Source organism: Schistocerca cancellata, chromosome 4, assembly GCF_023864275.1.
Source record: "Schistocerca cancellata isolate TAMUIC-IGC-003103 chromosome 4, iqSchCanc2.1, whole genome shotgun sequence".
In the NCBI taxonomy this organism is placed as follows: Eukaryota; Metazoa; Arthropoda; class Insecta; order Orthoptera; family Acrididae; genus Schistocerca; species Schistocerca cancellata.
In genome coordinates, this window is record NC_064629.1 from 536,979,332 (window position 1) to 537,051,420 (window position 72,089).

Sequence of the window (72,089 nt, forward strand, 5' to 3'; positions counted from 1 at the left end):
GATTTTCCCAATTTTTTTCGAAATACTAAGAGAAGTGGTATGGCTTATCAGCGCTCTGCTACTACAGTTCTTTGAACTGCTATGTTTCACTCTGTATGAGAAAATACCAGTCCTTCGGGTCCTCGTGTGTGGCAGCCGTGAGGAGGATTAGTGTTCAGTTTCAGTTGCCACCAAACATTTTTTCTTGCTTGGAGGACGGGAATTGATAATAGGTCACTAATAGTGAAGAAATTACTTTATTACGCATAATTACATTCAGTAATGTGTTAGTGAATCATCCTGGGATATATCGACTTGTGGAGGTACGATCAGAAGTTTTCCTAATACATTTGGCGCCCTGCAGTTTGTAAAAATTGTTATTAAGTCATGTTAATAATTAATTATTTGACAGAAGCTGGTTGTTGGTAGCAGTTTATTTTACCGGAGTAGTTTAAAGCGCTACCCATCATCAATGTTACGTTATACGTAATGTTATCTAACGTATGCCAATGACAACATTTCGTAATATTTTTCTAAGAGTACGATTTGTTATAAGAAACACGTTTGGTGTTATTTCATAAAACATCCTTTGGAGTCCTCTTCAGAAAACTAGGTATTCTGACAACTGTTTGATAATCACTCTCCTTTGTGGTTACCAGCAACTCTGTTTCAAAGAAAAATATTGTGCATGCAGTAGTACAGGGTGGGGCAAACAAAAGTTGCCCGGAGAACAGGGTTCGAGGGTGCAGAGAAACACAGAAGAGGGGTTGGTTTGGTAGGATTGTGAAGCATTTCCTGGTGAACTGCAGCATCATTTTCTGGTGTGCAGACACGTTTAGGGATGTTATTTGTCTTGATCAAAACAGATCATGTCTGATGCCATTTTCGGACTATGCGTTGCATGGCAATCCTTGATGGCACTTTGACACCATTAAACTTCTCTACACATAAAATGGTTCAAATGGCTTGAGCACTATGGGACTCAACATCTTAGGTCATAAGTCCCCTAGAACTTAGAACTACTTAAACCTAACGAACCTAAGGACATCACACACACCCATGCCCGAGGCAGGATTCGAACCTGCGACCGTAGCAGTAACGCGGTTCAGGACTGCAGCGCCAGAATCTCTAGACCACCGCGGCCGCCCTCTGCACATAACTGACCACACATTTTCCAGCACTTTGTTGTCACAACGAACATCCGTTGCCACGCTGTGAGTACCATCGGTTCCTTTGCACTACTCCACTTACACTGACACAGACCGCACTACGATCTGAACCGGTGTGGATCAAGTGGCGCGCATACACGTGATGTGCGTGTCAAGGGGTGTGGTTATATGCGCACATTCACGTCCAACCGTATCCACTCTTCCAGGCCACTTTTATTTGTCACACATTTTATAACAGTGGGACCAAATGCAAATATATAAGTAATTAAGGGATTTTAAGTGTCAGCCAGCGAAATTTCTTTGACAATGCTTTCTACTCCACTGAAGATTAACAATAAATTAATGCTGTGGGCTATAATACAGTTCGTATCAGTACTATGATCTACATCCTTGACTTCTTTCCATACTTGTCCGTGGTATTCGTAGTATACGATACATCTCCCGTACAAATTAAAAGAGAGATGCTACAATTTATTCATTCCATGAAAATTCTCTGCTATCAGCCTTGCTGCATCAATTGATCAGCCATGCCGAAGTTTTACACAACAAACGCAGAATGTTTCGGTTTAAGTATGGAAATTTCGGATTCCTTACTGCCGAGGACCCTCTCAAATAGCTGGTTTGTCCACGCACCTTACTATCGAGCGGAGTAAGTTGATGATTCACATCCAGATCTTTCAGCGACGAGCGGTTCTAGGTGCTACAGTCTGAAACCACGCGACCGCTACGGTCACAGGTTCGAATCCTGCCTCGGGCATGGATGTGTGTGATGTCCTTAGGTTAGTTATGTTTAAGTAGTTCTAAGTTCTAGGGGACTAATGACCTCAGAAGTTGAGTCCCATAGTGCTCAGAGCCATTTGAACCATTTGATGTCCTTAGGTTAGTTAGGTTTAAGTAGTTCTAAGTCCTAGGGGAATGATGACCTCAGAAGTTAAGTCCCATAGTGCTCAGAGCCATTGATTGAACTTTCAGCGACAACTATCTGGAATCACTAGTGGCGACAGTCTTTTTCCCTCTCAGACTTCGCAAGAAACGTTCATTAATTTCTACGTTGTAAACAGACTCTGCCTCACATATTACGTGTGAATTGCGTCAACGTTGCATAAATACTAAGAAATGGACAATGGGAATGAATGCTTTTCGAGCCTTAGATTAATTACTTATCTTTTCGGTATGCGGTTATGGGACCATCTGATCGCTAATATGATAAAAGCAGCTCCGATTTGAGGATCTACTGTGAAAGCTTAGACAAAATGAGGAGGGCGAATGACATCCTCGTAATCACAAAAAAGAATCATGTTTACATAATATAAAATCCATTTATGGAAGTTGCATAGGTGTGTAAAGTCCTCAGTCTACCAATTACTTTGAAAAAGAGTCCACCGAGGCCTTCATTTATCTGATGTCCATGAAGGCAAGACTGCAAGGAAATGAGTTACTACATCTCGTCATCGAGAAGCACGCACAGCGTTCTGTCTGCAGTACTAAAACGGTACAGTCAGTCCGGTTTCATAACGTATGGAGGAAGGATGAGCGGGAAAATGAGATTATTCACTATGCAATTGTACCTACACTCCTGGAAATTGAAATAAGAACACCGTGAATTCATTGAACCAGGAAGGGGAAACTTTATTGACACATTCCTGGGGTCAGATACATCACATGATCACACTGACAGAACCACAGGCACATAGACACAGGCAACAGAGCATGCACAATGTCGGCACTAGTACAGTGTATATCCACCTTTCGCAGCAATGCAGGCTGCTATTCTCCCATGGAGACGATCGTAGAGATGCTGGATGTAGTCCTGTGGAACGGCTTGCCATGCCATTTCCATCTGGCGCCTCAGTTGGACCAGCGTTCGTGCTGGACGTGCAGACCGCGTGAGACGACGCTTCATCCAGTCCCAAACATGCTCAATGGGGGACAGATCCGGAGATCTTGCTGGCCAGGGTAGTTGACTTACACCTTCTAGAGCACGTTGGGTGGCACGGGATACATGCGGACGTGCATTGTCCTGTTGGAACAGCAAGTTCCCTTGCCGGTCTAGGAATGGTAGAACGATGGGTTCGATGACGGTTTGGATGTACCGTGCACTATTCAGTGTCCCCTCGACGATCACCAGTGGTGTACGGCCAGTGTAGGAGATCGCTCCCCACACCATGATGCCGAGTGTTGGCCCTGTGTGCCTCGGTCGTATGCAGTCCTGATTGTGGCGCTCACCTGCACGGCGCCAAACACGCATACGACCATCATTGGCACCAAGGCAGAAGAAGCGACTCTCATCGCTGAAGACGACACGTCTCCATTCGTCCCTCCATTCACGCCTGTCGCGACACCACTGGAGCCGGGCTGCACGATGTTGGGGCGTGAGCGGAAGACGGCCTAACGGTGTGCGGGACCGTAACCCAGCTTCATGGAGACGGTTGCGAATGGTCCTCGCCGATACCCCAGGAGCAACAGTGTCCCTAATTTGCTGGGAAGTGGCGGTGCGGTCCCCTACGGCACTGCGTAGGATCCTACGGTCTTGGCGTGCATCCGTGCGTCGCTGCGGTCCGGTCCCAGGTCGACGGGCACGTGCACCTTCCGGCGACCACTGGCGACAACATCGATGTACTGTGGAGACCTCACGCCCCACGTGTTGAGCAATTCGGCGGTACGTCCACCCGGCCTCCCGCATGCCCACTATACGCCCTCGCTCAAAGTCCGTCACCTGCACATACGGTTCACGTCCACGCTGTCGTGGCATGCTACCAGTGTTAAAGACTGCGATGGAGCTCCGTATGCCACGGCAAACTGGCTGACACTGACGGCGGCGGTGCACAAATGCTGCGCAGCTAGCGCCATTCGACGGCGAACACCGCGGTTCCTGGTGTGTCCGCTGTGCCGTGCGTGTGATCATTGCTTGTACAGCCCTCTCGCAGTGTCCGGAGCAAGTATGGTGGGTCTGACACACCGGTGTCAATGTGTTCTTTTTTCTATTTCCAGGAGTGTATTTGACCCACATTCGTATCTGTGTACCAATGTGAGTGATTAGATGGATAATTAATCTTTTTGGAAGTTCTGGGGGTACCAGCGAGTCAACCACTATATGCCTGAGCTTTACAAACCTAACGGTATTCACGTAGTTGGAGATAGCAGTGAATATAGAGTAAGCTAGACATACACTGAAGAGCCAGAACATTATGACCACCGACCTGTTATCGACTTAGACCCATCCAGGTGCTAGCATCGTCACCTGGAGAGGAATAACTATAGTATCAGTGAGCGTGGAAACCGTGTGTAGAATGGGGGAGGCGTAAGAGCTGTCTACGGTTGACCGCGAGCAGACTGTGATGGCCGGGAGGCTCTGCAAGAGCATTTCGGAAACTGGACGACTTACCGGGCGTTCCAAGCGTGCAGCGGTGAGTGTCTTCAACACGTGGTGGAACCAACGTGACACGACGTCCAGACGTCGTGGGTTTGGACGGCCATTCCTCATTACACATGTTGGACGCCGTAGGCTGGACAGACTTTAAAACAGGACAGGCGGCGTATTGTGGCGGAATAAACACCATCCTTTAACGATGGGCAGAGTACAAGTGTGTCTGGACACACAGCGCACCGAACAGTCCGAACGATGGGCCCCCGAAGCCGACGACCCACGCACATGCCACTGTTAACACCACGACTTTGGTAATTAAGACTCAAAGGGGCACGTGACCATTGGAACTGGTCGTTGGCGCAGTGGGGAGAGCGTTGCATAGTCTGATGAATATCGATACCTTCTTTATCTTGCCGATGGGAGGACGCGAATCCGTGGTCTGCCAGAGGAACAGCTCCTTGACACTTGTACTGCGGTATGGAGACAAGCTGGCTGCGGCTCCATTACGCATTGGGCAACATTCACGTGGGCATCCAAGGGTCCAGAGGAGCTCGTGCAAGGCATCATGACGGCCAAGGAGCATCGTACAGTGGTTGCAGTTCTCGTACACTCCTTCATAACGATCGTGTTTCCCGACGGCAGCGGCGTTTTTCAGTAAGATACTGGGTAACGTCAGAAGGCCAGTAGAATGACGGAGTGGTTCGAGAAATACAGTGGCGAGGTCCAATTGATGTGCTGGGCCCCCAACTCGCCAGGTCTGAATCTGATCGAACACATATGGGACGTCATTGAACGTGGTATCAGAACTCATCGCCCCCTCGCCGGAATTTACGGGAATTAGGTGACCTGTGTGTAGATGCGGTGGCAACTCCTTCCAACGACCTACCAAAGGCCTCATTGCGCCCATGGCACGACGCGTCGCCACTGTTATCCGTCCCAAAGGTGGCATTCCAGCTGTTAGGAGAGTGCTCATAATGTTCTGTTAGATCAGTGTATAAGGTTTCCCTTTAGGCGCCTATTAGCGGTGGTTGATTCTGGCTAACGGTTCTGTACGCCCCTCTACGTTTCGTGAGGACGTTAAGGGTTGAACTTGCGAACGGTAATATACTTGGCTTCTGGAACGCATGATTATAAGACAGTGACTCTTCCGAGCTTACTGGTGTTGTTTCGAGTTAGATATCGGTTTGATTCGTTTCGGCATGTAGGGGGCTTTAGTCAGAAGGGTAAATCTGTAGATTGCCTTGCGATTGTATTTCTTGGTGGCTTTTATTCTAATCTTACGTGTAGTGCTGTTTAGCGTGGAAGCTTTTGTCCGTTATGTGGTGTAACCATATGTGTATAGACATCAGTGAATTTAGTTTATCCTTATTTGCTTCAGCCTCAGTTTTACGCGTATTGTGATCACAATGGCTTCGGACTCTTTTCAATTATTCCTGTTGTCCTTCTTCCACACAATGCTTCACGTCTGCCACGTACGTGAGGCTGACTATATCTGCAAAGCTACCACAATGTCTATAATCTTATTTTAATTGCGTTAAGGAACAATTTAATTAAGATTGTACCATTACCCTTGTTAACAGTGTGTTAATATATTGAAGCTGTTTCGGTATGTCCTTCGTGAATGTTCACTGCAACCTCTACTCTTAAGGGAACACAAATTGCCATTCTTTGTAATTAACGAAGTTCGTCTTCTATTCATATCACGTATGAATCCGCACTTGAAACTTTCCCATATGTTTAACCTGCTCCAGCTACGCGATGAATGTTTTAGAAAAGGAATGAACCCAATTTATCGTGATACATTTTAGGCCATTGCGTGCGTTACCATGTACAGTCGTGGACAAAACGAGCGAGACCCCTCGCCTTTTCGTTATGCTAATCCGCACGGCTTTAAAGTCTGCTACACAGCATAACAGGCAAGGCGACGAAGTGCTACCAACATACTATGCACAGGCGTGAAATTGACAAACTATCTGAACTTTTTTAGTCTGTTTTCCATAATTTGTAAGACTATATTAATGCTGATTAATGTGTTAAACACAACACGTAAATATAAGACAAAAATGAAAGAAGAAACGCTAATTGGTATGAACTATACCAATAAAAATGAATTTCAACTTATCGAGAAAACATAACTGTTTTAGTAAGACAAAGAACCCCAGATCGTTACGAATTAGCAAAATATTATCCGAATTCGGCCGCGAAACGGTCTGCGTCAACGTTCAGACCAGTCATACTGGATTACTGTTGCTGACTTACCACGAAATTTAGCAATGCGTGAAGATTCATAACGAAATTCAGTTAAAAATCATTCAGTGCCACACTTAAGTCAATTCCATTATTGACAGAAGCGGAAAAGTAGGCAGTAACATGTATTAAATTCTACAAAAGTGTCATATTGACATCCACAGTATAGAATAAAGGTAGCGATGAAACGTGTTGGGGGCGCGAGAATTTCTTAAAATTGCTTTACTGATATTCTACCTGCCTCCATCGAGATTAGAACCGAAAACAAACCAGACCTTCCTTTCACTACACTAGCAGACAACCCAGGCAAACAGCCCTCTATTATTACCCCTGACATCAATAAGCCGGCAATTTCGCAATGAAAATGGCAAAATGAACTGCAGTTTCTGTTGCATAGAGCTTTCTGGACTCAAAAACATGAATTTTCTACCTTTATGTCACCGCTTATGTGACAGTCATTCGGGATGTTTATCGAAATAACAAAATATTGTTATTAGCGAGTAAATTTAGTAGGATAATTCTGCACCACCCCAGGAAATAAACGGCTACATAGCTGCCAAACGTATTCTACACTGTTTAGAATTCTCCACTAGGCTCGCCACAGCCAGAAAATGTTCATTAGCCGAAGTGTTTCTTAAGCTAGCTAGCAATGGGAATGTTCGCACTTCTAAAACGCGGTGGCATTAATACTGGGATGTGAATTACCACGTGTATAGGCAAATGGATTCTATTTGCATTCTTGTAAACGTGATTTGGATCGAAAGCGTAGCTATGATTAATATGCTGATGTATCGACTGCAACTAGAACATTTCGAATAAAGAGCAGGGGGTGTTATTTATGCGGCCCTCATCTTCAGTAACTGTCGTAGCTGTTTTCATTGTTAGGATTTCGTCACCTAAACCGGTAAAAACGGAACCCTACTAGTCTCACTTTCTTGACCGTCTATCGGTCTACCCAACTCTTAAAACCCGTTTACCTCGAGAACGGGTAGACATAATAAGCGGAGATGTATCGCACTTCTTGCGGTAACCGGTCACTTGGTGGTGTAAAAAAAGTGAGCTTCTATGTCAACGCAATCTAAAGATACGGCCATTTATGTAAAGAAAGTTTACGTGAAAGGTCAAAAAACGGCTCCAAGAAATGTGCGACCAAACTGCTTAGGTCATCAGTCCCCTGGACCTGGAACTACTTAAACCAACCTAACCTAACACACATCCATGCCCGGGGAAGGATTCGAACTGACGGCGCAAGCAGCCGCGCGTTCAGCGATATGACGACGTTGAAAGCACGGCTAACCCGCGCCGGCAAGCTGTTAATATCTTCTGATGTTGCTAATAAGTAATTTACTTCTGGTGAATGATTTTATACGCAGTTCATTTAAGATAGAAAAACTAAAATATATTTGATGTTACGGAAGACGAAGGACGCCTAATTCATTTCCCTCACTTTATTTATGATGTTAGATTCGCAATCTGAGCGTACGTATTATACATAACCACACTTTAGCGCCACATAGATATGTGATTGCAACACATTGGCGTACACTTGAGATATTTCGTTTCCCATGATGTGGTGGCAGACGATGCTGTGGCGTCTTCGAAGCGCGAACTTCGTCAGTGCAAGATATCTCAGCACAGGTGAGCGAACGTTTTCTTCCTGCTGCTAGACTAATGGACAATGGAAATACTGTAGAATACTTTTGACAACTATGTGACCATCGATTTACGTTCGTGAGTCGTTCATAATTATGTTAGTAAATTCACTCGATATTTTTATGTTCTTTAAATTACATTTGCTACATGATTCGCATTGAAGACGTAGGAAATGTATGTTATTTGGTCCAGGAATCACGTTCCAACAGAAATTGATGCTTACATTGACATTTATGTTGCGAATTAGTCGTCTTATCCATCACATGGATGACGAGGATGCTCCGTTTTGCTACAGTTGTTTCGCAGCTTACAAGGGAACCTTCCTATCGTACCCCCCTCAGATTTAGTTATAAGTTGGCACAGTGGATAGGCCTTGAAAAACTGAACGCAGATCAATCGAAAAAACAGGAAGAAGTTGTGTGGAACTATGAAAAAAAAAAACAAATTATAAAATTTGAGTAGTCCATGCACAAGATAAGCAGCATCATGGACGGTGTATTCTCACGAGCGCCGTGTTCGCGTGGTTAGCGTGAGCAGCTGCGGAACGAGAGGTCCTTGGTGTAAGTCTTCCCTCGAGTGAAAAGTTTAATTTTTTATTTTCATACAATTATTATCTGTCCGTCCGTCCGTCCGATGCGAGGTAACTGCGCTGTAGTATGGGGACGCTACACCTAAACAAACATCGAAACACATGACGTCAGTCGACTACAGAGCACGGAAGAGAGAGTATTCCTGCTAACGAGGCTCCCTGGCTGGCAGTTGACTGTTCGCTACTTTGGACGAGAGTGCTTTAAATACGTGAGATGTATTCCGTGGGCAATATGAATCCAGAAAAGATAGCTCGCGACTTCAATAACAAGGTCAATGAATATTTTCCGAACTGTAAGGAATCGGAAAGTTCCTTAAGGGATCGAACGATTGTCGAACATTTGTATGATTATTTCCAACATTTTTTGATAAACATTACGTGTGGTGATGATTGACTGAAAATAAAAAATTAAACTATTCACCCGAAGGAAGACTTAAAACAATGACCTCTCGCTCCGCAGCTTTTTTTTTTTTTTAGTCTCATTTTGTTCGTTTTCGATCGTTGTATCTGCTCGGTGCGGACGTCGCAAGACACCCGTTTCAGTTCATAGTTGATCCATTATCTCAGTTTTTTTATTACAGAGGGCAACTAACCCTCTGACCGAACACGCTGAGTTACCGTGCCGGCCAGCTGCTCACGCTAACCACGCGACCACTGCACTCCTGAGCTCACATTCTCCTTGCTGTTGCCTATCTTCCACATGGACTACTCAGTTTGTATATTTCGCTTATTTCTTTTCATAGTTCCACACAACTTCTTCCTGTTTTCTCGATTGATCTGTGTTCAGTTTTTCAAGGTCTATCCACTGTGCCAACTTATAACTAAATCTGAGGGGGGTACGATAGGGAGGTTCCCTTGTTAGTGGTATTGTGTGTTGGTGGCGTTGCCAGTTTACATACCGTGCATGTAACACACTATAAATGCGTTGGATGCCTCCTGTGATCAGTTCACTTGAAAAACGTTTTTTGTTATCGTAATTTAAGTAACTGGCTCTTCGACTTCCAATTTGGCAATTTGTGGAAAAAATTTGTGACTCTTCAGGCTTTGTTTATCTTGCTAGTCCTAGTTTCAAACATTGTCTGACAGAAAACGTAGGCATTAAGGAGTCAGAAAAAGCAATTATTCCCTATTATAGCAAAACTTTTGAATCCACTGGACACTTGAATTCTCTATATCGATTGTGAGAGTTTTGTTATTACTCTTGTTATTTACTGTCTCAATGTCATCCGTGAGAATAAAATTAAAGGCAGTTGGATTAGGTTCCTGATCTATAAACTATGATTTAATATTCTACGCTGCTAAATAAATTTTGAAGGTTATATTCTTTACGTAAAACAGAGTATCGTTTTCAGTCCTAGGATTGACGATAAACTTCAGAAATACAATTACAGAATAGTGGCATATCGATTATGGCTCCTCACCATCAACAATAGTTGTTACCCATAGTTTCGTATTTGCTATTTGACCGTCGTTACCCTTTAGAGATCAACCTGATCTTTCCACAATGCCATTTTTGACTTGCTTCTTAATAGGTCCTATAACTACAGTTTTGTTGAAAATATTAACTGTTAAATACGTTATTCCACAAATTAAAAACTTTCACTGAAGAAAAGATACATAATAATAAAATGAAATCAAAGATTAGAATGTCAAAGCATAGTGTGAATGGTTAAAATGAAATGAACTAAAAATCATCTTCTTGTCTAAAACACGTTACTGTTCAAGAGCACTTCGGCACCTGTCAAAATTTTTTCACCTCTGATGTTTAGCCACATGTGGACTAATAGTGGGTCTCATGATGCAGCACTGTTTAGCTGCCACAAAATAAAGCCTCAAAGATCAGTAAATAAAAGTATTGTTCTACTGTTGCTCCGAATCGCATATACCAACCGCCCTCTGCTGCGACAACAACTCAAAGTCTACTGGGTATTCGATTTTTCTCTGCTTTTTCGCGCCTCCTTACCTCTCCTTCTAGCGCAACCTTTGTTCTCCAATTACGCCTTCATCGGTGAGCTTCTCCTCAATATTTTTCATTTGTGCTGAATTGTTTTGTACCCTTCTTGCATATACACGTGTGTCATATAATTTTGGAGACTGCATGAATATATAAGGTGAGTATTTCTTCTCTTAGCAAATTAAATATTACATATCTTGCTGTGAATTAATTTGTTTGTCCACATTCCACTTACTGCGTTTCCCTAAAATTATATAAAATATACGACTTTAAAAAAGAAAAAAAAATTGAAACATCTGTTGCAGCTGATTGGTGAAGGGCTGAAAAAAAACACCTCTGCTGATGCTGCTTAGTATCGCGTATAGCCTCCTTCGGCTTCCACAACAGCTCGAAGTCTGTTGGGCATTGAGCCCACAACTCGAGCCACATAACTAGGAGATTCAAGTAACTCATTCCAAGCGTCATGAATCACATCAGAAAGCTGTCGGCGAGTCGACGGTGCCTGCCCCTTTTCTTGTATTACTTTGACCATTTCTGCCCAAATATTCTCAATGGGATTCATGTCAGCTGCTTTAGGTGGCCATTCCATTACAGTAATATTACTATGGTCGTCGAACCACCTCTTAACCACACGTGCCATATGAATAGGCGAGCGATCTTGTTGGAACATGATCAGATCATCGCTAAATCCTGCTGTCACAGAAGGCTACATCACATTCTCAAGAATTGAGATGTAATTGCGCGCATCGAATCTTCCTTCCACTTCCCACAGGATCCCACACCCTTCGGCCGATATCCATGCCCATACCGTTACCGACTCCCTGCCACTCATTCGGCAACTGTAAATATATTTTCGATTATACCTAGCACCTTTAAGTCGGTAAACAAGTACTTTTCCGGTTGATGCCGTAGAGAAAACTTCTTCGTCCGTGAAAATCACTCGCCTCCAAAACTGGAGAGTTCTGTCGAAATATTCAGCAGCAAAAGCAAGGCGAGTTTCTCTGTGGGAAACTGTCAATGTCTCTTTCACAGCAGCGCTTCTTGCTCTCAGTCCACCTTTTCTTAGACGACGAGTGACGGTCTTACTGCTAACATTGAGACCCAAAGTCTGCTGAGTTTGTCGTGCGTTGACAAATGGGTGGTTCTCACTGAAACGGCGTATCTGCTGATCCTGAGTTGCTGTTGTTTTGCGGCGACGGCGTTGAGGCCTCCCGTTCAGGTTACCACTCTCTTCCTTTCGTCTAATCCACCTGGCTACCGTCGACTTGTGAAGACCCATAGTTCTTGCTATATAGCCATTTGAAAATCCCTCTGCATGGAGTGCTACTATAGCGCCCTTGTCTGCCTCAGCCAGATGGATCATTTAGCGTTGGCTGAATGATTCGTCGCTGTTAATATCTGCTGCGGAAACAGCGCTAGCAGGAAACAGACTGCCTCCTCCACGACGGCAGCCACAACACAGTGGCCAAGTATGTGTAACTCGGAAATCGATGGCATAAACGATAGATCGCAAGCCCGTACCCGTGTCATTACATAGTGAAGCAACTTAGAATCTGTAATTTTTCTCAGAAGGGACTGGTCCACTCTTGTCATGTCTTATCCTGATAAATTTTACACGAAATGAAATGTTTAGGTTTTGAATATGCGGCAGGCCAAACGCAAGAAACATTTCTGAAATATCTGAGGCAACCTGAAGAACACTTCGTGAATTTTAGCTGTGGAAGGTTGCCTTATAGGAAGGAAAATGTGTTTATCCTCGCTCGTCGTGTTTCCAAGCGGCGCAGTTTACTCTGAGGCATACATAGTTCTCGCCGGGCGTAAGAAGCGACTCGACTAACGAGGGGAACTCGCCAGGTGTCATAGGCTGATTGTCCGGAAACTTTGCTCAGTGAAGGAGAGGACAAAATAAGCGAACCTGTGGTTCGGCTTAAATGCAAACACTCGACCGTTTCCTAGAAAGCGACGGTCAAAGTTATTAACGCGCTGTTGCTATAGTGTAGATACCTTCTGCATGCGAGAACGCAATTGAAGCGGTGGCTCATGGCTACCGTCGTTCCTTCATAACTTTGATTCCCGTGTTCGAGACCATCTTCTTTTTTTTATTATTATTCTTTCCAGCCTCTGTATCAGAATTATCTACAAATGTTTTTTTCTAATTTATGTTGAAATAATGTTGTCGTTATTCGCCAATTAACTTTATGTGTAATTAATGAATTAAAAAAATAATAAAAGAATGAGACAAGCTGATCTAAAATCATCTGGTCTGCCTCATGTATCGTTATATCCAAATGGTTTATAAATGTTAATCTACATTCAGATCCGATGATGGCACCTTTAATGTGTTGAAACCGGTTATCCAGTAAACAGTATTTAAGCGAACTTGGCTTCTGAATTATTTCTAAACAGAGTGATCGCCCCACTACGCGCTGTGTGTTCCCTTTTTAACTTCTTTCTTTACACAGTAAATTAACTGACGAATAACGACAACATTGTTTCAACATAAATTGGAATAAACATTCGTAGATAATTCAGAGAGTGAGGGGGAAAAAAAGAAAAACCAGGTTTCGAACTCGTAGCGCAAAGTTCCGAAGTCGCGATGGTAGCCACAGAGCCACCGCTTCAGTTGAATCCTTACCCGCTAAGAGGTATCTACACTATAGCAACAGCGCATTGTAAACTTTGACCGTCGTTTTCTCAGAAGCGATAGAGTGTAAGCAAATAAGCCGAGACACGTGTTCGCTTATTTTGTCCCCTCTTTCACTGAGCGAAGTTTCAGCAAGATCGGGATATGACACTTGGCGTGTTCCCTCGTAAGTGGCGTGCGTTGCGATTCAGTAGACAGAATGCGTCCACTTCCCTCGACTACTCGTGCACATGTTTGGAAACTTTCTTTCTTGTAGTGGCACTTTGCATTATGAGGGCTGGTTTTCCTAATAACGATCTACTAATGGACTTTGCTCCTAATTTAAGTTACTGTGTAGTAGACCTACTGCAACTACTTTAACCGGAAATGTTTGTTTATTTGGATACTCCGCTTCTTAGCCGAACACTAAGAATACGCAACAGGCCAACTGAAACACTGCCTACACTACGTTTGTCCGTCCACTGCTACAATATCCTTGACAGACGTGATTGACTGTGCACGCAAAAACGTCCAAGGAACTGTAGCACGATTTGTAATGTCACGAAATAGGGGAGAGAGAGTCCCAGATTTGATAATCAAGTTGGGGTAACATTCATGAAAACAAAAGCGTTTTTCGTTGCCGCGAGATCTTTTCACGAAATTTCAATCACAAACATCTGTTCCGAATGCCAAAACATTATTTCCTCGGGAACTTACACAGGAAGAAACCATAGTAATAATGTAATTCAAGGATCGTAAGAAATGGTTTAAGTGGTCCTTTTTCTCGCACACTGTTAATGTGTGGGACGGTAGAGAAATAATCCGTAAGTCTGGTATGCAAAGAATTCCTGTAGATGTAGTCATGTAGATGTAACAACGAAATTATGTTGTAATTGCGACATGTGAGTTACATTTGATTTGAACATCGAAGTTGTTTGCTGTTTATTTACTTTTTGTTCATTATTTTCAGCCATATACAAACACCTAGGCACGTTAAATTGTTACTGAAATAAAGTGTCATGCATGGACCAATAACAATAAATTCTCACCTACTTGTTATGGTACTGCAGTATCTGCCAGCGTCTTCAGAAATGGATATCGCATACGACGTTCCTAGGGTGTTTATAAATGGATATTGCAGACGACTTCGAACAAAGTTTGAATGTGACTTCGTAAAAGTTCCGTGATCAAACGATCTGAGTTGCTGGCGTATACAGTTTATCTTCACTAGACAGTATATATTATCATTATACATGAGGTGAATAGGGTTTCGCCGGGTCCGGTGAACGAGCGGTTCCAGGCGCTTCAGTCACGAACCGCACGGCTGCTTCAGTCGCAGGTTGCAATCCTACCTCGGTCATAGATGTCTGTGATGTCCTAAGGTTAGCTAGGTTTAAGTAGTTCTAGGTCTAGGGGACTGATGACCTAAGCAGTTTGGTCGCATAGTTCTTGAAGCCATTTTTTGACCTTTCGCGTAAATTTTCTTTACATAAACGGCCGTATCTTTAGATTGCGTTGACATAGAAGCTCACTTTTTTACACCACCAAGGGACCGGTTACCGCAAGAAGTGCGATACATTTCCGCTTATTATGTCTACCCGTTCTCGAGGTAAACGGGTTTTAAGGGTTGGGTAGACCGATAGACGGTCAAGAAAGTGAGACTAGTAGGGTTCCGTTTTTACCGGTTTAGGTGACGAAATCCTAACAACGAAAACAGCTACAACAGTTACTGAAGATGAGGGCCGCATAAATAACACCCCCTGCTCTTTATTCGAAATGTTCTAGTTGCAGTCGATACATCAGCATATTCATCGTAGCTACGCTTTCGATCCAAATCACGTTTACAGGAAAGCAAATAAAATCCATTTGCCTATACACGTGGTAATTCACATCCCAGTATTAATGCCACCGCGTTTTAGAAGTGCGAACATTCCCATTGCTAGCTAGCTTAAGAAACACTTCGGCTAATGAACATTTTCTGGCTATGGCGAGCCTAGTGGAGAATTCTAAACAGTGTAGAATACGTTTGGCAGCTATGTAGCCGTTTATTTCCTGGGGTGGTGCAGAATTATACTACTAAATTTACTCGCTAATAACAGTATTTTGTTATTTCGATAAACATCCCGAATGACTGTCACATAAGCGGTGACATAAAGGTAGAAAACTCATGTTTTTGAGTCCAGAAAGCTCTATGCAATAGAAACTGCAGTTCATTTTGCCATTTTCATTGCGAAATTGCCGGCTTATTGATGTCAGGGGTAATAATAGAGGGCTGTTTGCCTGGGTTGTCTGCTAGTGTAGTGAAAGGAAGGTCTGGTTTGTTTTCGGTTCTAATCTCGATGGAGGCATGTAGAATATCAGTAAAGCAATTTTAAGAAATTCTCGCGCCTCCAACACGTTTTATCGCTACCTTTATTCTATACTGTGGATGTCAATATGACACTTTTGTAGAATTTAATACATGTTACTGCCTACTTTTTCCGCTTCTGTCAATAATGGAATTGACTTAAGTGTGGCACTGAATGATTTTTAACTGAATTTCGTTATGAATCTTCACGCATTGCTAAATTTCGTGGTAAGTCAGCAACAGTAATCCAGTATGATTGGTCTGAACGTTGACGCAGACCGTTTCGCGGCCGAATGCGGATAATATTTTGCTAATTCGTAACGATCTGGGGTTCTTTGTCTTACTAAAACAGTTATGTTTTCTCGATAAGTTGAAATTCATTTTTATTGGTATAGTTCATACCAATTAGCGTTTCTTCTTTCATTTTTGTCTTATATTTACGTGTTGTGTTTAACACATTAATCAGCATTAATATAGTCTTACAAATTATGGAAAACAGTCTAAAAAAGTTCAGATAGTTTGTCAATTTCACGCCTGTGCATAGTATGTTGGTAGCACTTCGTCGCCTTGCCTGTTATGCTGTGTAGCAGACTTTAAAACCGTGCGGATCAGCATAACGAAAAGGCGAGGGGTCTCGCTCGTTTTGTCTACGACTGTACCACAGAGTTTGTTTGCTGACACTAAAGTTATCCGTTGGAAGTACAGTACCATAAATATTAGTGGCTTTATTACGCCGTTTCAGTTGTACTGCTTCACATACTTCACACGATCCCAGTATGAGATGAACGCCACCTGAATAACGTGATTATATCCTATTCATGTTCAACGTACACTTGCTTAGCCAATATTACGATGTACTCGTATACATTTTCTTTAAAATACTTACCTGTTATCCGGCGTTCCAGTCTGGGCTCCCCTTTTTTAACACAAAAGTTTCATAATTAATACTCCCCCCTTTCAATAATACCCAGCTGTCATGTACTTAAAAGATTTGTGGTCTGGTCTCATGAAAACCATTTTTTTCAGAAGAGGGTGGCAGAATGTCTGTATGTATTTTCGATGACACATACTTTTCTACAAAACACAAACTGAACGATAAGTTAGCTTTTTTAGGATTGGATGGTATCTAGTATACATCTGGCAGCTACCATTTTAATGCCCTGTTGGTTGAAGATTAATAATTTACAATATTTATTTATTGCTTTTACACACCAAACCAGCAGTATTATTACTTAACGCAAATTGCATAATAAAATAGTGATACGGTAGTAGCTATAATTGAAACAACAAGTTCAGAAAACGGTCACGAAGTCTTTAGTTTCTTTATTTAAGTTCGAATAGACTTTAAGAAATTCCACATAATCTCTCAAAATTAAAAATCAGTTTGAATTTATGTAGCTATTGGCAGATGTGCCGTGTGACACAGGCCTTATGAAAATTTTTAAACTAATCGCGCAATTCGTCATGAACAGTGATGTATAACTTTTACTGGAATTATTTGCCGACTCGTAATTCTTCACCTTCTCGAGCACTATTCTGGTTCAATATCGCCATGATCCCTCTTCCAATCAGCTTAGGCAGCCTTTGTTGTTGCATTCGTGTGGCTTCTTTCCCTTATATTAAAATCCGCAGCATGATACATGTAGTATAATAATCTATATATATTATCAACCGAAACGTAACGATGTACCTGGAAAAATCAGCCATGTTGTATACATATTTCCTAAGAATCTGTCAAAATCATTACCCACGACTGTTTGAATATAAATATCTTCCTTTAAATAAGAGAACAATAACCTACCAAATACAATCCAATGTCGTGGGTTGGGTACAAACACAATAAACACTTTTCGCACCAAAAATGCTTAGAAGTGAGGGCCATCGCATGAAAATTTTTATGGATGCATTGTTTAATAACAGTGAGATTGATAGAAACAATCTGTGCATTACTGCTGTTTCAAGAAGAATATCTTAAGATTTATCAAACAGCGTAGCACATCAGATCAGAGAAATGCACCGTTAGAGCGAAACCAAAATCAAACAATCCATCACATTAACATAATATTTCTGAATTTAAATATCAACAGCGTTCTAGAACTAATAACAGACATTTATAGTTATACTATTTGAAGCACCAGAGACGTTGACCATTTATGTAAGGATGTAGTAGTAGTAAAATGGTAGATCAGAATCTAACTGTAGCGGGTTCGATATACAACTGTGCAAAAGGAGCGTACATCACTGGAGTGTCACAGTCAGTAAGATTTCCTATTAGTGGCAGCACTTTTATGCATCCTTAGGTCACTCTTACAAGGATATAGAACATATCATGGTGTTATGATTCTAATGTCTCTGAGCACTATGGGACTTAACATCTGAGGTCATCAGTCCCCTAGAACTTAGAACTACTTAAACCTAACTAAACTAAGGACATCACACACATCCATGCCAGAGGCAGGATTCGAACCTGCGACCGTAGCAGTCGCGCGGTTCCAGACTGGAACGTTCATCGTACGTTCCACATTCATTTCTATGGTTACTATACGCAGTGTTTCTTGTCTGGTAGAACTGACAGCTCTTCACAAACGCCGCTATTCTCGGTCGTTAAATGAAAGATGTGGGCCACTGCACTGTCCTCGGTGAGAGGTAATGTCTGAAATCTGATATTCTCGGCACACCCTTAACACTGTGAATCTCGGAATATTCAATTACATAATGATTTCAGAAAAGGATTGTTCCATGTGATTAGCTCCAACTGCCATTCCATGCTCAAAGTTTGCTAATTCACATCGTGTGGCCATAATCACGCTGGAAACTTTTCCACAATACTCACCTGAGCACAAATGAGGATACCGCCAATGCACTGCCCTTTTGCACCGTGTCTATGCGATACTACCTCTATCTGTATATGTGCATATCGCTATCCCATGTCTTTTTGTCAACTCACTGTAAAAACAGGCATATACATAACAACAGGTCTAGTTTGAAAGGGCTGGGGCACGTAGTCGACCGTGTGTTATAGTAGGAACCATCATGGTATTCACGCGAAGTAATTTAGAAAAACTACGTTACACTTCAATCAGGATGACAGTATCAATATTAGCAGCCTCCCCTTTCTCGAATAAAAGGGTAGTCTATTTAAAACAGTGCTACCTCATTCGGTTTGTCCCTGCTGTACCATACTGTTTTACATATACTTTATGGAAACAGCTAGTGCTACACTGTTCATTCACTTCTCACTCACAGTCACTGAACACACTACAAACACTTTTCTTCATGTTGTAACACTACACATATTACTAGCTGAAGGTCAGAACCGTAGTGACGATGTCTGGTTCCATTAAGTTTACCGCAACGTACCAAATGCTAGGCTGAAAAAACAGGGCCGAAATCGCTGGGTAAAGAGTGAGATGTTGAGCAGCGAAAGAGTATAGATTGTTACTCTTCAACACTGCGCAGCTTTGGGATAAAGTTTATCCAGAAAAGGAAAAAGAAGGTAGAAACATTGTGTGAAATTATTATGTGGAATAATAGATGTTTTGTTATCGTTGTTATATGTGTTACATTTTTTTACCAAAGCCCTACATAGTGTTATCTAAGTAATCCTTCAATTAATAAAATGGTTCAAATGGCTCTGAGCACTATGGGACTTAACATCTATGGTCATCAGTCCCCTAGAACTTAGAACTACTTAAACCTAACTAACCTAAGGACATCACACAACACCTACTCATCACGAGGCAGAGAAAATCCCTGACCACGCCGGGAATCGAACCCGGGAACCCGGGCGCGGGAAGCGAGAACGCTACCGCACGACCACGAGCTGCGGACCTTTCAATTAATAGAATGTATTGCTCAGTATGAACTTTTTAAATGATTCTTTAAGTAAATTTGTTTCATTAATCTCTTGAATCTCCGAGGACAATTTAATGTTCGTTTTCTTTCTTGGCATAAAACGCTGTTTTGAGTTTTATGTTTATTAAGTCTTGGTAAATGTAAGTTTAGTGAAGCTCTTACTACATGGCCATGGACAGAACTATCTATGCAGTAATTATCAATGTTATTTTTGATGTGTGATGGTAAATCACTCACATGGTGTACTTAGAATCTACAGTGTTTTGAAATACTATTCTTGATCTCCGGGCTGTCATGTAGTCTAATGTGTTAAGTCTAAACTCTCCACGTAGTTCTACAAAGTAAAAGAGAAGGCATCTGTCTTTATATTGAGTACTGCTACTGTTTCTTTTTTGGGAATGTCGGTTTATGACCAAACGTAGTAGTAAACCACAGAGCATAGAAAAGAAAGTGAGTGCTTTTACAAAGTAAAAATCTAGTATTCCATATGATACGGAGTTTAAATTTATTGCCGTCATCATGCTCTTCACGATGGACAGATCACATACTAGTGCTGTGTTTCAGCTTCAAATATGCTTTAACTTTCACGAACAATAAGTGAGGTACAATACTGAACCTTACATATACTAATCAAATTAAGATATTTTGAACGGATGTGCAATAATTGCAGCCTAAAAATGTACGAAAGCGTAAAAAAACTCATTAGACGTCTGAGTAGTCCTTAAGAGCGAGACAGACGGTCACATCATACTTTCTTTGTTTTATGCTGCTTACAATAGTCAAACGTCGGACAAGTGCCATCTTACTGTTACCCAGACACGAATCACATCTCACGTAAGAAATATGTAGCACAGGAATTCTCCTTTCCGCTGTTACGGTGAACGGAAAAAGAAATTTTGAATATGATAAACAATATGGCCACTGAAACACTGTAAAAAAATTTTGGTATGAAGTCGCCATCAAGGTATTTTCTTTTGACGTAATTATTATAGATTATCCCAAACGCCATAAAGTGTTTTCTTGCAGTAAGTGTTTTCGGGCACAACATGACTTAGAAAGAGGATTGCTAATCTGTCGGTAGAGAGTGCTGTCCGAACTGAGTGCAAATCTTTGGTAGTGGAGGTCAAAGAATTACAAATTATACCAGTCGGTTTACTGATATTGCGCGAAGCTTTTACTTTAATCTGTCCATAGAAACACATTTTATGTTAATGTTTCTAACCACACTGCATCAGTTTGACTCCTTAACTGTTTACGTGAACTAAATGAGAGATTACTGCCTAAAGGTGAATTAAAAATATTGTCGGATATCGCATATCCGCAGTCCGCGCGTGAAATAAGCTAGTCTGAGTGCCGGCCACGAGCGCGGTGGTACAGAATGGCCGTGGCGAATGTACAGCAAACAGCGAAATGAGTTCCTCCGCTACGTGTTCGCGTTACGGAACCTACGGGGCACTCACACGCTGAACGAATTTCTAAGCTAAGTAACGAAAGAGCTCATAAAAAGATATGAGATGTAGCGTATTTCGAAACAGCACCTTTCTCGCTTCTCTTCCACATTTACGTAGAATATTCGTGCTCATTCCATAGCTAGAGCTTGAACCCGTCTCGTTTCCGTAAATAAACAGCTATCCAATGTTTTCTACTACAAAAAATTAGAATCTGAAGAAATGAATATTAAAACATGAGAAGAAAGCAAGTAATCAATTAAAGGGGTCTTACACTACTTTCATTAAGCATGGCCGTATTTTGTCTTTTCAAACAACTAAGTAACACATATCTCAGCTAAATTTTCTCTATCTAATGAAAGTTGAGATATATTTTATCTAATATTAATAAAATTTCAGAGCGACACTACTTCCTCTGCTCGTTCATTTAATAATGTAACCGAAATTCTTCCATATTTTCGGTCTAGAAACGTAATATGTACCCTCTTGAGCAAAATGTATTTTTCGGAGACTGTTTTTTAATTTAACTTCTACTGCAACAACTCCCTCTGAAGCGTTATCAGTCGCCACTATCACTGCACACATAGTTCTGGGAAGGTCATACCGCCCAGGTATTGTGTAAGTAAAATTTAACTTTCGGTTTGAGACAGATTGTTATTTGTGTTAAGAAAACAGCGCGATGGACGGATCATGGAAAAATCATTCACTGTAGCGTTAAATTATTACAGTCAAGCATCAGAGAAACTGGTACAGCTATGCGTATTCAAATTCACAGATATGTAAAGAGGTAGAATACGGTGCTGCGGTCGCCAACGCCTATATAAGATTACAAGTTCAAATGGCTCTGAGCACTATGGGACTTAACATCTGAGGTCATTAGTCACCTAGACTTAGAACTACTTAAACCTAACTATCCTAAGGACATCACACACATCCATGCCCGAGGCAGGATTCGAACCTGCGACCGTAGCACCAGCGTGGTTCCGGACTGAAGCGCCTAGAAGCGCTCGACCACAACGGCCGACGTAAGGCAACAAGTGTCTGGTGCAGTTGTTAGATCAGTTACTGCTGCTACAATTACAGGTTATCAAGATATAACTGAGTTTGCATATAGTATTACAGTCGGCGCACGAGCGACGGGTCACAGCATCTACGAGGTAGCAATGAAGTGGGGATTTTCCCGTACAACCATTTCACGACTGTACCGTGAGTATCAGGAATCCAGTAAAAAATCAAATCCCCTACACCGCTGCGGCCGGAATAACATCCTTCAAGAACGAGACCAACGAAAACTGAAGAGTATCGTTCAACGTGACAGAAGAGCAACTCTTCCGCAAACTGCTGCAGATTTCAGTGCTGGGCCATCTACAAGAGCCATCGTGCGAACAGTTCAACTAAACATCATCGATATGGGATTTCGGAGCCGAAGGGCCACTCGTCTACCCTTGACGACTACACTACACGACACAAAGCTTGACGCCTCGCCTGGGCCCGTCAACATCGACTTTGGACTGTTGATGACTGGGGTCAGGGATTTTCTCTGCCTCGTGATGGCTGGGTGTTGTGTGCTGTCCTTAGGTTAGTTAGGTTTAAGTAGTTCTAAGTTCTAGGGGACTTATGACCACAGCAGTTGCGTCCCATAGTGCTCAGAGCCATTAGAACCATTTTTTTGTTGATGACTGGAAACATGTTGCCTGGTCAGACGAGTCTCGTTTCAAATTGAATCGAGCGCACGGTTGTCTACAGGTATGGAGAGAAACACATGAATCCTTGGACCCTGAATTTCAGCAGGGGACTGTTCAAGCTGGTGGAGGCTCTGTAATGGTGTGGGGCGTGTGCAATTGGAGTATGTGGGACCCCTGATATGTCTAGATACGACTCTGACAGGTGACACATACGTAAAGATCCTGTGTGATCACTTTCATCCATTCATGTCCTGCGTGCATTCCGACGGACGTGGGCAATTCCAGCAGGACAATGCGACACCCCACGAGTCCAGGATTGCTACAGAGTGGCTGCAGGAGCAAATCTAGGATGCATTGCAACGTGCTGTTCAGAAGAGATCTCCACCCACTCTCACTCTTACGGATTTATGGACAGCCCTACAAGAATCATGGTGTCAGTTTCCTCCAGCACTACATCAGACATTTGTCGAGTCCATGCCACGTCGTGTTGTGCCACTTCTGCTTTCTCTCGTGGGCCCTACACGATATTAGGCAAGTGAACTAGTTTCTTTGGCTCTTCAGTGTAGATTCATTGTTGTTACTTTTATTACCGTTTCTTTTTTTATTATCGCTTCCTCTCCAGGTCATACAGAATTAGATTCCTCAACGTTCCTCTAGGAGATTCAGGTAAGTGCCAAGGTTCCTTTAAAACTGCAGCGGCAAACCTTTTTTGTTTCTTCGTCTAATCCAAGCTTGTGCATTCCAGTGTTTCTATAAACCTTGAGGCCAATTTTGGAATGGTTTCGTTAATAATCCCATGCTTCGGTTCCTTTTTAATTCCCGCACAATACACGCTACGGTTGCTTGTCTAACGACTAGGGCTACGGCAGGGTGCTAAACTCTGATCTTCCTTCTTCTATGAACCTCGACGGTTAGCTGGCAGCTCTTTGTGGTTACTCGATGCACCCCTGATGTAGATGCCCTAGAATTTAACGTATCTGTGGATTAAAGATCATTTGCTGCTGGGCATTGCTTTCTTGCTGGAGTACAATACAGTAAGCTGTCAGTATGTATTTATTGCTAGAAGCAACAACTTTCTATGATGGCAGTATAGATTCTTGTGCTTGTCTGTGGTATATACTGCTGTGGAAATTATTTCCTGCTTCATATCGTACCGAAAAGATATCCACACAAAGAAAAAAAAAAGGAAACACAAGAAAATTTAGTTCAGCTCACAGCATTTCATTTAATTTGCACTTAGTAATTTGCAGAAAAGTTTTGGTCATCTGGCACAACGTTGCTTGCTGTATAGCAGCTACAGTGACGATGGTTTGTATTGTTATCATTATACAATCCAAATCAATTTTGGATGCCTTGTTTTTCATCCTCTTTATGCAAGTCCGCGTTTAAAATTCGGTGATTTGCATATTTCTACGAAGAAGTATCGTTTTCTCAACTTCGTGAAACGAAAGATAGCAAAATATAAGCAGTCATACCGGTTCACGATTGTGATTTCCTGCTTTGATTTTGTTGTCGTCACACTCATAGCGTTCCATTGGAGCGTATAGAAAAGAATTTTTTCTCGTCGTTAAGATTTGATAACAGTACATCAACATTTATCTTCATTAGACTAATTTTCAGTAGGTTGTGTATTTCTCTTTTCGATTGTATTTACCAAGATTATTACTTCATTTTGATAAAAAAACACGTACTAACTCACAGAAAAATGACGTTAATGTTTCTTCATTTAATTATGAAATGTATACAGTAGAGTAAAGCACTCATGTTCCTAAATATTGTGTTGTGCTGTATGCGACAAATATTTGACTCCAGAGTTATGGGAGACATAACTCACAGATATAATAATGTGAAACATTTACCGCTGATGCTAGTTTGAAATAACGAGAAACACATCTGATCGAAATAAAGACTTTGCAGTTGTAATGGACGTCATAAACAGGATATTATTGATGTAGAAGTGACTGTTTATGCGAGGCCACAAAATCAAATATTTTAAAGAATTGCACATATAGTTCTGAATTTGTTTCGAAGTTGTGCATATTACTTTCCCATGTCGTTAATATTATATTCGTTACTCCAATATCTTGTACTTTATTATTTAATTAACATTTTTTGTTTCCCTGTGAAACCAGTACGTATGTTAAATATGTCTGTGGGCAATACAGACTGGAAACACTTATTGTAACTTTTCTGAAGGCAGCTTTGAGTATTTAAATCTTAGTCAGTAATACAGAATGATTCATCACAGTATGCGAGAGAGCGCAAGCAGGCAAGATAATCCGCAACAGATTAGCTGTGGGATGTTAAAGGAACGGGTGGCCAAATTCATCCCACGCTTCGGGTATACGCCATACCCTGAGAGCAATATCAGAGAATTTCCGGCAACGCCTGGAGGGATTTCACTGCTTTGCGAGTTCAGACTATCGGTTTTGTACACAGTTCCGGATAAACAGAAAGTACCATATGTGCATGGACTCTACTTCCGAGAAAACATGATAAGCTGGTTACTTTTATTCTCATATTAGTTATACGCTTTACTCCGTGTTTTGTATCTACCGTGCCACAGAGCTCCATAGTTGGTGAGAGATTCTGTTGTGTCCTTAGTCCCGTATACTGTTTGACAGTTAATTGAGAAATGGACATTTCGTGAAAACGACATCTCTTCAATCTCAACTTCAGTTCTCAACTCACCTAAAAGTAAGATAAAAGAACGAAGTTTAAAAATTAAAGTCTTGTCGACACCTAGGTCATTAAACACAAAAAACTAGCTCAATAGAAGAGCAGGTTACTATTGAAGGTCTCGTCAACGTCGAGGTTGCTAGAAACAGAGCACTATCTCGTGTTGGAGTGGGGGTCGGAAAGGAAATTTGCCGTGGACTTTTTTGAAGAACTTTTCTGGTATTCTTCCAAAACTGTTTGGGAAAATAACTAAAAATGTGAATAAGGATGGCTGCATAAGGATCTAAATTCCGTTTCTCTAGAATAAAAGTCGAGAGTCTTACGTAATGCCCCACTTCGATCGGTTGTAAGTTGTATGATGTGAGACTGGAACGGTTGAAATTCCTGTCGTACCCCGCTTCGACGCATCTGTGGTGGGGTGTGTGTGCACACTGAGGGGAACAAAGCAGCGAGGCAGGGTAGTTGGCTGACCGCAGAACGTAGTGCCGAGAATAAGCGCAGCATTTATGGCCTTACGCCGAAAGGTCATCCACGGCCAACACACTCCCTTCGTGTCGAGACATATGCATCTTCTAATCTATTATTCACAACGACATCCGCAGGAAGTTTACCACCGGTAATTGTGCATGAAGCAGACACGCTCTTACTAGAGGACAGAAATGTTCCTCCCATTTTCTTGCTTCTGTGGACGGTACGTATCTAGCTTCGGAAGAGCGGCTCGTACGTTCGTGACAAATGCGCGTATTTTGTATTTATTAAATTATTCACAGTAAATATAACAGTGGAACAGGGGTAGTTCCTGCATGGAACGTAAAGTTATTATTTGTAGCTTCATTGAACTTAACTCATGATTCTCCTAAACTGATTGATGGGCACCATGGGAATATAACGCCCTTTTTCTAATATGACTCCTGTGACACGTTGCTTGGTTAAGTAACGAATACTGGTAAGAAATAGTTTTTAGGGTTTCCGCTGTACAAATAGTATTGAGGTTTTTACACCGCTGTATTGCTAAGTGATACGGAAAATGGATTGACAATTTGTTAATGATATTGTCAATGGGAGAACAGTACATTTTAACTCTTCACACTCCTCTGTAAGAAATCTTGTCTACCAAATTCAGATGCATAGGACGAATGTCTGTCGATTACAGATCACAAAATATAGCGAAAATTTATTTCCTATCAGATGTTAACAAGGGCACAACATGAAAACGTTTTATAAACGTCTTATGTATTTTATTTGCAACTATTGTGCACTGTTGTCACAGGTATTTTCTTGTTGTGTACTGTTGGCACAGCTATTTTCCTACGGTGCTACGGAATATCGTCTCTGTAAGTTGTATCAAATTAATTTGAACAGTCGGCAAACTGGATTGGGCGCGTAAAAATTTTGCTATGCAGAACGTCTGAAGATGACGATTTCATTTCGCTGAAACTAGTAATCAATGTGTATTTTTATGAAATCTGGGCAAACAAACTTCTGTAGTACGAAGAAAAATCATGTTTACCTTTACATTTATCGGTTTGTTCCTTTAATAACGATGTGACGAATTCTGTATGCAAGGAAGTGCTATATCCAAACGTAAGTCTGACTTTATCGAATTTCTCCCAGTAATCAAGGAACACGGCATCAGCATAGCGCCTTTGATCACTCCAGATCTCATGGACGAACAGAGCGAGGGGGTTTCGGAAGATTTCTGTCTGTGCAGAGGACATTTTCGTCCTCCAAAGACTTCGTAATGCGTGAGCATGAAACATGTTCGATATTTCTGCAACATATTAGAATTAACGATATACGCTCATAATCATGCGCATCTTTACGACGACCTTCACTGTTGGAATGACCGGCGGTTTGTTCCAATCGATATGTACCTTTTGTTGCTCCAATGATCTACGATAAGCTAGTGCTAAAAGGAGAGCACGCTCTTTTGCATGAACTCTGTAGAGTCCATGGGTATCTCACCCGGACGAGTTGCCTTTCTACTGTTTGACAGTTGAAGCTGACTTTATATTGCGCGATGGCTTATATCAATATCCGTAATTTTCGCATTCGTGTAATGACTGAAAGAAGGAAATGTGAAATAATTCCACAAGAACGAATTCAGTATTTTCACGTTGTCTCTGTCATCTTCTGTTTTGGGGCCAGTATGGTCAATGAGCGATTGAATAGATGATTTCGATCCACTTACTGATCTTAGGTAAGGCCACAACTTATTAGCATTTTTAGTCAGACCGTATGAAAAATTTTTGCTTTTTAAACTGAATGAATACTGCTCGCATCGCTCTCCTCGCGTTCATTGTGGCTGCATTTAAATTCTGTTTGTCTACCAGGCTTCGACTTCACTTAAATCGGAGATGCGCGCTCACCAACTTTCTAACATCGCTGTTTCTCTCACAACCTTAATCGTTACATACTTCTCTAAGGCATACTGTACAATACTTTTGAATTATACCAATTTGTGCTCCACATCTTCCTGATTACTGAAAATTTGATGGTGGCAACAAAGACCCTGTCACTCCTGCTGTCCAAAAATATTTTGCTACCTTTTTTAACATTCCTTGTAATACTCGGAGCTATTGATGCTAAAAAATAAACAAACTCCCAACAGGCCTTGAAGGCCCAACGATAGCGACCGGCCACCGTGTCATCCCCAGCCCTTTGGCGTCACCGGATGCGGATACGGAGGGGCATGTGGTGAGCACACCGCTCTCCCGGCTGTTGTCAGTTTTCGCGACCGGTGCCTCTACCCCTTAATCAAGTAGCTCCTCTATTGACTTCACAAGAGCTGCGTGCACCCTGCTAGCCAAGTGCTAGCCAAGCCCGACAGCGTTAATATTTGGTGATCTGACGGGAATCGGTGTCATCACTGTGGCAAGGCCATTGCCGTCGTCGATACCACAGGCTAATGTTTCACTGATTCCTTCTTCGACGTCGCCTTATTCGAAAAGTTCGAGTCTGTTAGTTACAAAGAGGTCATGACACCGACCTCACACGTTAGTTCCTAAACTATCTGCTTGAAGCAATTTTCAGACAAGACATTCAAAATAATCTCTCACGAATCCCTTTCTCTCCCAGTCTGCAGGTGGCAAGCTGTAGTCTCTTCCTGCTACAACAGCATGATCAGGAAACTTAGTAGTGATATTTTTTAAGTTGCCTGTGAAGCGCTCTGGCTCTACAGCTCCTGATGCAGGTGGTCTATAAAAGCACCCGATTACCACGTATGACCTATTTTTTATGCTTATCTTTACCCAGGCTGTTTCTCATCCGTAATCTGTAATAACCTAAACAGATATTAACGAATTCATTACTGGAATAAATTCTCCGTCATCAATGGCGTCCAACCTGCCCTTGTGTATTTAAGGGTACTCAAATGAAAACGCCGGCCAGGGTGACAGAGCGGTTCTAGGCGCCACTGTCTGGAACCGCGCGACCGCTACGGTCGCAGGTTCGAATCCTACCTCGGGCATGGATGTGTGCGATGTCCTTAGGTTAGTTAGGTTTAAATAGTTCTAAGTTCTAGGGGACTGATGACCTCAGAAGTAAAGTCCCATAGTGCTCAGAGCCATCTGAACCATTTTTAAATGAAAACGAGATGGGTGAAAAAAGTGAGTAAACAGTATATTATTTCAAAAGTAATCGCCATAACTGTTAATACATTTATCCCACAGTGAGACAACATAGTTGACGCCTCCATAGGAAACTGTTTACGGTTGTCTACGGCACCATAATTGTACGCAGGCATGTACCTGTTCGTCCGAAGCAAATTATCAGCCAAGAAAGCCTTCCTTAAGGGCATCACAAATATGGAAATAGCGTGGGAAGTAAACGGAACTGCTTGGAGGGTGTGTAATGGCGTCCCAGCAAAACTTCTGCAGTGTATTCGAAACAATATGCACGCCATCTCCGGAAGAGTGATGATGACCTTTTCCTTTCACAGCAAGGGCCCACTGTTCATTAACTTTCTGGAACACTTCGCCACAATTAACGCACAGTTGTACGTGAACACCCTGCAAAAACTGAAGCGCACAATCGTGTCTAAACGCCTTCGAAAGTTGACGGAGGGCATCATTCTGTTGTAGGATATTGCCCGCACACATGACGCCAAGGTTACGCTAAGAAGTTTCACTGGGAAAACCACACACATATTACCTACAGTCTCGGTCTCTCCCCATGACATTTCCGTAGTTTTGGAACTCTGAAGAAAGGCATTTGTAGCCATCGATTTGCTTCGGATGAAGAGGTGCACGCCTGAGTACAGTAATTGCTCCGTAGACAACCGCAAGCGTTTTTCCATTAGGATATTGATCATCTTATCTCATAATGGGATAAATGTATTAAAAGCTACGGCGATTACTTTTGAAATAATGAACAGCTTTCTTTTTTTTCATCTGACTTGTTGTCATTTGATTGCCCCTTCTATAATACAATCTGAATTTAGGATTTTATTGTTATTCTCTTCTGGTTTCAACCAACTTTCTGTTCCTAATACTATCTGACCACTGTTAACATTAATAAGTGGTTTTAATTCTGTGACCTTACTATGGATGCTCCTGTAGTTTACTGATACCACATTAATCTATTCCATTTTGGAACTGAGAGGACGAACGTTCTCTTTGAATAATATGGGTGATCTGTCTACGAATTCGTCGACTTCGGCAGGCATTTCATCACAGATCCAAAGGAGGGATTCCTTAAAAAAAATGAATGAATAAATAAATAGATAAATAAAACATATGTATCCATTAGTACTCCGCTACCCTATTTGCCGCTTGATGCATGTAGTGCATGCCTGACCTTTTAAAGGGAATCTATAATTCTGTACCATATACTGTAGCTGAGGTCGAGAGATTTGCGGCCGGTATAGTTGCAGAATCTCTGATTTGTACCTCGCTGTCTCCTCCAAACCAGAGGACCGCGATCGACTATGAATACGGTGCCAATAGTGAGCTGAGCCATGCTAGTTGCCTACATCAATTCATCCAGCAGCCGAAAGGAACCGAAGATGACTTCAGAACTCAAGCGGCAGGTCTGGTTCTTGCCGACACGAGCCATTATCCGCATCCGCCTGTCCTTGGTGTGCTCAATAGCCGCCGGCAGAGCTCCTCCTCACACCGAGCGTTACAAGATTACCGCCCGCTAACACTCGTCAACTGCGACATGAAGATATTCACCAGACTATTAGCAAACCGGCTACGACCGACCCTACCTTACGTCATCTCACCAGATCAGACTACCCTAGGGGGTATCAACAACATCCACACAGAACTGTGTCAATACCGTGACTTAATAGCCGTAGCCAGGGCACGCCGCATCCCGGGAGCGCTGGCATCAGTAGAATTTAGCCAAGCTCTTCATCGAGTGGATCACGCGTACCTAACGTCCGTTCTCCAGCACATGCAGTACCCACAGCAATTCACAGACGTCGTGATGCGCCTCCTCCGAGGGGCGACTTCCAAAGTGCTCGTTAACGGGTGTCTCTCGCAGTCCCTCCCGATTTTCCGCTCCGTGCGTCAAGGCTGCCCCTTGTCGACGTTACTATATGCTCTGGCACTGGACCGCTCACCGGTCTTACCCTACGTGACATCACATTTCGCTGTACAGCATATGGTTCTCGTGTTCCGCAATCGCGACGATGTCATCAGAGCACTAGAATGGATTACCACGTACGGTGTGGCTTCCGGCAGCTGTCTCAACGTCGCCAAATCGGTTGCCATGGCCATAGGAGACGGGTTGACCCCAGCGTGTGTCGAACCTCTACAGCTTCGTGGCACTATCAAATGTCTCGGAATAGAGTTTCACGACGAGATACGGCGTACTGCGGCTATTAACTACCACCGCTTATTACAACAAATTCGGGTCCAGATCTTCAACCTTCGTCTGCGGACCCTCGACATTCTACAAAGGACATACTTTGTCAATGTTTACCTCGCATCGCGCCTTCCTCACATCGCGCGTGTTCTTCCAATACCGTTACCGGTAGCTCGACGTCTATTAGAGGCATTCGGAGCCTACGTCAGCACAGGCATGCTCATCAAAGTCAGTTATGAGTCGCTGACTCTTCCCCCAGAAAGGGGAGGTCTTGGTCTAGTCCATGTCCACGACAGAGCTGTGGCCCTGTATGTCAGCTCACACATCAAGCTGTGGCGCCACCACCCGGAAAGTTTGACAGGTTTGCTGTTGGAGTCCTTAGCTCCGCCCTCCCATATGCCCCCACTGACGACGCAAGACATACCTCCACCCTTCTACTACTTCGGGAACTTTTACATTGAACACAGCTATGTCCGTATCGCAGTACCACCGACGAAACAGGCGTCGGCGCGGGATATATATCATGTAGTACAGCAGAGGCGCACACCAAACATCGTGGAGACCAAAAGCCCTCAGGTTAATTGGAAGGTGGTGTGGAAGACGATTCACGCGGTTACACTGGCCACAGACGTCCGATCCACATGGTACCTCACATTCAATGGTAAACAGATCATCCGATCACGCCTCCACAAGATAAACATGGCGGAATCGCCTCTGCGGGTCAACAGTATTTACTGCGCACCAAGACCAACGCTGTCACATAGATCCGTGCGCACGCGGTACACTACTTATTTCACGATGGACCTAAAGATGTATTCGACTTTTGGAACTACCTACAAGAACGTCATTGCAAGATCATACGGAACCCAAAATACAGACAGTATTTTTCTAATTACTTAGGGAGTGCCCTACGCGACCCTCCACGCAGCTGGATCATCAACAGGTAGGAGAAGACACCCATTGAGTGAGCTGACAAGACTAAGTTCGATTCTCGGTGGAAAAACATACGACATACGTGAAGACGTACCTGGATGATGAAGCGTAAGGAGAGTAGCGACACACCCTTCCGCATCATGTACGCAGCACTTTTTTTTTCGTTTACCCCATATACATTACCTCGGTGTAGGAACGTGCCGAGATATTGTTTTCTTTACTCAGAGCACGATGCGGTGATAGGTACATTTCTTTTAGTTGTAAAAAAAAAAAAAGAAAGAAAGGAAGAGCGCGATGGCGCTGTTGTTAGCACAGTGGACTCGCCTTCGGGAGGACGACGGTTCGAACCCATCTACTGGCATCCTGGTCCATGTTTTTCGTGATTTCCTTAAATCGTTTCCGGCAAATTCCGGGATGGCTCCCTTGAAGAGGCACGGCCGATATCTTCCCCATCCTTTCCTAAACCGAGCTTGTGCTCCGTCTTTAATGACCTTGTAGTCGACATGACGTTAAACACTAATCTTCTCCTCCTCATCACGGACGAGACCTCGTAGAAAACATACAGAGCGCAAACTAGCGTTCTATCCTGTCCTGCTCGCTGTTCCGTGTGTATTAAATTTTAGTGCAAGTATTTAATGTAAGCAACAGTGATAATTATACGTGTAATGTAGAAATATTTATTTCTTTAACTCTAGAATATCCTCATATCATAAAACTTTTATGGCAAACTGGCACTCGAATCTGGACTCTAGGTTTTCAGGACCGAATTTCTTAAAGACTGGCTTATCGGAACATTACCCAGGATCCTATATAGGATGTTAGATTTTCAGTAATCTATTGCTGATGACAAGAGGGAAGCGAGAAAGAATGGCACATCTCCGCCTGTTCAGTGCTGTAAAGAAACCAAGTATGCTCCCATCTTATGGCGGTTCAGCATTATTAGTGTTTTAACTCCTCTCTCCACGAGACACCACGCAGAAATTTTTGAAATTATCCGAAATCATTAGCGCAGAACGTAGTGATTACGAAGTGTATCCCACCACCTCTCCTTCCTTTCGCTAACAGAAGCTAGGGAAAAAAATACTTCACACCACAACGACGTGTTCTTTACCATACTCACGGAGGTTCCTGTCTGTTGTTCCAGAGGAAGTGAACTATTTCTAACTAAATCCATATAATTTGATCGTAATGAATCTCGAGTCTCCTATCTCGACAGCTACATGCTGAGCCTGCGTATCGGCCCTGTCCTCAAAATAGGCTATTTTTCTATATTAAAGACATGGTTCGGATTGTTGTTATTCTAATTGATTTTTTGATTTTTTACGGTCACTGTTCTCACTAAATAGCTCTTATTTTTATGTATCTGAAGCTTAAAGATAATTAAACATCAAGATCTGATCACGTGATCGAAAACGCTCTGTTATTGTCTCTTGCTCTGGTGACGTCACAGGCTACGAATAAGACGAAGCAGTAAGTGTGTTATAGGAGCGTTGGCTGAAGTTATGAGGTTTTTACGCACTTTTTTCTGGAAACTGTTTAGCTATTTGGTGATGGAAAATGCAATTACAGTTTTTAAGTAACAATAGAATGGAATTTCGTGAACACTGATAGTTGATGCTTTACGGAAGTTGAAGCATTTATGCTCCATCCATTTAGAGCGGCGATATCTGGAACGACGGACATTCTGCAACAGCATTAAACATACTCAGAACTAAGGAACTGTAGAACTTTTGTAAATGGCTCAGTATATTTTAACTAGATTGTCGACTTTAGTCATGAGCTACGATCCAAAGCACAAAAAATTATTCTTGGCAAAACTTAATGCTGATTTCCTCTGTAGTAGACACTCAACAGAGAATATGTTTCTACCAGGCGTTGTGTTGCGCAACGGGTAACGAATTCCATTGCAGAGAAAGAGATCGCAGTTTCGAATCCTGGAATGGTCATATATTTTTAAAGGTTTTATACAAAATACAAGAACTGATTGTAGCAGTTGTTTCGATTGTGGAATGTATTCGATATAGTTCTAGATTAGTTTTAGTCTGGGAAATGGACAACGGAGAATAAACGCATTTACTTTGCGCACAAAAAAATCGCTTTTATAGAAAGCATTGCTAGTATTCCAGATATCACCATACGCCCACTTTACAACGAGGTGTAGGACGATGAAGTTGTACGGAGAGATATAAAGCGCGTACAGCAGGCGGGTGACGTTCCTCGTAAAATAAAAAGTGAGTGGACACATTAACCAGAAAATATCTTTTTGAACATAAAGTGTGTGAACAGCGTTTGCAAATGGAAGCGTATGTAAACAACAAGGAAAACACAGTAATATTATGTTTTTGATCGATGTGGTGAAGTTTTGTGATTTTGATTTGGTTATAATGTGAGAGGACTGTCAAGTCGTTTTACAAATAAGTTAAAATGTTCTTTTGGGTTAAATTCGAACCAGCGATCTATGGTCATCAACTCATAAAATTCGACGGTCTGCAGCTCAAACAACTGAGCTATCGAACAACTGAGGTGTAGTTGGGTAAAACGACAATTTTCACTAGGACTTTAATTTCGGTGAATGGCGCTGTCCTTCTTTGTAACAGTGGGAGAGTACATCGGAGCTAAGTCAATGTTAACTTCACAGTGTAACACATTTTTAATTAAGTTAGCGAATTTGTGCGTTGACGTGGTGTCAATTTTCCGGTACAGTGCAGTCATATTTTATGCATCTTCTCATTCTCTGGAACACTGAAAAATAACTGTTCAGGAGTTTTTACAGGTGTATTTGTACACTGTGATACTACACACCTTTTGTAACCCATTTTCCGAAACGTAAATTCCAAAACAAGACATCACTTTGAATAAGCATTATGGCAGTAGGAGCAACGAACCAGCCAGTGACGTCACAGGCACCACATGACTCGAATATATCGTTTTAGCGGGTTTTCAAATTATTTGAATTTCATTTCTGTTTTCACATCAGATTACTGAAACTCGAGAGAAAGAAAAACATGTTAGCAGCATAAAATGACATAATTAATCATTTAAGACTATTTCCAGAAAACAGCCAAATACCATATTATCAGCAGCAAACAACACTCGTGCAGAAACGGCGCCATGACACGCTGCAGTCGTTGGTAAATTTCTGCAACAGCATCAGCTGGCTCAAACAACCCCTACAAGCCCGTCTGCCTACTCGGCAGTGGCACAACCGTCAATCACATGCCTTTGGGAGGATAGAGGGGTCTAAGACAGTTATGAGAAATAGCTTAAACAGTACTTTTAGTTTTATGGTCTGCTCCCTAGATTCGTCAGGTCATATGGAAATTCTCTCCATTCATTGATACAGCAACTTTAATTTTTGATGCAGTTTGTGCCTCTTTTACTCTTATTTCCTTGCTCAAACTCATGTGGGTTTGTGGGTTTAGGGCGCAAAACTTCTATGGTCATTAGCGCCCAGTGGGTTTGTGGGTTTGTTGCTGCTCAAACTCATGTTATATCTTTCAATTCCATTCCTGCTACAAGAAAACATATCAGTCCTGTCATTCATAGATCACCAGTCCGAAAGTACGAAGTCAACATTGTGACTTCATACACGATGGGTATCAGAAATCTGATGCAGATTCTCTTGTTCGAGACATGGTTGTCAAATGTACCCTGGAACCAGGGGTTCAGCACGATGCTATTAAGATTTGTAGCTCTCGCAATGCCCGTTGTTGGATTATGTATCTGGCTTGTCCATCATGACGCTTGGACCACCGGCAATTATAGTGCCTGTGCCGCACCTTGTGGGAAAAATGGTCACATTGAGAAAGTTTCTCGAAGCGAATCATGGGTCCATGACTTCAATACACCGATGGGTGCCCAAGCTATTATTACAGCAACTGCTTGTCTATAATCAGACAACCCCACTCATCTTTTTTTTAACTTAAAATTAAGGAGCTACACATGTTTCCAAACAGATGCAAGATTTATTTAATTATTTATTTATTTATTTATTTTTGGGAGAGGGAGGCGGGGGGCTGTTTCTGTCACTCATCTCAAGACCTTAACGGCTCGGTTGCCTTCCATTAGAGAAGTTGTCTCATAGGCTCGTTGTACATAACGAGGAAACAACTTCCATGAGCGGCATGACAACCACACAAGTGACATACCAACAAGTCCAGCACCCGATACGCCTATAGCCGTCGATACTCCAGCAGCTGCAAATATCTTCGAGATTCTCAACTTTTTACTGTTTGCTTTCCCTATTTCAGACGCTATTAGATTGGAACCGACACCATTCCGTTTAAAAATCTTCAGGATATATATCAATAATGTACGAGTATATCCCTTTTCGAACCTGGTCTGGGCTGCAACAACGTCCTAGCCCACATGCCTTTCAAATGCACAGAAGACCCCAATTTTTTCGAGCGCGGGCAGTCAGGTTGCCCTTAAACACGCTCTTAAATCAGAAATCGATCGCCTTCGGGAGCTTAGAGCAATTGAAAACACCACCACCAGGTGCTGGTCTATGCACATCGTGATGACTAAAGAAAGCATTCGGGTACGTTGCGCATCTGAAGAGATTTTAAGGCCATTATTAACATCGCAAAATGAATAGAAACAATGGTATGAATAGAAACAAAACTTCCAAAAGCGTTGCATAATATCGTGTGGGGAGACAAAAGGGAATATCATTCAATGACTTGTTTGTCGAGGTTGGCAGTGAACTAAACTAACAAGGAAATACGAATTTCAAAGTTGGCGATACTGTCGCCCAATGTTTTGTTCATTCTATGACAGGCATCAGATGTGATGCTGAATTTGCTGCCTTCGTACTTCATATTACGTACTAATTGAACTGCCTTGTCCTAATATGTGTACATAGTAATCAAATTTTGCAATTCCGTTTCATCAACAAAAAGTTAAGTTTTAAACTAAAATTTAATATGATTTGTGTTCCTGTAAACTGAAAACGTAAAGTTGTATTTTCGTAATTTGTGCAGTGAATAGAAACAGTAATCGCCAGTGTTACTTCAGAAGCAGGCCTAGAATTTGACGGAAATAAAGAACCACCTGACACTGTTCTCAACCGATGATATGGTACTGCGATTGAAGTATATGGAAAAAATGAACAGTCATTTGGGCTGCATGCATGTAAAATTGTTTGTGTTGATGCCTTTTTGAAGATACAAGGCCGATTAAAAACGTTCATTTCAACAGATGAGTCATTTTTCGGTGAAGGAGATGATGTAAAAATGATGTTCGAAGGCTCTTCATCAATTCTGGGAGTACGCTTTGTAGATTCAAAGACATATTTTTCAAACATGATGTCAGTGACTGAATGTATCAACAAATAAAGTACATGAATGTAATGTGCAATAAAGTAATTACTGATATAACATTTTACTTCGAAAACAGAATAAAAACACACTTTATGCAATATTATTAGCTTTTCTGTCGAATAAAACTTTTTGAACCAGATAGATCTTGTTTCTCATTCTCGTAGATCCAAAACAGATTTTTTCATACTTCTATTCGACCCAGACATCAATAAACAGGAAAATATATGGAAAAGATTAGCTTCTCTGCTTCTATTCATCTCGCAGAGAGGGGAGTTTCCATTCTCCCCTCCCTGTGGGGTAAATAGAAACTTCAAGTTGTTTTCTGTTGTAAAAGCATGAGTGAAGTTTCCAGAATGAGATTTTCACTCTGCAGCGGAGCGTGCGCTGAGATGAAACTTCCTGGCAGATGAAAACAGTGTGCCGGACCGAGACCCGAACTCGGAACCTTTGTCTTTCGCGGGTAAGTCCAGTACACAGTTTTAATCTGCCAGGACGTTTCATGAGTTAACTTCCAAATCTTTTTATAAGACGAAACCTAGGAACAAGATCAATGATCCCGCATAATTTTGATGTTCACATTAATTTTTAAAGTTATGAAGTTTTATTTTAAATCTGAAAGCTCTTCCTATTCACCCCATTAATGATAGTCAAGCTATTATCGATTTGTATCCTATCCCGTAACCTGAGAAATTGTATTCTAAATTTAACCTGGGCAATACTTTTCTGAAACTGACCTAGCAGATGCTTATCTACGCTACCATAGACCTAGAGTTTCGACTTTTTGTTCTGAATAAGCCTTTAGGATTTATCATTATAATGGACTTAATTTCGTGGTGTCGAATCAACTCGTCATTTTTCAGCGCTATGTGGAACAGCAAATGGCTAATATCCCATTCTGTTCAAACTAGTTGAGTAATATTATTGTATCGAACAAAACATATGCACAAATATCACTTCGTGTCTGCAAGGTCCTGCCTTACATTGTAACATACGGAGCCATATATTTAATCAAAACTGGCTGGGCTACGTCGTCAGCAAAAACAGCATTATGCCAATTGGCAGTTATCTCACCATAATCGACCACAAGAAACCATCTACGAAACTTTTCGAGCTGTATTCTTTGTTACGGAAGGTTAATTATTTTGGTAAGCTGATACACCACCCAGTTCAATTACGTTCCATTCAAACCAATTGTAGTCAAACGGAGTGGCTTCTGAGTGGTTCGCAGTGCGTGAGGAAGCTTTCCAAGGGCTAAAACGAAAGCTGTTTTCTGCTCTGTGCTTAGTGCCCTTCACGTCAGGTCGTTCTCTGGTGGCTGCATCGCATGTGTCCCAGTACGGCGTCGGTGCCGTTCGCCGCACTACAGACGGTGTTTGCCGCGCAGTCGCGGTTACCTCCAAAACTTTAACAGATATGCAACGCAACTACTCTTACGTCGAAAAAGAGGTACTTACTATAATCTTCGGAATCGATAAATTTCGGCAATGCCTTTATAGTATCTGTTTACCACTCCTCACAATACATAAACTTCTTATGGAGGTTTTTGGTCCACACGACTGCCTTCCTGAATGCAGGACTCAGAGATTACTATTCTGTGCTTTGTATTTAACCGCTCATCACTACGGTATTCGCCATCAGAGATCTACACAGAATGTTGGTACGGACACGCCATCATGCACTTCGTGTTTTCAGATTGTGTTTCTATAGGTTCTATGCTATTCCCTTCGTTTTAAATATGGACTACCACTTTATGTGCTTATAAGTTGACATTAAAAATAGGAAGTGGCCCTAAGGCAGTTATCTTTCGTCTATGAGTTCTTAATCCTTTAGAGTACTCTTCATGTATTGCTGTATGATACTATTTTTCAGTATCCTTTTATTGCTTATACCGTTGCTAAGAATTCCATGTAAAATTTTTTTCTTCATTCATCTTTGTACAGATCACCAGAGGATGAGTCTTCAATTGACGCAAAACAGGCCGTGACTTTGAATAAAATTATTTCACAGCAAGAATGTATCATTTCAGTAAAAAATGTGGGAATTTGGCTCCGGTTGCCCACAATTTAAATTAACAACCACTTGCTGTGGATTCAGTAAAGAAGAGATTTTGTGCTTTTTAACCAAAGACAAACTCCGACAAACCCTCGGCAATGTTCTGAGAAAAGCAGCCAACATTACCAAAGTTACAAAGTCGCATACTGGACAGGATGCATTGCATTCAATGTAAGACGTGGTTTAATGAAACAGGCACGGATGAAGCGGATATGTATAATGACTGTGTTGTAAAATATTAAATAACAACCGTAGACCGATATGTATGTGCAATACAAACTTTTTATATTTCATTACTTGACAATAAAATACATGGTACTGATTCCAAATTTATTTTACCATTCCTAGTAGTCTAACTAAAAACAATTACTACGGGACGTAAAAGCTATGATTTTATCATATTCATCGGTTTTCAGTTTGAAGAAAGCTTGCCAAACATAAGTGATTAAATTTAGTTTTGAATATCTCAAAATTTCCTGTCATAATTTCGTGTAGACACAAAAAGTGTGACATCTACTCCCGACCTACTACATCTCAAAAAGCCCCAAGATATTTTTCTGACACAAATGTATCGAACATCTTACCTTTGTCTCATCCAAACCAAAAAGTAATGGGGAAGCCAAACATATGACGCACACGTTTAAGAGCTACATGTCTAAACACGTTTGTGCCCTATCAACAGCTAATGTGAAGCAACGCTAATATACTGACGCTGTCTCGTCGCAGTCATCCACGTCTGCCAAACTCATACGTTCGTCCGTCTCCTCCACCCAGACCTCGCATCTCCTAAAAACCTCCTCCACACATGTCCCCTCTCCATCCCTGCGGCCAAGCCTGCGCCGGTGAGTGGGCACACTCATCTGCATAGAAGCCTGCCACTGTGACCCAGAAATAGGGCAATTTTCTCCATATGATAGCAAGACAAAAGTGATGCTGGACTCACCACTGGAATCAACTTCGCCCCTGTAGTACTATTGACCCTTACACAATGTCAACATGAACGCAACAGCCTTTTGAGATAGGACTGCTGCCACACGGAGCTCAATCAGCACTTCCAAGTTCACCCTAATATGTCGCCCAGTGGTACAGGAAAGTGACAGCGCCCACCCGTCCGCCTGTTGCAGCATGTCCTACACTATCACCCAAAGAGAAAATAAGCCCTGAGGACATCTTCACTCGATCTTATTGTGATCAATCGCAGCCTACAGGCGTCGTAGCACCGGAGGCCCACACATCAGACTGTCAGGGACACTGATCGTCCGCCCGCTCGTCCTTGTACTACCACGCTGCTGGGATCGCTCTGGATTCCAGAAGACAATGAAACGGCTGATGCCACTCCGCATTCTTGCTGAGCAGCTCTCCACATGTCATCTTCAGTCACTGTAACAACGTTTTTGAGCGAAGAAGTGTTATATCGTAGCCCGTAAAATAATAATAATCAGTCGATCACATCTTCGAGGGCACTGTAGATCTGCCACCAGGAATATTTACAAGTATCTGGGCCACGCGTCAGGCACCATGCCACCCGGGGCCCGTGATAAATGGTGTTGCCCTGCCACAGTTGATTCAGAGGCGGGGTCGCGAAGCTAAGGGATCGTTAGTACTCTCGGGAGTAGGCCGATCGTTGTCCGGCGGAATTTATTCCGTCGGCGGCTCCATCGGTCACCCCAACAATGACAACACAGGAAATGGAACTGGACTTTGAGAGAATTCCTCAATCAGACTCTGCTAACATCAATAACGTGGAAAAAGAAATACCTTCGTGTGACTAAGCAGAAACGCTCAGCTGTAATCACCACAAGCAACACACTGCAAGCACCAGGAGCCAACAACGGAGTTTACATCAAACCACCGTAGAAGGAGCAAACGAGACAGACTAAACAGAATAGGCCACCCAGCAATAGCAGCAACAACAAGTAAGGAAGATACCACCCATTGTGCTTTAGTACTCACAAAATTATAACAAGTTGAATACTTGGCTAGAGAATTGCTGTATAGGACACTTCACAGCCGAGCTAGCCGGCGGTAATAAACTGAAACATATACTTACAAGTAATACTGACTACGTTAACGTGCCGAGGATGATAGGTACTGAAGCAATACTACGCTACGTGCCCTCGACAGTGAAGCAGAAATGGATTAAAGCAGTCATCAAACGATTCCCAAAATATATACTATATATCATGATGTGAAACAACAGCTAGAAGATGAGGGATGCGCTGTCACGGTCGCAGACTGCCTAAAAATAGCAAACTTGCGTAAAATCACTCAAAAGAACGTAATTCTCCTCCCAGCCACAAAGAAGCGCCGACAAATGATCAACATGCAACGATTTTACAACTTAGTTGTAAAAGTAAGCCCTGAAACGGTCAGGATTGTAGAAATCGGTCTTTCTGTAATTTATTAAAATTTAAAAAATAATTTTGTAAACATCTTTTAACCCCAAAACAGCATTTACGTAAAATAAATAAAATAAAATGCCGGCCGGTGTGGCCGTGCGGTTCTAGGCACTTCAGTCTGGAACCGCGTGACCGCTACGGTCGCAGGTTCGAATCCTGCCTCGGGCATGGATGTGTGTGATGTCCTTAGGTTAGTTAGGTTTAAGTAGTTCTAAGTTCTAGGGGACTGATGACCACATATGTTAAGTCCCATAGTCCTCAGAGCCATTTGAACCAGCCATAAAATAAAATGACTAGCTAGTTTCGGTTGTAAGTAACAACTATCTTCATATCTGTGAACGAGCAAAAAAAGCAAAAATACAGAATATCGTCGGAGGAAAACCTGTGAGATGTAGGTTCATTTTCATACGTGATGGTTTTCGTCTATAATATGTCATTTTTTAACAGAGTAGCAGAGTATACCTTTGTGTTTTGTACCTTATTCAAACATTTTTATCTATTATATTTACTTTGAAATAGTTTTGTCTAGGACGATGTTCTGTATATTTGCTTTCTTTTGCTCATTTACTGATCTGAAGCTGATTTTTACTTGCAACCGAAACTAGACACTCATTTTATTTATTTTATGGAAATGCTATCGAAAATCAGAGAACTAGCAGAAGCCTCATCCAATGCTAAAACTGTCAAGAAACCTAAATGTGACACGACATTGTACCATGCCAACAAGATGTTTGATACGCAACTACTGGACACGGCACAGGAAAATGTCCACTATCAAGAGAATCTCCAGCAATATTCTGTCACTGCAAAGGAAACCATTCAGCCAGGCTGTATCATATATAAAAGTTCATGATGACGACAAATGTGTCTCCACCATTAAAACAAAAGAATGTCCACCAGAATAAGAAACATAATAGCAATCTACAGATTGCAAAAATCTCTTCGTCGCAACTTCGCAGTCAACAAATGAATACCTCACTAACGAACCGACGCGTTACCTCAGTCAGAGCGTACGTGACGTCGGTACACTCGTTGCGACCCAAGCAGAAGACTACAACAGAGCAACTAATCAGGCAGCAAAACGAAGCAGTGCCACAGATCAAGACGGAGAAATTTGAACTTATTGAATTACTGAGCGCATTCCGTCAAATTGACGCCGATGTTAAAGAAGACTTCGCCAAACCACCAGCAGTCGTCACCACGACTGTACGAGTGGTAGTCAGAAGCCTGCTAATGATCACCAGCGAACGCAGGCACACCTATTACGTCCAGAAATGTACAAATATATGGCAGCACTTCCTCAATACGGAATGCTAATGGCATTTACCAGAACATGTACGAATTCAAGAATACGTTCAGAATAAGAAGGCAGACATCTGTTACGTTCGCGGGACCAATTTAAAACAGATGCACCGAGCAAACATCACAAATCACACATTTTATTGCAGGAACCAACCGACAACTGCAGTAGAACCGTGAAATACGGGGTGATTCCGTGTTGATGTTACAAACTTTCAGGGATGGTGGAGAAGGGTAAATTTATCAATCAGAGGTAAGGAACCCTATTCTGGAATCGACCTAGCCGATTTCTGTGAAACACATCTCTTCAGTTGCAAGCTGTTTGGTTTCCATGTTTTTGGATGTGACAGTATGGATAAGAAAAAGGTCCAGTAAATATGGGTCCTAAAATGAAAACCTTAAGAGCTTTGTAAAGCTTGCATGGTACGGCGCGTATTTGACGACAGTCTCTCTAACAAAGTATCATTGAATAAATGGTCTGTAGCATGGAAACCGTGAATTTCTCGACACAAATTCATTAAACCTTTTCTGTTCCGTATCCTCTCATCGCTCAAACCCTAGAATTTGTACACGGTGGAAAAAGTCACCCTTTTTAAGAAAAAAAACGTGCATTTCTCGACACAAATTCATTAAACCTATTTTGTTCCGTATCCTCTCATCGATCAATCCCTAGAATTTGTACACGGTGGAAAAAGTCACCCTGTTTAAGAAAAGTTCGACTGTTTCAGAATAGAGCGCTCCGGGTAATCTTCCACGAAACCAAGAAATTTTTCAGCCCGCAACTTCACCGAGCTGCAGAGGAAAGACAAATGCTCTAACGTTTCAGGGACAACGCCGGAAAATGATACCGTACATTACGACACTCGTCAAATTCTCTCATCCAACACCTTGGTTAGCGCAACGAAGACATCGATTGTTTTAAGCGGTCCGTGGCTCACCATATATTAGCTGGTACCAAATAAAAATTGGCACACTAGACGACAACAAAAATCACCAGAAGTACAGAAACAGAGTTCACCATAATAATACTGCACCGTATAGGATGAACCTATTGAGAAGACAAGAACTGTATTCGTAATTGCGAATATGATCACACTCCAGCTGCTGTACTGGTGACAATGAGAATTTGTGGTTGACTGGAACTTGAATATGAATATCCCGTTTTAAGCGATCAGACTCACTTTAATCGCCTCGGCCATTCAGCACGCCTTCAGGACCGACACAAACTTTCTTATGTCACCGTGTTTCTACATCCTGTACTCGCATAATTGCTATGATTCAAACATAGAGGAAGAGTTATAATCATTGTCCCGGCGTTGACTTGGCTTGAAATGCTATTTTGCTGTAGCTAGGTTATTATGATGTACTCTGCAGTGCCCTTCAGATATGCAAACATAGTATTTCATACGAAGATAGGGCCGCGACAATAATCATCAGCCTCTCCCTGTGTGGGAATTACAGAATTGTGCGAGTACAGGACGTAGACACACGGTGACATATAGGTTTTGGTAGGCCCTGAGGGCGTGCCCGGATGGCCGAGGTGATTTAAGTGACCGCTCGCTTAAAGTGTGATATTTTGGTTCGAGTCCCAGTCAAGTACAAAATTTCATTGTCACAGATACATTGTGCAGCTGGAGTCTGATAATATTCGCAACTGCATATGCATTTCTTGTATTTCATGCAGCTGTTGATCGCAGCAGTGCCTGTTCCTTCAGTCATGCGTGCATGTCTTGCAGAATATATCGTAAAATCACAGTCACAGCAATTTATTACCACTGAGAAGAAGACAGCTAGACCGGCATTTCAGCACGACTACTGCTACCGACGGATTTTTCGACGAGAACTTGGCTTCTCTCCAGGCCTCCGTCTATGTGGATACCTGGATTCGTTGTGCATTTCAGCTGTAAGCAGAACTTGAATTATTAACTGCCACTGCAAGTCCAATAGTATTTGTTAAGTGACAGCGAAGGAATTCGTATGAGTGAATTTCTCCAGTAAAGTTACAACTGTCCAAATACAAAAGAAATCTAGTGGTATTAGCAGAATTTGTGAGTCTGATATTCGTATACGTCAGGAAGTTTCCCTATGTCGCTTACTCCTGAAAAGCTCCTTGTAAGACATGTTACGTCGTAAAATCAAGGCCCGGCACGCCAGTGGGCAACTATGGGGAAGACAAGTCTGTGAGAAGAAGTCGGCCAATCGCATACTGACCGGACCTCCCTCTAGGGCGACAACGCGACAGCAGAGGCCCCTATGTGAAGAGGATATAAGCGCCGCGATCGACTGATGACGGCCCAGTTCAATAGCAGCTTCAAGATTAGCAAGTTCTATACCAGCGGCATCTCTAGTTACTTCGCTTGTACTCTCTATGTAGCACAGACTTAGGATTTTCTATACTGAAGAACATTGATTATTTAGTATGTCGCCCTTTGCTGGCGACACATCTGTGTAATAGTAATTTTCATTTTGTAATGAAACTCATTAATACGATTTGTTTGAATGTCTGTCTAGAGAACCGAGTGTGCAGGCTTCCTAGACACCACAAGACAAAATATTGTCTTTCTCAACTTCTGAAGAAGCTTCGTCCATGAAGCTGTTGTAACGAAAAACTTCTATCCATGTGCAAGTATTCACAGTCAAAATGACATCACTCTTCTATGAAAGCTACGGTAATGAATATTGCTGCGCTGTAGAACATACAAATAAACAGAGAATAAAATATTTATTTACCTTTAGTAAACAAAAGTACAAGCTACCAGAGCATATAAAATACGAATCATACTGTGAGAATGAATTGCTCCAATTGCTCATGAACGAAATTCCTCACTTATTTACACTCTGCTCTGAAATTATAATTAATTTCAGTTAGAAACTTACTAAGAGTAATTTCTATATAACGTTCTTCATTTTATACTGTTGTAAATTGGTCAGTGTTTTTCGTTTCAAAAGAAAACTTCATTCTATCTAGTCACTGCTCTCGAATCTAAGACTTCAAGTTCCTTGAAACGTTTCTCATGTTTTATTCCGCAAATAATGCACAACCCTTATCGTAACCTTTCCTGTCTTTCTTTGTATTTGTAGTAGTAGTCGCTCTGCAGATCGCCAACTCCACTCATTAATTTTACGCCTGTTAAATCTCATCCTTTTGCATTCTTGACTATTGACTTAACAAGTCACCTCTTGTTTTACGGACTGTCTGATTTTCAATTCATTCCACACCTTCGAAACATTTTTATTCCCTTTACTTATTTAGGCCAAACATACATTTTTTTCTTGTTCATACTTGAAGACTCGGTCTATTGAGCATCACAACGATTGTAAAACAGAGGGCAGGAATTTTACTTCGGTCTACAAATGACAATTAAAGAAAATACTCGTATGGAGACTACATGTAGCTGTACTTCAGTGTTTAACGTTGAGTCGACGTCTAACGAAGAACAGTAGTTAGGACAATGACTTCGAATTAGCGTGAAATATGGTTCAAACCTCCGTTATGTCATCCTGTTTAAGGTTTTCTATGATTTCCAAAAATCACTTCAGGTGTGTTCTGCGACTCTTAATGCAGTAATACCACGCTCGACTTCCTTACTTATCCACGTGTAACTGTGTTAATGATCGGTATCTGATGGTGTCGATACAAAGTTCCAAGCTTCCTTTTTATTTTCGGCTGGGCAGTGAAGCGTAAAGATGTAGGAACGTTGATGACAAAGACAGAATTAAAGGTCCAAGAGATCAGAGCTTATCTGTAGTCCTTAAGGCTTATGTAGCGTAATACGTCATGTTATGGTGTGCATAAAATGATTAAGTGCGTAATTTTTCAACAAATCGTGAGTAAAGCAGAAAATTCACTGACACATCCGTAATTTGCTCAACGTTCTTTACTCCTTTGTTTAGTCGCATTATTTTTTTAAGCTGACACAGAAAGACTCTACTTTCGAAGATAAGTTCTACGATTCCATTTTGAAATAAAAATCAGAACTAATAAAAATGAAATCTATCCACGGAGTTACTACATGCTTCCTTTTCAATCTTGGTACCTGTTTAGTCACTGTTTCATTTTTGATGTTATTCTTTGTGTTTCCTTCTTAGCTTGTTGCACGGTTCCTCACGTTATGAATTGGCATCATAGTTGCTGCGTCTAATAACACGTATTCCAGTCTTACACGGCGTATTATGCGGTTTTCAGAATTAGAATTGTATTTTGACGTTCCAGAAAACAGCTTTATGTTGTGTCGGTTAGGGACATCGTAAATTTTCTTCGTGTATGTGCTCAGGTCACAACAGGCAACAAGTGCTCACATTTGCGCAATCCGACAGGTTTTCCTACACGATTTTCCTTCTACTGTACAGATTTAAAAGGACCAGTCTGTGTCGTATTTCGTTCTACGACTTTTCATAATATGTTAGACAACTGCTGAAATCATTTTAGATTACTGCTGAAGCAGAAGCGATACATTATCTGGTGGATACTTAGAAGAATGTCCGTAATAGACCTTACTTCATCAGAAATAAAGGACGAACGTTAGCTTCTAAGAGAAACATTGATATAAATTACTCCAATATGGAAAGAATGGTGTATAAAAGTGCAGATCTGATGCTAAACAGTGTCTACCTACCTAAGTCCGAATAACAGGATAGCAGAACAGTTTTGAAGAAACAACCGTAAAATGTTTATGGTTCCCCTATCGTGCCATTTCTTGTTCTGTTATCTTTCACCAACATTTCTGTCTGTAGGAGTCATCTTTCACGACTCATTTGCCAGAACTGCGGCGCACTGCATTGTACTTAATTATCTAGTGTGTATTTTAAGCTACTTTCAACACTCTTGATTGTTTTTAATGGTTTCGCTGTCTTATATTAGTCAATCTTACGTATTTTGGTGAAACTATTTCTTAGAAAATGATCCGAGATAAGCTTCATAATCTCATCCTCCTCTACAACGATGTAATTAAAAAGGTACTGAGCTAATGATCTGTCGGTTAAGCGATGAAGATTAAAAGCCTTAATATGGACTCACGAGTTGCCCTTCGTCTTGTCCGTACGAGAGGAAGAGTTAAATAGAATATGTAAAACGCTGAAAGAAGACAATTGTACATGTTGCATGATTCCTTTTCGGGTATAAAGCATTAGGAATCATTTGTCAGTATTACCACAAATCGAAATATTTCCAGTGACGACTACTCATGTTTGACAGTCATGTTATGCTATAGTACGGTTGCTTCGTCAGAAGAAGAAATCAATGCTGCAGTATAACAATTTATCAGTTCATATATTCAGATGTAGATCATGATCCCAAAAAAGTGGAGATAGACATTTGTAATTTCATTATGGTTGTAGTCCATTTTATGGACAACGACAAAGGAAGATTTCCCTATGTGCATATATTTACTTCACAAGCAACTGTTTATTATATCGCTGATAATACTTCGTGCCTTCATTTATCTCGCTATTTCCTACCTTCGAATATAGTGAGGGGAAATATGCGTCAGTATACTAGAAAATTTGTTTAATTTAGTGCTTATGATCCTCCTGTGAAAAATATGATGGAGACTACTGGATCCCTTTACACTCTGCCTCGAATATAGTTCCTTTATACATTTATAATCGCGCTCCGCGAGGAGAGCGTTATCGTTTTCCTCAAGATTTCCGTATGTGATACGCGACCATCTCCGATTTCATAGTCATAATACTCTCGTACTCAGTGAATCGACCGGTTGTAAATCAAGAAGCAAGCCTCCCGTTTCAATTTTAACGGGCAAGGGTCCGAAATAAATCAGACAAGGTTCTTTATGAGAATTGCTTTACAGCTGCTCCACGCTTTTTCCGAATTAATCGAACATATCGAAGCCGTTCATCGGCTCTTTTTTCACATTGTTTAGTATGTTTATCCCAATTTGATGTCGAGTCGTGATACAAAGTCCAGAGATTTAATCGATGCGATTAATTATAACGGCAGGTTACTATTGCTGAACTCAACTGCTATTTGCTCCTGTTCTTGGATGCAACGAAGAAGAACGTTATAAAGTTCCACTGGAGAACGTTCGGTATTTATAAAATCTCTGCTCAGAGATAAGGAAATGCGTTTCCAGATACGTGTTACAGATATATGTTTTCGTATCTATACATGTCGGTTCATCCTACTGCATCTCTGTTTTACGTGCACATACGCTGACAAGAGAACATAGGAAGGCTGAGGCAGCGGTGAGTACGTGGGTCGGAATGAGCGTGCTAACTGTGCACCGCCCCCCATAAAGTGGCGGCCGCAAACTGATGAGCCGAGGGCCGGAGGTGACGCCAACGGGGAGCGGCCAGATGAAAGCCGCCGCAGGGGGTGTCTGCCCGCCAGCTCGGATTACGTTCATTTTTGATGAGTGTCGTTCGCGGAACGGCCCACGGAAATGTCACGTCATAACCCATTCATAACGCGGTTGGTCTCTAGAGAGCGCTTCATCAAGTCTTCAGCGCAACAGTCCCCGACTTATATGAGAGTAAATCTTGCCTCCCTCAGTTGAAGTCGAAGGTAATGCTGTGTGTAGATTAGCCTTTGTTGACAGCGATCTGTCAGCAGACGACGCCTACTTTGAGTCGTCCTTTCATCACCAAAAACAGACCATTTCGTTTCGTCTCAGGAAACTAAAGAGTAAGAAGGTACATAAACCGTCCGTCCAAGATGTTCCGAGACTGATTTTATTGCTGGCTTCTGAGGGTCGTCAGCACAGTAACTACGGTGGCAGCTTGTACTAACAACACTAAACAACAGATGTGCACTCTTTTATCAGTCAGCTGTACCCAGGCGGTGTTAAGTGATGGGCGTGTGGCCGTAGTGTGTCAACGTCGTTGTATCACAAGTCTCAATGGAGCAACATCTCTAAATGAAATGGTCAAGACATTCTCCCGAATACTTTCTCTGTTTCTTTTTAATAATCCAAACCAGAAAACTTTTTGACTGCCGAAAAGTGGTGAATGGGACATGGTGGCAGCATCATGGACATCCCTTTGCAATTAGGCTTCTGAGTCAGCGGGGAAGTGTACTCAAGGGAACTAAAGAAAATGATACGATGTACTGAACAAAGCAATAACGAAAAAAATGTGGCAGATCACTACTTTTTGAAACTCCAGACTTTGCAAAGAAGTTGGAAAAGTCAGCACTGCGAACGCTTCTGAAAATGTAAAACAAACAAGAGTGCTCACAAACGAAACTTGCTCCAGTCAAAGATTCTAACACACTGTGGCATAACATTCATACTCATTACTTTCTACATCTGCATCTGCGTATATACTCTGCAAACCAATGTGAAGTGCCTGGCAGAGGGTACTTACCATTGTACATACTAGGGTTTCTTCCCATTTCAATTGTATATGGGAAAGGGAAGAATGACTGCATTTCCGTTATAGTTGCCATCCCTTATATATGTTTATTCCATGGTTTTACATCCATATGTTAAAGAAGTCTAGTATACCTGTATTGAATCGACCACCATACATTTTAAATTCGACAGCCTAAACTAACAGAATGACTCGCGGCAACAAGTCACATCTGTTTTTCACTACACAGGTTGTCCCAGAAATGTTGTGAGAAACTTCAAGGGGTTGTAGAAGGTGTCTTGAGGAACAAATAGAGGATAGGAACCTTTTCCGGAAATATGATCCAACGACGCAATAGAGCGTCCAAGTTAGAGGCGCCAGCACCTGCCACAACACCACCCCTTTGGCAGCAAATGTGACTTAGTACACTGTAAGACCGTGCGGGCTGTGTGTGAATGTGCATGAGCACGCGGTGTGGATGACGAAATAAAATATAGTCTCTCTAATCAACTCACCGAAAATCATAGTTCTAAACTGTTCACAAGTTTTATACCAGCTCTTAGCCGCCACGTGCTACTGCAAGAAAAGATTTACCCACACATTACACAACACAAACACTTCAATGGGTCCTCATAAATGTGATTGGTCTTACAAGTGCGGTTTATGTCACACCCAACCCGAAAAAACAAGTTCGTCAGATGCCCAAAAATATTTATGAACGAAAGTACGAACTCTGAATAATTTACGCGCGTGAACTAGCGGCTATTTCACCGCTCATCAGATAAAACTCTCTCCTAACACAGACTAACACAGCCTCACCGCATCCAACGGCGACCAGACCTAGACTTGCTTCCAACTTTACGCTGTTCACTAAGGAAACCTGGGTCAAGCACTACTGACGTAAGTTACACTACTGAAAGTGAAAATTGCTTAAATACTTAATGGTAACCTTTTTTACGCGCATGATGCATCAAATCGGACGGAAATTTTCCGAGAAATATTTTACTGTTATCAGATTTCTTTTATCTACAATAGTTTATTTATAAACAATAATTTCTATGGTTTTCCTCCGTTTTTACGATTTATAACGGTAAGTATTAACAAACAATTTATATTATACATTAAATAATTTCCTACACATCTAAAGTTAACAGTACCGTGGCTACTTTTAATAGTTGCCTATTTCTTTTGTAAGAAAAACTCTTTTTTAATTGCGTGAAATCCACTCTTATGCCTCTCATTTTAATATGTTAATAATTTCAGTGAATCTACTGTCACAGTCTGATACAGCTCTACCAGATGTATCATAGACATCTCGATTGTTGCAATCGCATAATGCGTTGCCGAGATATTCACATTCATAGTTCAGGAATTACTTATAACATCTAACGTACAATAACCTATAAACTAATCCGGATGTGGAAGGCGCGTCCTCACACGCGTAATCATCCATTATTTCCGATTCGAATGAGCTTACTGGCTCTTCCGTGACACATGTGGTTTAAAAATTTATTAATTTTTGGAGTAAGCTTTAATTTTGCACTGGAGCGAAAAGCGGCGGTGAGAAATGAGCAGCCCAACTGGTACTCCACGTGCTCCTGTCAGTCTGATTTCAGCTGTCAACACGAATATGAGCCGATCTTAGCCGCCTCCTGTGCCTCCCCGGTCGTGTGTTTGTGACTGAATAATGTGTCTCTTCCCTTTTCAACAGGCTGTCGTGTTACAACTGAAGGACTGTAGACGGAACGTCTCGCAATATTGTTTGTTATGCACTGATCGCGACTGATTGCCTTGATCCCACTGGAGAAGATGAAACTAACTGCTGCGTAGGTGGGCCTTGGCTCTTATGAATGTGATGCTTATGTTGCCTTGGTCGATGATACTTTCGGACGTGGGCCGGCCAGAGTGGCCGAGCGGTTCTAGGCGTCACAGTCTGGAACCGCGCGACCGCTACGGTCGCAGGTTCGAATCCTGGCTCGGGCATTGATGTGTGTGATGTCCTTAGGTTAGTTAGGTTTAATTAGTTCCAAGTTCTAGGGGACTGATGACCTCAGAAGTTAAGTCCCATAGTGCTCAGAGCCGTTTGAACCATTTGAACTTTCGGACGTGGGTTTCCATCTGCATTTTATTTTTGCTCTGTATCTTAAAAACTATGGGAGATTTTAGAAGGTTTCAAGAGTAAAACAACCTACGTCCGAAACCGTCGTCGTACAAGGCAACAGAGCATTTCATTCATAGGAGACAAAGCCTTTGTACGCAATCGCTAATTCCATGTTCTTCACTTCCGATCGTAATAATGAGTCGATATCTCTGAATAACGAACAACGTTGCGAGATGTTTCGCCTACGGTCCGTCGGTGTATAAAGTCACGTTTGCTCCCGAAGGGATGGCTTAATGGCAGGCGCTGGCGTCTATAACTTGTGCGCTGTCTGCCGCCGTTTGTGGGTGACGCTTCTGGACCAGAGTGCCTGTCCTCGATTTGTTCTTCAACACTCCCTCTATAATCCCTCAAAGTTTGTGGCAATATTTCTCAGACACCATGTACATAACATGGTATTCTTGCTCCTGTTGATACACCTGATGACATCTTTGTGCTGTTTACAAAGATGACATCAGAGTCAGATCCATAGACAAGACTGGAAATGTAAAGGAAAGGATATTTACTGTGGACTTCTTCATGACAGTGTCTGGTCAATATCTTGAAGTAATTTAGGAAAATCATGAAAAGTTCAAATCAGGAGGGCTGGAGAAGATTTGCCATGTATCTTGCTGAAATCAAGGCTGCTTCAAATAATTTATCCTTATATAGGAATCTCAAGAATTTATTAGGCGGTGAGGACAACACACATTTACATATTATGGACGCCTGCAAATTTTTTTGCTTGTACGTGAGATAATTATGGTTTTCCCTCTGCACCATCAGATAAACGATTCTAGTTTCTCAAAAGACAACCTCAAGTGCATGGGACACAATTCCGTGTTATTGTCTTCGTGCATCCTATGGGCTGTTTTGTCACTCAGCGTTTATATGGTACACGAATGTTCATGCGTTGCGCTGTGCACAATGCCCAGAGGAAAATGGAAGATCTGGGTTTAACGACACGAGACGGAGTGCAAGCTCGGATTGATTCAGCGATCGGGCCTTGCTCTATCAAGGAAACCATCCTGGAATTCGCCTTTAACGATTTAGGGAAATAACGGAATACTTTTGTAAGGATGCCGGATGCTAGGTTGAACCGTCGTCCACCAGAATGCAATTGCAGTGTGCTAAGCACTGTGTCACCTCGCTCGGTGTGCGTAGAGAAATACGTCACGCAGTAACAATATCACATATCATGTCTATTCACGTACCTCAATGAACGTTGTGATATAATTTCACGTGCTCAATCCTGCAGATGACGAATTTTATCACGAGAATGTTTTTCCTTATATAATTATAAATGCTAGCCAAAAAGTGACGTACTGAAGACTCTGATTCCAATAATTACTGTCCGAAATAGTCAAAGTTTTGAGCTCAGTTATCAGTCGCTCACAATTGCGAAGCCAACAACGTACATTCTACATCCAAATTTTCGAGGTCAGCATGAAGTCACTCCAATACTTCTGAGGCCAAGTTTCGAACCTCACATGAATCTCCAACAGCAAGGTCAGACCAACTGTAACTCAGGCACAAAAGCCAAAAAGAAAACAGTTCAGCACCTAGCCCACATCTCGCCGACACAGTTGTCAATATACTATTAATTCCAGCAGTGTCTCTTCTGGCGCACTAAGCCTTCGATTCTTATATTTGAAATAAAACGGACCGATTTCTCAAGTAGCAGTTTATATGTGGACTCTTTTACAAGTCTCGCAAACGAAGAGTCAGCCCTCGCATAACGGGAAAGAGTGGCTTGGACACACCCAGCGAGTCTAATATTCCCGTAAAAATAATTATTTGTTAATAGGTGTTGAACTCTAACATTCCCAACCACAAAAATATTCTCAACGTTTGTAAATCAAGTGCATTGTTATTGATGTAAAATGCTACATCCTCTGATAGAAGTAATGGTTAGATGATTGTACCAAACTTAAAATATTACAAAAGGCTAGTTAGGGACACCTCCTGCAAAAACTTTTAACTTCTCTATTTCTTCAACTACAGTTCCCTAAAGTGGCATATCAATGTTGGAAAGTACATTCTTATTATTGCCCTTCACTTTTCCAAAAAGCGGCTTATTTTACCCTTATTTTCTTCTAATTCCGTAGCTACGAGCAAAATCCAATTTTTGTAACTTTCATATGAAATGGTTTTATACATTAATAAAATTTTCGAAAACGATGTCTTCATCGTTCTTAAATTATTGACAGAATGCATTCAGAATATACTCTAACTCAGTGTGAACACAACTCTTTGGTTTTTTCTTTGTTCAAACTTGCAAAATATGACGTTGTCGAAGGAACGATATTGAAATTCGCTTAACATTGCTGCTAAAGCACTTGTTATTTCATACTTAACCTAGAAAGACCATATATATATTATATTTGGCCTTGTTTCCTTTATATTTTATTACAATGAGAACATAGGTAGGAACATTAAGGGAAGCTTTGCTATCTTTGGCCCGAAAAAAGCATGTTCTTTGAGAATTTTTTTCTCGGGATGTGTTATAGATATCAATGTCAAATTTGGTCAAAATGTTTATTAATATTTCTTCTACAAACGAGAAGTTTTTCGACCGGAAATGTCGTAGAGCAAAGGGGGAAGTGCCGTCGGAACGAATCAAAATTTCGATGTAGACCTCCTCTCCCGGTATGTCGCAGGTCAGCCGGCTCGTCTGAAATCAAAATTGAGTTAACGTTAGTGAAGTGTATAAGATTCTTTAGGAGTTGGACCTCGCTTAATTTATTTGGATCATAGTAAACAAAATGGCGGCTATTTGAATAAAATAGCGTTTTTTCATAGATTTTTCGACTTCGTCGGCCGAGTAAGAATATTTATAGTTGATGGATCGGAATAATAGTGGTACAACTCCTAGACAATTTAGTTAGCTTCGTCGGAAACAAAGAATCATGCCAATCGGTTTAGTAGATTTGAAGTTACCGTACCGTGCGATAAAAAAAAAGTCATTTCCAGAAAAACACGTTTGAAATTTTGACTGCATATAAATGCAATATTATGCAACTTACGTTCAACCTGCTATTCCAGGTCCATAAAATAGTCCTTCCTCTTCCTCATAGAGGGCGCTAAGCTCGATCTGGGCCATCCTGCGCTGCTCCAGAGCCGCTCGTACGGCCGGTGACAAGCTGTTTTCGGCTGCTTGAATCCAGTGGTCGTCCGAATGCTTGGCGAACTGCGTAGAATAGAGTCCCAGGGTGACGTCCATCGTGGTCATGGTCTTCACAATTGATGAATACCCTTCGTTGAAGCTGCTCACTGCCAGTGAAGTCGCAATCTACACAGTCTTCGCACCAGAATGCAAGTGCTTGGGGGCTAACTTCCAAACACACGCGTTCCAACTTTCATTTGAGTTTTGTGTGTTTCCTCCCAAGCACCGCTACAGTGACTCGTCCTCCGAAAGAAGAAAAACTGGTGCGTGAAAAAGGCTGATTTCAGGCAGGTGCATTTTTTTGTTCAACAGCGAATAACAAACATTTCCGTTCCGTATTCGAAAAAACCGTTTCAGGCGTGGATTCTAAACACTTTTATGGATCCAAAAATGAAATAAAAAAAACGATTTTTTGATCCAAAAGATAGTGAACCTCCCATTAAGATTTTCCCATCTCCATAAATTAAGCGATCTTTGTGTGTGAAAGGATATGAGACGTGGCGATATGTAGATAGCAAAAAAGTACTCCAAGAACATTGTGACACTTTATACGATGATACGGATAAAGTACACAGTGGAAAATACAGAGCTAAACGCCTGCGCGTGGCAATAGGAAGCGCGAAATGCCTTCTTGTACTATTGATCAGGTCTTCAAGCACAGCTTGAGGATCTGAGGATATTTCGTCTGTTCCATATCTTGCATGGCTGGTTCTTCCAAAGATCTCAGTAATTATTAAGGAATATTATATACACCAGTTGTCTTATTTAGATTACGCCTTTGAATTCTTTCTCAAATTTTCTCTCTGTACTTTTTCTCCCAATTCATCTTCATTTTTTATCTAATAATGTATTAGCTCTACTATACATTCTTTGCACATTTTAGCGTTCATTTCTGTCTTCGAAACAAGTCTCCTGTTTTCTTGAATTACATCTATCTGTTTTGTGGTTTCGATAGTTCCGGTGCCACAACGTAGGTGAACGCTCGTAGGTGGGCACTACGAGAGCGGACGAACTACGCCGACCGCAGCTACCTCTAGCCGACGCTGTGCAGTTAAACGAGCGCCGCTCTACTTTCTGCCCAGTTGATCAAGAGCAGACGACCTAGCAACTTAGCTTCTACTTGTACGGGGGCTAAAAAAAAAAGAAATGGCTCTGAGCACTATGGGACTTAACATCTGAGGTCATCAGTCCCCTAGACTTAGAACTACTTGAACCTAACTAACCTAAGAACATCACACACACCCATGCCCGAGGCAGGATTCGAACCTGCAACCATAGCGGTTGCGCGGTTCTAGGCTGTAGCGCCTAGAACCACTCGGCCACTCCGGCCGGCTAGGGGGACCAGCCATTATAGACTTTGTCTTTGCAACTTCTACTAACTGTTAGCTTTGATACATGAAACGGCTTCGCACCTACGTGCTCATCTGTACCAAAAGTTAAGTAATGTGTTTGTATACGTTTATACACCAGTAAAAGTGCTTTAACTTTACTTGCAGTACCGAAGTGCTTTACCTCACCTGTTCCTACTCGCTTCCTTCATTAGGCCTAATTTGCAGATCTCAGGAGCAGACCCACGCGCCGCATTCCAGGCGTGATGCAAATTGTTTCTCTACTCTCCAAAGGTTTCTGTGATTTTCCCATGGACGGCATGTAATTTCCCAGAGACCTGTATAGCTCTACAATTTTCATTTCTCCTTTATCTATTCCCACTTGTCCACTTTGCACTTTTTATCAATCTCATTTTCTAGACGTCCGCATCTCTTTTTAATTGTTTCGTGTAATGTATTTCTATATTTTCTCTCTTAGGTAGAAAAATTCAATATCTCATGTGTTATCCAATGTTTCTTATTGGGCTTTGTGTGTTGGCCTAACGCTGCCTTTGAAAATCTCAACAAACAGTTGTATTTGCTATTTATTCATTTCCCATCCCGTTAATTTCCTACATTTCTCGCCCGCATCTCGTGGTCGTGCGGTAGCGTTCTCGCTTCCCACGCCCGGGTTCCCGGGTTCGATTCCCGGCGGGGTCAGGGATTTTCTCTGCCTCGTGGTGGCTGGGTGTTGTGTGCTGTCCTTAGGTTAGTTAGGTTTAAGTGGTTCTAAGTTCTAGGGGACTTATGACCACAGCAGTTGAGTCCCATAGTGCTCAGAGCCATTTGAACCTACATTTCTGCATTTTTCCACTTTCAAACCCCATTTCATACCAATGAAGTATGATCGGAGTTCACATCTGCCTCTAGAAATGTTTCGCAGCTTAAGATTTAGTCTCGAAATTTCTGTCTCTCCTTTATATAATCCATCTGAAACTATACATCAAGACTTAGCAGTAATTAAATATTGCTCTGTGCAAAAATTATATCAGACAGCATCCCCTTTCATTTTTTTCCCAGTCCATATCAAATATCCTTCACAACTGCATGTCATGTTCTGTAATGGTTAATTGAAATTCAATAGTATAAAAAGGAAGAAAATGTTTTTTCTTCTGTTCGGGATGTTGCTATGGAATTACAATCCCCCAACATAAAATATCACATGTAATTTGGACGAGTATTTTCTCTTCACACTGTAAATTATTAGTATAATAATCGATAGGGTAAAAAAGAGGTATAGGGACTTTGGACAGAAGTCACAGAAGAAGAGGTGGAGAAACTGATTCTTGGACATACTTGAGACCCATAAAAGAAGCATAAGAATAAAATGCGTTTGAGCACAAGCTATAGAAAAAGCCATGAACAGGAGGCATTTGACGGACGGCAACACGATTGGCAGAGAAAGTAAAAGTAGATTAATCAACGGCTTTGTTATTTACGATTGCTATTAAAAATGGTACTAATAAATGATTTATGTTTGTTTGTGAAATTAAACTAAGATTGTGTCCGTAGCAAATCATGCGTTCATCACTGATTAATCGGAAGTCACATACTCGCAACCGAGATATTACCTGTACTAAATCGTTTTGTAAATTACTTCAGAATGAAGTTAGGGTGCCTAACAGTGAGTATACATAGCTATCCCTATGAAACAGCAGTGTCATTAATTAATTACACAACATTAACAGCAATAACTTTAAAAATTGGTAGAACGCAATTTTGGTGCAGAATTGTTAAAAGTTAACTAGCGAGGACGTTGGTCATTTCCTGAGCGGAAATTGCTATTCTACGGGTAGCACTGAAAACATCAGTTTAGCTGGAAACTTGGTTTTTATCTGCTGTTACTAAAAATATTTCTAAAAAATACCTTCTGCTGACAGAGGGAGAAATGTGAGACGTCCACTCCTCCTGCACGTGCCGTACGCGGTCTCGCTATGCCCAGTAATTTACTACAGCATTTCAACGGCCGCGGAAGACCGTTATTGCTTCTCCCGTTGCCTGCTCGGCCCTTTGCGGGTTTTCATTGCGTCCAGGTAATTTCCGGAACCTCACTGGACTTCAAACGCGCTATGACTGCGAGGTTCGCATCTCAGAATTACGAACGTGAAACAGCCTGTCCTTTCTCAGTCACCAAGGAACTGACATTCATGCGACCATACCTCCTTCTTATTTCATAGATTTTCTTCTCCCTTTCAGCGAACGTGGGGGTAAGTATCCTTTCATTTTTAAACTGAAAACTTCCATCAAGGTGTCATTATTTGCCCAGAGCACTTTGTTAACTATTTCTGAACACAAAATACATTTTTTAATGTCGATCCTCTATTAGTGTGCTTGACATTTTATAAACTTTTCATGAGAGCCTTGCATCTACCGAGAAAATGATCTGCAATTTCTAAAATTCATATTCTGTGTCAAGTCTTCAATGTGTGTGCTCTACATACACTGCTGTGCAATACTCAAGGACAAGGTAGATAAAGTAACATAATATATTAACAACAGGGTGTAAATGTTGGAGAATGTTGTCAGAGTGCTCCCAGTCACGAACAGAGAAGTGGACCTCACATGGCGAGAGGTCAGTGTGCCCATAGCGCCAAATGGGGTTGTCTCCACAGCACCTAGCAGCTAAAGGAGAGGGGAAAGACAGTGTGTGTCAATAAACGACCAGTTACGGTACACTGTGGTGGTGGTCTTCATTATAACGTGGTCCGGAGACATTTGAATGACTACAGACGAGGAAGAATCGTGGGGAAACTGGAATAAGGACTTAACGTGAAGAGCGTAGCCCAGAAGTTTTGTATTATTTTAAGGCCCATAGTGGCGCGGTGACTGCATGGGGGTGGTCTATTTGCCTGAAGACCAGTATGTTGATTTCCGTTGGCATCCGCACATTGGAGGGGCCTTTTGCAATGGTACCAAGAGTGTTCAGGTTGGACCAACGACGAGTGGGGTGGCATGGTCTTTCGGGATGAGAGCTGATTCAGCCTTAGTAGTGATTCTGGACGTACCGTCATATGACAAAAGGATGGAACACATAATGCACTCAGGAACATTGTCAAACATGATGGTGTCGGTGACCTTCTGCCTCCGAGCAGTGTGTCAGCAGTGCGCAAGTAGCAGCATTACTGCATTTACTAGGCAGTCTTGTACTTTAATAACCGTTTCAATTTTGTGTCGAGTTGTTTGTGCTCTCTGTAGATTAGTTCAAATGGTTCAAATAGCTCTGAGCACTAGGGGACTTAACAGCTGAGGTCATTAGTCCCGTAGAACTTCGAACTACTTAAACCTAACTAACCTAAGGACAACACACACATCCATGCCCGAGGCAGGATTCGAATCTGTGACAATAGTGGTCGCGCGGTTCCAGACTGAAGCGCCTAGAACCACTCGGCCACACCGGCTGGCTGTAGATTAGTTCAGACGTTCTTTGGACATCAGTATTTAGCACGGATAGGGACTGCGACTGCTGTGTTCAGATGCGGGCGTAGTTGGCATGCCTTCGCACCCAGCTTCAGGCAGTGTTGGCTTCGGTCACACAGCTTGAGGCTGTTGACAATGGGCATCACTGTGGGGGTCCGGACGGGGTTTGCCGCGGACGGCCAGCGCGTCCCATGCATCCCCCGATCAGACTACGGCTGTGGCTGCCCGGGGTACTGCCCAAATTGAGGCTGACCCCTCACCCATGGTAGAGTGGGAGGTCGTCTTGAGGTGTAGCATGGAGCGAAAGACATTCCGGAGGGCTGAACAGAAGGCCTCTCCAGTTTGTCCGACGAACCTGTTTCAGGCTATGTCTCTGACTGATGCTGATCTTCTGGCGGGCATGGCTGCTTGTCCAGTTTCGGAGGTTGCACCTCAGTCTGCAAGATCTGGGTGGTCGCAGAGGGTGGGCTTACTAGTAGTTAAGAGCTCCAGCGTCAGGCACATTATGGGGACCCTTAGTTATATGGCTGCAAGGGAGGGGAAGAAAACCAATGTGCACTCCGTGTGCATACCGGGGGGAGTCTTTCCGGATGTGGAAGGGGTCCTTCTGGATGCCATGAAGGATACAGGGTGCACCCATCTGCAGGTGGTCGCTCATGTCGGCACCAATGATGTGTGTCGCTATGGGTCGGAGGGAATCCTCTCTGGCTTCCAGCGGCTATCTGATTTGGTGAAGACTGCCAGTCTGGCTAGCAGGATGAAAGCAGAGCTCACCATCTGCCGCATCGTCGACAGGATTGATTGCGGACCTTTGATACAGAGCCGAGTGGAGGGTCTGAATCAGAGGCTGAGACGGGTTCCGTTGGATAGGTCAGAAGTCCACTATACACAGCAGGCGGCTACACGGGTAGCAGGGGTTGTGTGTCGTGGACTGGCCGGTTTTTTAGGTTAGATGACCTCGGGCAAGTAGAGAAAGGGCAACAGCCTCAAAGGGTGCGGGGCAAAGTCAGGACATGCGGGGACCAAGCAGTAATCGGTATTGTAATTGTAAACTGTCGAAGCTGCGTTGGTATAGTACCGGAACTTCAAACGCTGATAGAAAGACAAACAGAAGCTACACGATGTCAAAGTTAGCGTAATGAGGGCTATGCGTGAAGCGTTCAGTGAATTCGAAAGTAAAATTCTATGTACCGATTTGGCAGAAAATCCTAGGAAGTTCTGGTCTCACGGTAAATCAGTAAGTGGATCGAAACAGCATATCCACACTTTGGGATGATAATGGCGTTGAAACAGAGGATGACACGCGTAAAGCTGAAATACTAAACACCTTTTTCCAAAGCTGTTTCACAGAGGAAGACCGCACTGCAGTTCCTTCTCTAAATCCTCGCACAAACGAAAAAATGGCTGGCATCAAAATAAGTGTCCAAGGAATAGAAAAGCAACTGAAGTCACTCAACACAAGAAAGTACACTGGACCTGACGGGATACCAATTCGATTCTATAAAGAGTACGTGAAAGAACTTGCCCCCATTCTAACAGCCGTGTACCGCAAGTCTCTAGAGGAACGGAGGGTTCCAAATGATTGGAAAAAAGTACAGGTAGTTCCAGTTTTCAAGAAGGGTCGTCGAGCAGATGCCCAAAACTATAGGCCTATATCTCTGACATCGATCTGTTGTAGAATTTTAGAACATGTTTTTTGTTCACGTATAATGTCATTTCTGGAAATCCAGAATCTACTCTGTAGGAATCAACATGGATTCCGGAAACAGTGATCACGTGAGACCCAACTCGCTTTATTTGTTCATGAGGCCCAGAAAATATTAGATACAGGCTCCCAGGTACATGCCATTTTCCTTGACGTCCGGAAGGCGTTCGATACAGTTCCACACTGTCGCCTGATAAACAAAGTAAGAGCCTACGGAATATCAGACCAGCTGTGTGGCTGACTTGAAGAGTTTTTAGCAAACAGAACACAGCATGTTGTTCTCAATGGAGAGACGTCTACAGACGTTAAAGTAACCTCTGGCGTGCCACAAGGGAGTGTTATCGGACCATTGCTTTTCACAATATATGTAAATGACCTAGTAGATAGTGTCGGAAGTTTCATGCGGCTTTTCGCGGATGATGCTGTAGTATACAGAGAAGTTACAGCAATAAAAAGTTGTAGCGAAATGCTGGAATATCTGCAGCGGATAGGCACTTGGTGCAGGGAGTGGCAACTGACCCTTAACATAGATAAATGTAATGTATTGCGAATACATAGAAAGAAGGATACTTTATTGTATGATTATATGATAGCGGAACAAACACTGGTAGCAGTTACTTCTGTAAAATATCTGGAAGTATGCGTGCGGAACGATTTGCAGTGGAATGATCATAACAAAATTAATTGTTGGTAAGGCGGGTGTCAGGTTGAGATTCATTGGGAGAGGCCTTAGAAAATGTAGTCCATCAACAACGGAGGTGGCTTACAAAACACTCGTTCGACCTATACTTGAGTATTGTTCATCAGTGTTAGATCCATACCAGGTCGTATTGACAGAGGAGATAGAGAAGATCCAAATAAGAGCGGCGCGTTTCGTCACAGGGTTATTTAGTAAGCGTGATAGCGTTACGGAGATGTTTAGCAAACTCAAGTAGCAGACTCTGCAAGAGAGGCGCTCTGCAGCGCGGTGTACCTTGCTGTCCAGGTGTCGAGAGGGTGCGTTTCTGGATGAGGTATCGAATATATTGCTTCCTCCTACTTGTACCTCTCGAGGAGATCACGAATGTAAAATTAGAGAGATTCGAGAGGGCACGGAGGCTTTCCGCTAGCCGTTCTTCCCGCGAACCATACGCGACCGGAATAGGAAAGATAGGTAATGATAGTGGCACGTAAAGTACTTTCCGCCACACATTGTTGGGTGGCTTACGGAGTATAAATGTAGATGTAGATGTAGACCCAACTTTTGTAGTTTGGGGAACAAAATTTTCCTTCTCGTCTTTAAGCACAGTAGTTCACCGATCAACGTCATTGTGACACCGTACTCGTTCCCTATGTACGTCTTTTCAGGGGTGTATTCGGCCCTGACTTCATTTGTTTTGGTGACAATGCAGATCCACATCGAACTGCGTAGGAGTATGAGCTTTATAAATGCTAGAATATTCTGCGAATTAACCGTCCTGCCTATTAGTCGGACTTAAATCCCATCTAGTACGTGTGGGGTTCGTTGGAAGACATTCCGCAGCCCCCTCACATGCACCAACGACGACCCAGCAGTTCTCGGCCGCCTTGGTGGGGAAATGGAACGTCCTACTACCAGAACTGTTTACCAGTCTTGTGACCGGCATAGGAGCACGTTGCAGAACATGCATAGGAGCAAGTTGCAGAACATGCATAGCAGTCCGTGCTGATTACACACCCCGTCAGCAACCATGTACCACAGTTTTTAATGTACAGTGGACGATCGTAAATTGAAGTGACATCAGCGTATTCATTATCTGCGAATAAAAGTGTCATTTCTGTTCGTTTCCCTGCGTATTTCTTTCAGCTATCATATGTACCATATTGTAGCAGTTCTTTCTATGTATGGCCCAAGTTCCATCGAACTGTGTTTCTTGGCTGGGACACATCATGCGAAAGTTACTTTCGTCCTTAAGTTTTGCACAGGTCTGTAGGTATGGTGTCTCGTGCTCTGAAATTCCCATAACTGAGAACTCTTCCTGTCAAATATGCAATCTGTGGCCTTCTATATAAACTTTGTTCGTAAGTAGATAAATTACATCCTACACGGCATCTTGCAAACAATAAATGCTGATGAATGGGTAGATTCCGTGTTCCTAGATTTTCGGAAGTATTTCGACACTGTCCTACATTGTCGCATACCAGCGAAGTCCTGACCATACAGACTATTTCCATAATTATGTGATTTTTGTCGAGAGATATTTGACTAAGAAGAATCAGTACAGTAGAAGGGACGGCGAATTTTTCCACAGAAACAAAATAAACATCGGGTGTGCTCGAAGGAAGCGTAGTAGGACCTTTAATGTTTTCAGTATACTTAAACGTTTTGTCAGCTAGGATCAGTAGCTGTGTAAGACTGTTCACTGACGATGCGGCTATTTGCAGGAAAGCGTCGTTGGATGATCGTAAGGAACTACAGAATGACTAGGACAAAAATTTTCTCTTGATGTAATAACGAGCAGATCTCTTGAAATGTGAATAAATATAAGATAATGCCTGTATCATAGAGAAGCAATCCAATGGTATCTGATTACCAGATTAGTGATAGATGTCTTGGTCACGTCACGTCGTGTGGGTATTTGTTAGTAATACAAAGAAGCTAACTGAAATGAGACAATCCAATCACGTAAGATCGACATTAGAGAAGGCGAATGGAAAACATAGAAATGTTAGAAAGTTTCTTCGAAAATCTGCTGCATATACACTCCTGGAAATGGAAAAAAGAACACATTGACACCGGTGTGTCAGACCCACCATACTTGCTCCGGACACTGCGAGAGGGCTGTACAAGCAATGATCACACGCACGGCACAGCGGACACACCAGGAACCGCGGTGTTGGCCGTCGAATGGCGCTAGCTGCGCAGCATTTGTGCACCGCCGCCGTCAGTGTCAGCCAGTTTGCCGTGGCATACGGAGCTCCATCGCAGTCTTTAACACTGGTAGCATGCCGCGACAGCGTGGACGTGAACCGTATGTGCAGTTGATGGACTTTGAGCGAGGGCGTATAGTGGGCATGCGGGAGGCCGGGTGGACGTACCGCCGAATTGCTCAACACGTGGGGCGTGAGGTCTCCACAGTACATCGATGTTGTCGCCAGTGGTCGGCGGAAGGTGCACGTGCCCGTCGACCTGGGACCGGACCGCAGCGACGCACGGATGCACGCCAAGACCGTAGGATCCTACGCAGTGCCGTAGGGGACCGCACCGCCACTTCCCAGCAAATTAGGGACACTGTTGCTCCTGGGGTATCGGCGAGGACCATTCGCAGCCGTCTCCATGAAGCTGGGCTACGGTCCCGCACACCGTTAGGCCGTCTTCCGCTCACGCCCCAACATCGTGCAGCCCGCCTCCAGTGGTGTCGCGACAGGCGTGAATGGAGGGACGAATGGAGACGTGTCGTCTTCAGCGATGAGAGTCGCTTCTGCCTTGGTGCCAATGATGGTCGTATGAGTGTTTGGCGCCGTGCAGGTGAGCGCCACAATCAGGACTGCATACGACCGAGGCACACAGGGCCAACACCCGGCATCATGGTGTGGGGAGCGATCTCCTACACTGGCTGTACACCACTGGTGATCGTCGAGGGGACACTGAATAGTGCATGGTACATCCAAACCGTCATCGAACCCATCGTTCTACCATTCCTAGACCGGCAAGGGAACTTGCTGTTCCAACAGGACAATGCACGTCCGCATGTATCCCGTGCCACCCAACGTGCTCTAGAAGGTGTAAGTCAACTACCCTGGCCAGCAAGATCTCCGGATCTGTCCCCCATTGAGCATGTTTGGGACTGGATGAAGCGTCGTCTCACGCGGTCTGCACGTCCAGCACGAACGCTGGTCCAACTGAGGCGCCAGGTGGAAATGGCATGGCAAGCCGTTCCACAGGACTACATCCAGCATCTCTACGATCGTCTCCATGGGAGAATAGCAGCCTGCATTGCTGCGAAAGGTGGATATACACTGTACTAGTGCCGACATTGTGCATGCTCTGTTGCCTGTGTCTATGTGCCTGTTGTTCTGTCAGTGTGATCATGTGATGTATCTGACCCCAGGAATGTGTCAATAAAGTTTCCACTTCCTGGGACAATGAATTCACGGTGTTCTTATTTCAATTTCCAGGAGTGTATAAGGGAAACAGCATACAAGACGCTAGCGTGACCAGTGTCCTTACCAAGTCGGCATGGCAACAGAAATCGAACGATTTCAGAGAGGCGCTGTCAGAATCGTAACAGGTCGGTACAGCTCATACGAAAGTGTAACATGTATTACGGGACCTTAACTGGAATCCGTGGAATATATTACGAGTTACCTGAAAGAAATTGGGTGTAAATCTAGAATCATTGCACAATAGGCATCAACCAAATAGGGCAGTGGTGCTGTTAAGAAACTGACCTGATATCAGGGAGGATGGAATCGCTCTGTCTCGCCATCCTGTTTTCGGGTTTCCGTGGTGTTCCTAAATCACTAAGACAAATGCCGGAATGGTTCCTTAATCAAATCCACGACCAACCGCCTGTCCTATCCTTATACACCATCTGTCCTATCCTCACAAAGTTTGTTATGTATTCCCTGTGTTGCATATTGCGAGCTATTTATTTGTATTGTATTATTTTTTCAATTCTAATATCATTGTGAACTATTCTTAGAGGAATAAATAATTGAGTAAATAATAAATACTGTGCCAAAGTTAGTTGTTCAGTTGCACTTTCATTTTTACTCACAATATTTTTGTTTTCTATGATCGCGAATTCGTGTTTGTAATTTTCTGCAAAATGTTCCGATGGTCAGCTTCGATTACTCTATCCAAACTCTTTGAGTTCTCTCTTGCTAGTACCACTGAAGGGCATTGTATCTTTGTTCTGTATTGCTTGGGTTCGCCGTTCTCTGTTCTGCTACCTGTTTTCACCTTTCTGTTTTCTGCTTGGTCGGCGTGACTCATTTCATTCTCGTGTAATGTTAGAGACTTCGGCTGAGATCTTTACAGTTACTTCCTGTGGTGGTTAATAGGCGATATGTAGATCATTTCACTCGTCTGATCATAATAATTGGCACAGATATTTTGCAGTCATTCCATGTCCGAAATTTACGGTGAATTATAACGTGAAGTTTTATCGTTCTGCGTGGTGACACAATAATACGCAGATCGCTTGTATTTCGTAAACTGGAAACTGATTTGTAGGCTCGAGAAATATCTGTTTCACCGTTTCCATTAAACACTGGATTGTATCATTCTCTCCTGTATTACAAATGGTTTGTGTTGCTGGAAGATATATTTCGAAAAAGTGGTATTTCGCGGCTTTTTCTAGAATTTTAATTCGTTTCATGTATACTGAGACCTCGTGTGATCTTTGTGATTTTTCTGCACAGTTTTTGAGAAAATTGTGTAAACTGTTTGTAATGTTTATGTTAACTGTTTCACTCAACCCAAGTTATTACTTTATTATATACTATACACTTCCGGAAGAAGATTAGTACTCCCGTAAAGACGGTGTCGATTTTGTCCGATTATGGCATATGCCACCTGAGGGATAGTAGATATACTGATACTGGTTTCGACGTCATCCGCCAACAAATATCCTAATGGAATAACTCTATGTCTAACATTTAATAGGGAACACTCACAGCCAGAAGGTTCAATGTGGTGAGAACGTGTGAAGCAAGCAGGGAACCATGCCACGAAGGCGCACAGCCTAATGCAAGAGTTAAAAATTGGTCAAATTGTGACTTTCCGAGTGACAAGATGGTATTTTCGCAGAATTGCTGTACAAGTTGGACGTGCTGCGTAAGTTGTGCAACGGTGTTGCTATCAGTGGTCATATCAACATACTCACACCCGTAAACGAGGTTGTGGATGTCCACGCAGCATAGACGCCTACCTGAATCGTATTGTGAGGGCAGCAGTGGCAGATCGTACAGCTACCACAGCACAGATAAGAGGGCGTATGAGCCCAGACGTGTCAACACGGACTGTTGCGAACCGATTATTAGCAGTGGGAGTGCGAGCACGCATACCTCTAGACCATCTTACACTCACAGCATAGCATCGAAGTGCTCGGCTAGACTGGTGCCGTCAGAGGATCACTTGGAAGAATAAATGGCGCGTACGACGTAGACTGGTGAGTATAAGGCATTCGTCCAAGACACACTGGCCCCACTGCAGGCCCTATCATACGGTGTGCCACAAGCTACATCCCTCGTTCAACTTTGCTGTTTCTGGAAGGGGTACTGACTAACGCTCGGTACGTCCAGAATGTTGTTAGACCCGTTCTCTTGCCGTTCTTGCAACAGGAAGGTAATGTGTTGTTCCAACAAGATAATGACTGCTCACACAGTGGACGAGAAATTCAATGCACTCTGCAAAACGTGCAGCAACTACCCAGGCCAGCACGATCTCCGGACTTGTCTCCAATGGAGAACGTGTGGGATATGATGGGACGAGCAGTAACTCGTGTGACTCGTCAACCAACAACTCTTACAGAATTACGTAAACAAGTCTATCAGGCGTGACATTATGTATCCCAGGACAGTATTCCCCATCTGTATGATCGACTGGATGCCACAGTCAGCGCCTGTACTGCCACCTATGGAGGCTACACCAAGTACTAAAGTGGGTGTTTCAGCATGGGTTAGTACCTCGTACCTCAGAGCCACTTGTGCTATTGATACGTAAGTATAATCATTTCATATACTCCGTACGCAGTGTTGCAACAATAAATCTTGAGTGAATTGGAAACCTCTAAAAGGATGTACTATTTTTTTACGGCAGTGTAGTTACATGCTAGTATACAACCATCTTGTCGAAACCTACAGTCTTTGTCGTATCAGTGACCTGTCAGTGCGAAAATGCTCCAACAATTCAATCGTAAGCTGCTGTTTCACTGCATTAATACGAGAGTTGGAACTTAAATAGTGGCAACTATTTATTCACAAATGATACAAAAGGGTTACATGTTTGCAACTATTACTGTCCTTCAAAGTAGTCACCAGCGTTGTGTAGAAGGCGTAGCCAGTGATGTGGAAGGCTTTGTATAACGTTGTCAGAGCCCGTTCTGTTGATGGTGCGAAAGGCGCTGTCTACTGCCTGTTGCATCTCTGGAACAGTTCTAAAGCGAATGCCACGAAGTGGTTCCTTCGTCTTCGGAATTAAATCAAAGTAACAAGGATTTAAGCCCGGACAGTATGGTGGATGGTACGGCACTTCCCAGTCGCATCGAACGAACAGAGCAGCCACAGCTTGTGCTGTATGCGCCCGCGCATTGTCGAGAAAATGATTGGTGGATTGCACAGAAAGTGTCACTGATTCTTTCGCAATGATGGTCGCAGAGGATGCACCGAAAACGAACAGTAATACTGTGCATTGACGGTCTGTCGTGGAGAAACGTAATGCGTTAGAATAACACCATCAGTCGTACACTAGAATCTCCATAACTTTAGACCGATCCATTCACACCATCAACAGAACAGGATCTGTTAACAGTATACTAGGCCTTCCACATTGCTGGCAATGGGCTCTACACAACGCTGGTGACTACTTTGAAGGACAGTAACAGGTGCAAACATGTAACTCATTTGTATCGGTTGTAAATAAATAGTTGCCACTATTTAAGTTCCAAACTTCGTAAAAAATATCCCGTTCTTTTCCATGAATGACCTTCAGGTGCAGGATGGTAGGGCACTACACGCTGTTCTGAAATGCAGATGACTGCTGAAGACTATACATTGTGCTTTTTCATAATAGTGATATATTTCGTGGAAAGTATGATTGTGAGGCACTCCTTATTTTCAACAGTGTGTGCAGTTTTTGCTTTTAAATGGCGTCCTGATCTCACTAGTGAACGAAACATTTCAGGAATAATGGTCAATATAAAGGGATAGGACAGGAATGATCATTTGAAGTATAAAGTATGATATGGACATGTGCTCTGTTCTGAAGGGTTTTCGATACAGAAAACATTTAAAGTACACTGGTATTTATTTTCTGTATTATTCAATACATTGTCACGTTTACACATATACACATGCGTAACAGTAAACATTACAACAATCGGTTTACAAAGTATCATTTGAAAAATACTTATTTTTAATGCACCTCTAAGCATTATCGTACATATCGTGTCATAGTTGTTGCGCAGTTCACAGTAAACGTTCGAATATGAGGGCAATAGCGTCTATGATATGACCAAGCAGTTCACGTCCCATATTCACCTTTCGTTTGTATACCTCAGACTTCATCCAACCTCATTTTGTGCTACCATGTCCAATCCAGTAACTAAGGTAAGTGCAGTTGAGATATTCCGTCACACGTATGCTAAAATGTGAAGGGGCTCCGTTATGCTGGAAGTACATTAAAATCTGTGTGGCCAAAGGCACGCCCGCAAGATGCTCCAAAAAATGCATTCGATCATCGAAAATAACTGGGCTTATCAACATTAAATGTGTTCTATCCTGGGAAACATTCAGAATTGACCATATATCCATATGAAGTGTTTTGCTTCAAATCAGCGTTCCTGTCATACGTTTGAATAATGACCATTCGTCTTGGAATGTCCTGTATAATACTACGGTTAGGATTTAATGACTGATTACCTATTATTAGGTGTTAGAGTACGTAGCTATGAAAATTCGTTACTGTTGTGCGTATATTGTATTCTGTGACTATTTCTTCAGTAATTTGTGGTGCGTTTTCAATCGTATAGATTGGTATAAACACACATGTTATAAGGCATAGTTTAATAGGTCTGGGCTTTACCTATCTATTCATGATAGCAGCTTATTATTCCGTAACACCACGGCGCGGCTACAAACGTAGTTGTCACAAAAAAGAAGGGTAGGTAAAATAAATAACCTGAATTAGAAGAAGACTGTTTCCACTATCTTATATCTCGTGTAGGGATCATGAAAATAAGATTAGAGATTATGGCACGTACAGAAGTACATAGAAAGTACCTTTCCGTCAGTCAATACCCGAAGTTGAACTAGAAGACAATCGATAATACTGCTGTGAAGTAGCGTCCACCATGCACTGTATAGTGCGCCTTGGAAAAAATATGTAGATGTAGAACTACGCCGTAGGAACTTCTGTGATTCGACAAACAGTGATAACGTGAAACACTATTCGTGTACCAAATCTAACGTAACTGTACTTAATGTGATCTCGTGGCTTTAACATCGGAAGACGATTGACTCAGTTTTGTGGAATCCTGCCCACTCGTGTAATATTGGGTGCCTAGGAAGCTGTTTTCTCGGATAGCTAGATAACATACAAGCAAATCATATTAATGGAGTTTATTACAGTAATTGAATTGACTATACATAACTTTTGTTTCTTCATGATGGGTCGCAAGCAATTGGCGACATGCAAATAATCAATGTACTTCGATATATACCATTTCAAAACAAGCTAATCACACAAGTTCATAAATCACTGCTGTCGTTAATATCACTGCTCGTCTTCTAGTGCGGTTCATCTAGTGTGACCGAGACTGGCAGGAGCGGCTCTTATATTCTCTTCGGTTAGAGGATGCTTCTGTCGTGGCACGGTCCTAGTCCGCGAACTACTGCCGG